At 51.4% G+C, this 70,080-nt stretch overlaps 2 protein-coding genes across 2 annotated transcripts in view; both read left to right on the top strand.

Annotated features, from left to right (window-relative positions):
• Nucleotides 1-17,133, top strand: part of TAGLN2 (transgelin 2) — a 29,617-nt gene extending 12,484 nt beyond the window's left edge. Inside the window, exons 2-5 of the mRNA XM_077323376.1 lie at nucleotides 7,510-7,724; nucleotides 10,334-10,508; nucleotides 14,190-14,292; nucleotides 15,855-17,133. Of these exons, the coding sequence (XP_077179491.1) occupies nucleotides 7,545-7,724; nucleotides 10,334-10,508; nucleotides 14,190-14,292; nucleotides 15,855-15,996 (600 nt within the window). The 5' untranslated portion in view covers nucleotides 7,510-7,544 and the 3' untranslated portion in view covers nucleotides 15,997-17,133. The remainder of the gene's footprint in view (nucleotides 1-7,509; nucleotides 7,725-10,333; nucleotides 10,509-14,189; nucleotides 14,293-15,854) is intronic.
• Nucleotides 17,134-31,848: 14,715 nt separating this feature from the next.
• On the top strand, nucleotides 31,849-49,821 carry CFAP45 (cilia and flagella associated protein 45). Its single transcript, XM_077323361.1, has 12 exons — nucleotides 31,849-32,002; nucleotides 34,713-34,838; nucleotides 35,185-35,318; nucleotides 39,630-39,774; nucleotides 41,433-41,603; nucleotides 42,358-42,536; nucleotides 43,119-43,248; nucleotides 43,688-43,834; nucleotides 45,125-45,238; nucleotides 45,772-45,965; nucleotides 47,399-47,623; nucleotides 49,638-49,821. The coding sequence occupies exons 1-12, from the start codon at nucleotides 31,952-31,954 to the stop codon at nucleotides 49,711-49,713; spliced, it is 1,692 nt and encodes a 563-aa protein (XP_077179476.1). The 5' UTR covers nucleotides 31,849-31,951; the 3' UTR covers nucleotides 49,714-49,821.
• Nucleotides 49,822-70,080: the final 20,259 nt, after the last annotated feature.

Raw genomic sequence — 70,080 nt, 5'->3', positions numbered from 1 at the left:
TATCGGGGGGGGGGGGGTGCTACCTAGAGGCAGGCTATGGTGGTGTCGCGGTTAGGAGCGGTTTGATTCCTCATTCCTCTCCATGCAGCCAGCTGGGTGACCTTGGGCCAGTCCTGATCGAGCTGTTCTCACCGAACGGTCCTGTCAGAGCTCTCTCAGCCCCACCTCCCTCTCAGGGTGGGTGTTGTGGGGGAAGGAAGGGGATTGTAAGCCACTTGGAGAATCCTTTGGGCAGTGAAAAGCAGGGTATAAAACCCAACTCTTCTTCTTTGTCTGTCATTCGTCTTGAAAACCCCAACAGCAAAGGTCCTTGTAAGCCAGCTGTGACACTGTGACCAAAATAGACTTTTGCGGGTATGGGGAATGTGCTTTAGACCCCCATAGAACCTGTCCCTGTGCCCTAGGCCACCCCGGCCAGCCTGATCTTTGTTGCCGCTGCTCCTCTTAGCCTCTCTGCACGAGATTCAAAAAAACGCTGCTGGAACTGGCTGCGGCAGGCCCCGGCCTGGCTCCGCTTTGCAGTCGGAGCCTTAAATTAAAAGGGGTCCGTTCCTTCCCTCTCCCGTCCCCTCCTTGTAAACCTATTAACGAGCTCGGCAGGCAGGCGAAGATCAGAGGCCGGGCGGAGATTTTAATGGGCAGCCTTGATTGCCACCCATAAAAATCACAGCAGCTGCACGTTGGTGCTTTGCCCAGATGTTCCCCGAAGGGCCTCTGGATGCATCTCTCTCCGCCCTGGACGGGAAGGGGGAGAAGAAAGCATCCAAACGGACGGCTACATCTTGGCTCCTTCACATCGGCTACTTGGGCCCCCCCTGGACTGCGGAAAACATGGACAAGCAGGAGACGGTGCCGGCAGCAGACCGAAGCGTCATGGAGGGCAGCTGATTTTGTCCCCTAGAACAGGGGTGGCCAAACTTTCCAGAGGCCCCAGGACTGCAATTCCCATGAGCCCCTGCCAGCCCCTTAAAAATGCATCCACCCACAACTTGCGATTCCATAATTGTGGCCAAACTTCTCAGCCAATCCGCAGCTAGGTTTGTTTGTTCAACCTCAATACTCCGAATGTGGGAACTCTTTCCGTTAATGGAAGCTTATTTTTATTATTTATTAATTGGATTTCTATCCCGCCACTCCCGTAAGGCTCATGGCGGGTCACAATCGGTAAAACCACTTTAAAACCCCTAATACAATAAAACCCATCTAAAACTCAACACCCCCCAACCAACCCAACCAAGTGGCGACAGCACTACAACCCAAAAAAATGTCCCAAGGAGGAAACAAATCAGTGTCAAATGACCCTGGAGGGTCTTCTTTGCTTGCGCATCTGGAAGAGACAGACTAAAATAAGCATGGCCGTATTTTAGGAGCAGACTTTGAGAGAACCCTCTGGCTGGAGAACGTGTGACTTTGCTTCAGAAGTCTCCATGTCAAACCATCCCTACGGCCTTTCCCCCATTGGCAAAGAGCTCAAAGCTTGCAGGGTGCCTCAGAACATCTAGCGCACTCATCCTGCCTGCTGCCTATCAGAGCATCTAATGCGGGCATCCTGTTGTGAATGCAGGCCTTTTCCTCTGCAACTCCCACTGCTGTGTGGATTTCCTGCCTCAAAAGTTCATCTTGGATGGCCCCCTTCCAAAGGCCTTGTGGGCAGAGGGTCTTAAATCCGTGCGCATTGAAAAACTCCTCCAACTTGGCTGGGGATGACTTTTGAGATGTGCGTTGTGTAAGGGAGAGGATCTGCCTCCTTCCGCCAAGGGAGTCTCTTGTGGTTGTCTCTTCCTCCAAAGCCGGTTCTAGGAATTGTCCCCGTGCTCAGCCGCTTCTGCTTCCGGGTTCTTGGCCTGGCCTGGTACCTTCTTGCAATGATTTTCTCTCTGCAGAGCTCCTGGTTCTGAAAATTGATCGCACCAGGGTGTTCTGGCCAGAGTTTCATCTTCTTTGTGGTTTTTCCCACCAAGGCGTGTTAACTTCGGCCTTTCACTGGTGCGCGAAACGGCAGGCAACCTGAGCGCTTCTGGTTTGGATGTCAGCGCGTAAATATTTGCGTTCCCTAATCGCCTGTGGCATGCACGGATTAGCTCCAGGCGACCAGGCAGGGAATTTTTTTCCCCTCGCTATCCAGTTGGCCGTCTTTTAGCATGAATTCAGGGGTAGTCAAACTGTGGCCCTCCAGATGTCCATAGGCTACAATTCCCAGGAGCCCCCTGCCAGCAAATGCTGTCAGGGGCTCATGGGGAATGTAGTCCATGGACATCTGGAGGGCCGCAGTTTGACTACCCCTGCGTTGTTTGCAACCTGCAAGGCTGGAATAATATCAGCAGTACGTTGTGGAAATATCAGCCTGTCCTTGTCCAAGCGTCCTTTGGGGTGGGACTGCTCTTAACTGAGAGCACCCCTAGCTGTGGACAGCACCGATTGGCCAGTTCCAGTTCCTCAAACTGGAGGGAGCTTCCTGGTTCAAATTAACAGTGGACAGAGGGTGGCAGGGAGGGCGGGCAAGCCAAGAATAAGTAGACAGCATGCCCCAAATTTGCAGGGGAAGTCAGGCTGCTTTTGCTTCTCAGGTAGGGTTGCCAACCTCCAGGTGTGGCCTAGAATTCCAGCTTATCTCTAGACAACAATGGTCAGCTCCCCTGGAGAAAATAGCTCCTTTGGATGCTGGGGTCTATTGCATTATAACCCCATTGAGATTCAAATCCTGCCCTTCCTCAGGATCTATGACATTTAGGAATAGTGGAGGGGAGAGACTTCAGCAGTACATTGCTGTAGTGTTCCCCCCCCCCCCAAAAAAGCAGCCATTTCCCCTCAGGAACTAGTCTTGGTTGGCTGGATAAAGATTATAATAACGGGACATTACCAGGTTGCCACCTGAAGGTTGGAAATGCCACTTTTAAGGTCTATTTCTCTTTGCCTGAGCATAGACCAATTTGGCTTCGAATGTCTTTATTTATTTATTTATTTATTTATTTATTTATTTATTTATTTATTTATTTATTTATTTATTTATTTATTATATTTATATACTGCCCTCCCCGGGGGCTCAGGGCGGTTTACATAAGAACAATACATGGAACAGTCTTATAAAACATTTGAATAACCGTGCAATAATAACTGATAATTGTAAACATATAACATTATAAAACATATAATATTAACATTATAACAGTCTTGAGGACTAGCAACTTGGAGCCGCGTTTAGCGGCACTGCTTGCCGGTTTAACCCCGGGACTCTTCACTTGCTGGCCTTTTCTAAATCTGAGCCACCATCGGAAGGTGGGAAAGGTGCTCTGCACATGCTCAGGTTCCCGATGTCTGCGGGACTGAAAAGTTGGCCGCTCCAAACTGTGCATCAGTGTAATTCGTTCTTGGCATGGGAAGAAAGTTCCGCAGCCGGCCCATGGTCCCTGGGGAGGGGACCTTCCTCATTCCAGCCTTTTATATAGCGGCTTATTGTTTTTCCTTCTCCCCCCTCCCCACCGTGGCGGGGAGGGGGGAAGCTGGAGGAAGACAAAGCTGTAGTGTTGTCTGGAGAGGTTCCCACCGAGGCCTCCTGGGGGTCGTTCTGTCGCCTCTTTGAGAACCGTTGGAAGGCCAGAAAAGGGGGCGAGGCGGCGGATCTGCTGAGCGGCACGTCATGAAACTTGCTGAAAGGAGCTCACGGTTGTCTGAGGCTGAAGCCACAGAAGGGGGCCTGGACGGCCCTCTTTTTCGGGGGGCGGGGGCGGTCGTATTCCCAGTCTTCTTTTGTCAACTTCTGGCGCTGCTTTAAGATGTGCCGGTAAGGGCTGGGTGGTTTCTAAACAGCTTAAGCGCACCTCTGGAACGGAATTGGGGGACAGCCTTCCAGATGTCTCCAAAGCCTTGGTTATTTTTAGACTTTTGGCGGAAGGAAGGGCCCGGCCTTGTTCCCTGCCTGTTTCTGCATTAGTTGCTGTTCTGGGTGCACTTAAGGGTTCTGCCTGGAGGCAGCGACTCGCTCAGGGGTGCAGCAGGCACCCTCCGGGCAGGAGATTCTCTTGCATCTCTGGAATGGGATGACTAAGGGGCAGTGGAAGGACAGGTGTAGAGGTAACCAGGGATTCTGATCCGGCGCAGTGACTCGCTCAGGGGTGTGGCAGGCAGACTCCTCTGGGCTGAAGATTCTGTTGCATCTCCCTTGATTCTACACTGAGCAAGGGGGTTGGACTAGATGAGCCTACACAGCACCATCCAACTCTATGGTTCTGTGATTCTAACAGGGCTAAGGCATGGTGGAAGTTGGTGTTTTTTGTTTTGTTTGACTAAGCATGGGAAGTAAAGGTACTGAAGGGGGTATTTTGGTGAGAGCCAGCTTGGTGTAGTGGTGCAGCAATCCAGAGCGCATGTGGCATGACACAGCTCTGTCTCCAGGTGGTGCTTGTGGGAGCAAAGACCATGATGAAGAGGGAGACCTTGGCTGCCAAGGCAAAACTACATTTTTGGGGGAGGAAAAGAGGAAATCAAAAACTTAGGAAGAATTCCCCAGTTCCCGTGTGGAAGTTGATCATGATCAGTTTTTCCCAAGCTGGGCAGGCTCCCCAGGGAGAAAAATAGTCCTTGGTGCGTCTTAAATGATCCAGGGCAGGGGTCTTCAACAGCTCCTTTCCTGCCACCCCCCTCACCAAGCGTTTTTAGGAAGCAAGACTTTTGATTTGCTTCAGTAGTGAGAATCCTCACCACATGACTGAAGCGAAACCATTGTTGCTACCTGGCTCCGCCTCCTTTGGCCGCCATATTTGTGAATGTGCTTAGCACACCGTGACAGAATTCCAGCGGTGCCAGCAGAGGCAAAAAGTTTGAGAACGCCCAGTCTAGGCAGCTGTGGTCTCAGTGCTGGCTTACTCGCCTGCAGCTGAAGTGACGTGCATGGATTTGGGGTGGGGTTTCCCTACCAGCTTACCACAGTGCTCCCTTGGCTAGCACATCTACCTAGTTATAGCAGGCTAAAGGTGGAGCCCCCCCCCCCAAGGTCACGCTGCACATGCTTTGGAATACTGTGTCCCCTTTCAAATCGCAGATCACAAACTTGAGGACCAGCCTCGTTTTGTGTGCGTAGAGCAGTGTAGAAGAAGATAACACACTTTTCTTGGATGCTTTAGGATGCTTTGGGCTGATCCTGCATTGAGCAGGGGGTTGGACTAGATGGCCTGTATGGCCCCTTCCAACTCTATGATTCTAAGAGGGGTGGGGGATCATCAAGGGCTGGGGAAGATTAAAAGCAAGCATCCTCTCTACTCGCCTGTGGGCAATTTCTGTTCGCCACTGGCGAACATCTATTTAGAAGCCTGGCAGTGCCAGCTGGGGCTGTGCCCACATCGCTTCTTGACACTAATGCCCTGCAGGCCACAGAGAATGCAGAGATGTGCCAGGACGACACATGGTGATTTTCCCCACCCTCTTTTCAAAGGGGTCCCTCAAGGAATGCTTAAGCCCCAGGCGAAAAGGGGGCTTTTAAGAGCTCCCTCCGAAGCCTCCATTTTTCAAAAACGTTGCGTTAGTAAAAAGTGCCACTGGCTTGGCAGGCTGCAGCCATGAAAGGGTATTTGTGCACATGTGCGTGTATCACACAGTTGTGAAGCGGCTTCTGACCTGCCTTGGCTTGCTGAGAATTGGTCTGTTATGTCAACCTGCTATTTTGCCGTTGCTCTTTCCCCGCCATGGGCTATTTTGGGCAGAAGGGGAGCCGACTTGAGACTCGGGGCTCAGAAACGAAACTTTTCATGTTTGCTCAGCAGGTAAGGAGTTTGCAACGGTTGGTAGGAAACTCCGCCGGGGCTGGATAAGACGGCTCCCACAGGAAGAGGCGGGCACAGCCTCTCTGCTGTGGTTTGGGGTCCGGCCCAGAGCTTCCTGGCCTGGGTTAAACCAGCAAATTGGTGCGAAAGATCAGCCTTGTATCTCAGTAGGGCTTCTTGCCCATCTCTGGGAAGGGGCTAGTTCAGCATTCTGCAAAGCTGGGATGAGAAATTGAGTTGAAACTCTACCAGAGGCTCATTTTCATAGAATCACAGAATCATAGAGTTGGAAGGGGCCACACAGGCCATCTAGTCCAACCCCCTGCTCAACGCAGGATCAGCCCTAAGCATCCAAGAAAAGTGTGTATCCAACCTTTGCTTGAAGACTGCCAGTGAGGGGGAGCTCACCACCTCCTTAGGCAGCCTATTCCACTGCTGAACTACTCTGACTGTGAAAAATCTTTTCCTGATATCAAGCCTATATCGTTGTACTTGAAGTTTAAACCCATTACTGCGTGTCCTCTCCTCTGCAGCCAACAGAAACAGCATCCTGCCCTCCTCCAAGTGACAACCTTTCAAATACTTAAAGAGGGCTATCATGTCCCCTCTCAACCTCCTTTTCTCCAGGCTGAACATTCCCAAGTCCCTCAACCTATCTTCATAGGGCTTGGTCCCTTGGCCCCAGATCATCCTCGTCGCTCTAGGCTTCCGATAAATGCAACATCTCTTGAATACCCAGCAAGAGCTCTGGGCAAGATGTTCTCTTGATGCGCAGCTCCTTGGCCCTCCTAGGTTGCTGCTCTCCATGACAGATAAACATAGCTGGCTTGTACGGAGTCAAAGGCATTGATTTTTCTAGCTCTGCGTCGCCCGCTCTGACCGGCAGCCGCTCTCCGGCTCTGCGTCGCCCGCTCTGACCGGCAGCCGCTCTCCGGCTCTGCGTCGCCCGCTCTGACCGGCAGCCGCTCTTCGGCTCTGCATCGCCCGCTCTGACCGGCAGCTGCTCTCCAGGGCTGTCGGCAGAGAATCTTCAGTGCTTGTTACTGGAGAGGTTCTTTACTAGAGATGCCAGCGACTCAGTCATGCAACTCTGCCCCTGGGCCACACTCTCTCCTGACAAGAGTGCTCCTCGTTCCCTTCACAATCTGTACTTTTAATCTCCGTTTCCCCTGCAGGATGTGGGGAGGTGGCATGGCTCAGTGGAAGAGTCTCTGCTTGGCATGCGGCAGGTTCCTGGTTCGGCTCCCGGCATCTGCACTTAAAGGGACCAGGCGGTGGGTGACGGGAAAGACCTCTGCCCGAGACCCTGGCAAGCCACTGAGCAGAAAATACAGACCTTAGTCTGCTTCAGTATAAAGCAGCTTTCTGTGTGTCCATACGTGTGCGTGTGTACATATGTGTGTATTTTTAGGGGAATTTTATCCGGGGTTTTATCTGTTGTAACCCGCCACGAGCCTTGTGGGAGTGGCGGGCTGAAAATCGAATAAACTAAACTAAAACTAAACTCGGGGCTGTGGCTCGGTGTCGGAGCACCAGCCTGGCATGCAGAAGTTCCCAGGTTCAATCCCCGAGCTCTCCAGGTAAAAGGATCAGGTTGCAAGTGGTTTTGAAAAGGCCTCTGGCCAAACCCTGGAGAGCTGCTGCCCCTCAGAGTAGCCGGCTGACCTTGATGGACCGAGGATCTCCTCTGTGTCTTTTTGTTTGTGTCCGGGAATCTTGAGCTATCTAACAGCAGCTCCCTGTGTCTCCCCAGCATCGCCCCTACAGACGCCTACAAGCTCCCACGCCATGGCAAACCGAGGGCCGGCCTACGGACTCAGCCGAGAGGTCCAGCAGAAGATCGACAAACAGTACGACCCAGAGCTGGAGCAGATCCTGATCCAGTGGATCATGGCTCAGTGTGGCCCGGAGGTTGGGCAGCCGGAACCTGGCAAGGATGAGTTCCAGAAGTGGCTGAAAGACGGCACGGTACGGGTTTCCCCTTGCTGGTTGTTTGGGGTTAGCGATGCATTACGGTCGAAACGTGGGGGAGGTTGGGGCGGGGGCATCTTCACACGCAACCTGCTGGGTGACCTTGGGCCCGTCCCAGTTCTCTCAGAGCTCTCTCGGCCTCACGGGGTGTCTGTTGAGGGGAGAGAGAGAGAAAGGTGTTTGTAAGCCGTTTTGGGGCTCCATCTTTGGAGATTTTGAAACAGAGGCTGGATGGCCATCTGACGGAGAGGCTGATTCTGTGAAGGTTCAAGGGGTGGAAGGTTACAGTGGATGAGCGAGAGGGATGTGAGTGTCCTGCAGAGTGCAGGGGGTTGGACTAGATGACCCAGGAGGTCCCTTCCAGCTCTGTGATTCTATGACTCCTTAGAGTAGTGGAAAGCAGGGTACAGAAAAACAGCTGCTCTTCTTCCTATTCAAGTGCCAGCCGGGTCCTCTTGTGTGTATAAGCTAGGACTCACAGAGGGTTTGAAAGGCAGCTTTCTGTGTGTGTGTGTGGGTGTGTGTGTGTGTTTGTGCATCTTGCTCTTTCCACCCCCACTCCCCCAAGGTGTTCAGAGAAAATGCGGTCAGCTTGCAGCTGACTTGGGGTGACCTGTAGGGGTTTCAATGCAAGACATTTTCGGAGCTGGTTTGCCATTGGCTGCCTCTGTGCAGCAACCCTGGATGGTCTTGGTGGTCTCCCATAAAGGCACCTTGGCGTCATGGTTAAGAGTGGCAGCCTCTGCTTTGGGGACCTGGGTTCGATTCCCCACTCCTCCTTCGCATACAGCCAGCTGGGTGACCTTGGGCCAGTCCCAGTTCTCTCAGAGGAAGAAGAGTTGGTTTTTATACCCCGCTTTCCACTGCCCGAAGGAGTCTCCAAAGCGGCTTCCAATCGCCTTCCCTTCCTCTCCCCCCAGCAGACCCCCTCTGAGGCAGTTGGGGCTGAGAGAGCTCTAGAAGAACTGCCCTGTAAAAACACCACTATCAGGACTGTGACTGGCCCAAGGCCACCCAGCTGACTGCATGTGGAGGAGCGGGGAATCAAACCCAGCTCACCAGATTAGAAGCCACTGCTCTTAACCGCAACACCATGCTCTCCCAGCCCCACTGGACTTCCGTTACGGGGAAAGAAAGAGAAAAGTGTTTGTAAGTCCCTTTGGGTCTATTTTGGATCATGAAAAGCAGGGTTAAAAAAAACACAGCTTTTCTTCTTCCCATCCCAGTGCCAACCAGGTCTGGCCCTGTTTACCATCTGAGATCTGATGAGACCAGACTAGCCTGGGCCAACCGGGTCAAGGCAGGGATTTGGTCGTGTTTCCGAAACCTGCTGACCGGGATAGCCCCAGGCTGGTCTGATTGTGTCACAACTCAGAAGCTGAGCAGAGTCGGCCAGGCCAGTATTTCGAAAGGAGGTTTGTTGCTGAGTAATACCAGGGTTGTGACATGCAGACCGGCAAACCACCTCTGCACGTCTCTTACCCTGTAAACTCCACAGGGTCACCGTCAGTCAGCGGCAACTTGGCAACACACCCACAAATTGGACTAAAGACAGTTGTGTACCAAGGGAAACTCCTCAAATCTCAAACCTTTGTTAGCTCTGCAAGTGCCTGCCGCCGATTAAAGAAATACCGCCTTTTCTGGAAATAGGAGGGTGTGCCATGAGTCCATGGATGGTCTGTTACAGCCCCCCCATCCCAAAATCCATGCTTGACGTCTGCTGCTGTGCAAAACAGGCATCCCCCTCCCCAGAAAACGTGCGTTCACACTCTGCGTAGGAGAGAAAGAACTAGGGAAGTTCACACCTTTGCAGGAACGGAGCTTTGTGGTCTGCAAAAAAGATCTAGGAAATTTGCATCGGATTTTTACTGCCACTTTGGAGTAGTTCTTAGCGGAGAAGTGAGGCAGCAAAGCCCTAACTGGAAACCCAGTGCCCTTTCATTCAGCCCGTCGCCAGACGCTTGCATGCTTCCGTGGGTGCCCTTTCGTGAGTCATAAATTCTTTTCGGAAATGACGCAAGGAGATTTGAGCGCCACGATGCTCTTGCTGGCTGTAGCAAGGGCCTAGTCCAGTGCACTCCTTTGCTTCAGCAAACTTGAGTTGTCATGACATTCATTCATAGAATCATAGAATAATAGAGTTGGAAGGGACCTCATGGGTCATCTAGTCTAACCCCCTGCGCTATTACATCACTGGAAACTAATACTCAGCCAAAAATACGTTAAATGCTAGGAAAGACTCAAGCTAGCAAGAAAAGAGGAAGCCCCAACAGGAGAGGGGTTGACTCTGTCGAATAAGTCACATGGGCCTCAGTTTGCAAGACTGCTAAGGATAGGAGGTTTTGGGGGTCACTAATTCATAGGGTCATAGCTGGAAGGGGGATCTCCAGGGTCATCTAGTCCAACTCCCTGCAGAATGAAGGAAACTCACAACTCGGGAGAAACTTGACAGCTTCACACACACACACACACACACACACGCCCTACTTGACCTGTGTGAACAGGCCGAAATGGGTGGGTCCCTGACCCAACGGGCTTGCCTTCTCCTAACGGGTGTGGCAGAGGTAACCAGATGGAGTGACCATCTCTCTCGCTCCCCTTCCCAGATCCTGTGCAAGTTGATCAACAGCCTGTACCCGAAGGGCCAAGGCCCTGTGGCCAAGATCCAGGGGTCCACCATGGCCTTCAAACAGATGGAGCAGATCTCGCAGTTCTTGAAGGCCGCCGAACGCTACGGCATCCTCGCCACGGACATCTTCCAGACGGTGGACCTATGGGAAGGTAAGGCCAGCTTTAGGGGCAGCCGGGCCAGAGGGACGGCCCTGTTAGCTTGTTCCACCGTGAGTCTTCACGAGGCAGAGATCACATCTTCGGGTGCAGTGGAAAGGAAATCGTTTTGCAAGGGTTTTTTTTTTTTTAATTACCCAGGCCTTTCAGAAATCTGCAAAATAATTTCCTTCCCGATGGCGTCTGAGGGAGTGGGCCCTGACTCCCGAAATGAAGGCCACCCGGAGAGGCTGCCCTGATTGTCCCATAAATCACAAAACCTGGTTAGGGGGACAGGAGAGGAAGGGCCTTTTGCGGGGTAGACCCATGCTTTTGGTACTGCCTTCCCAGGGAGATGCGCCAGGCTTCCCCACTTTCGATCTTACGGTGACATTTGGACAGTTTTATTTAAGGCTGCTTTTAGTTACATTTACTAGCAGTCCCGAGTTGGGGTTTTAAATCTGGGGTTTTATGTTTTTATTGTATTATATCTTGTATTTTATGGGGGGGGTTGATCTATGTAAGCTGCCTTGAGTTCCATATGGATGAAAGGCAGCTGATGTTTAAAATCAGGGGTAGTCACCCTGTGGTCCTCCAGATGTTCACGGACTACAATTCCCATGAGCCCCTGCCAGCAAACGCTGGCAAGGGCTCCTGGGAATTGTAGTCCATGGACATCTGGAGGGCCGCAGTTTGACTACCCCTGCCCTAGAGAGCCAGCTCGGCATCGTGGTTAAGAGCAGCAGCCTCTGATTCCCTGTGCCTCCACATGCAGCCCGCTGAGCAACCTTGAGCCAGTCACAGTCCTGTTAGAAGCTGTTCTCACCGAGCAGGCCTGTCAGAGCTCTCTCACCCCCACCTCCCTCACAGGGTGTCTGCTGCGGGGAGAAGCAGGGAAGGAGATTGTAAGTCGCTTTGAGACTTCTTTGAGCAGTAAAATTTGGGGTATATAAACCAACTCTTCTTCTAGAGATCTAGACCTTCAGGCTGTAGACTCTTTGGCATTATACCCCATTGAAGTTCCTCCCCTCCCCAAACCCTGCCCTCTGCAGGCTCCACCCCCAAATCTGTTTTTTCCCCCAACCCTATGGTTGGGTGATATTGGCTAATATCTGACAGAGGTTAACCAACAGGATGCCTGGTCAATTCTAGAGCTTGCTGGGGGCATAAATGTGTTCTTTAAAACAGCTGGAAGGAAGTGAGACTTTTCTTAAATGGGGAGAGGCTAACTCTGCAGGAGTTTTTGAATGATCAGTGTTTGAACATACCCAAACGACTGCACCCAGAGTGATTATTATGGAAGGGCTTCTGCCACAGGGCGTCCTAAATTAGCATCTGGGTCAGAAAAATGAAAAGCATGCTTACTGGATGGGGGATACGCTTCTAGGTAACACTGTGTGTGAACGAGACCTTGGGGTACTTGTGGACTGTAAACTAAACATGAGCAGGCAGTGTGATGCAGCGGTAAAAAAGGCAAATGCCATATTGGGCTGTATCAACAGGGGCATCACATCAAAATCACAAGATGTCATAGTCCCGTTGTATACGGCACTGGTCAGACCACACCTGGAGTACTGTGTGCAGTTCTGGAGGCCTCACTTCAAGAAGGACGTCGATAAAATTGAAAGGGTACAGAGGAGAGCGACGAAGATGATCTGGGGCCAAGGGACCAAGCCCTATGAAGATAGGTTGAGGGACTTGGGAATGTTCAGCCTGTAGAAAAGGAGGTTGAGAGGGGACATGATAGCCCGCTGTTTCTGCTGGCTGCAGAGGAGAGGACACGCAGTAATGGGTTTAAACTTCAAGTACAACGATATAGGCTAGATATCAGGAAAAAGTTTTTCAGTCAGAGTAGTGGAGAGGAGGTGGTGAGCTCCCCCTCACTGGCAGTCTTCAAGCAAAGGTTGGATACACACTTTTCTTGGATGCTTTAGGATGCTTTGGGCTTATCCTGCGTTGAGCAGGGGGTTGGACTAGATGGCCTGTATGGCCCCTTCCAACTCTATGATTCTATGATTCTATGATCCTGTGTTGAGCAGGGGGTTGGACTAGATGGCCTGTATGGCCCCTTCCAACTCTATGATTCTATGATTCTATGATCCTGTGTTGAGCAGGGGGTTGGACTAGATGGCCTGTATGGCCCCTTCCAACTCTATGATTCTATGATTCTATGATCCTGTGTTGAGCAGGGGGTTGGACTAGATGGCCTGTATGGCCCCTTCCAACTCTATGATTCTATGATTCTAGCCCCTGCTAGGTTGACCCTATTGGACCAGATCAGCTCACTCCACTGAATGCCCAGCCCCTAACCCATTTTCCTTGTGGAGATATAAAGGGAAAGGCAGTTTGAGGGGTGCCTCTTGGGTCTCCATCAGAAAGGATCAAGGGGTTGGTTAGAAGTGAAAGTCCGGGGAGTCAGGTGAGATAGTCGGCGATGGAAATTGTTATGGTGATGCAACAATCGCAGCAGACCAAGAGGAAACCCAGAGGTGGTGGTTGGGGCAGACACCCTGAAGTCGCTCAGAACAAAGTGGATGGCAAACCAACGCCCGCCCGTTCAAAGGCAGTCTTGGGAGTGACAAGTGAGAACGTCAGGGGGGAGATCAGAATTTCAGCAGCCTGCATAATTTGCTTGGCTCCTTTCCCACGGCTGTTGAAAACAGAGCTGATTCTGAATGCGGTCTGCGTAACTTTTGCCCCAGGCTAAAAACCCTGCTGTCTTTAGAACGGGAACGGAGACCTGCCAACAGCATAAAATTCTTCTCCGATCCAGCTAAGGGCGATAGCCACTAAGCATCACTAGCCTGCCGTGTTCCAAGCCCAGATGGGACTCATCCACCATGATAGCGGCCAGTGGAACATCCGTGGTCAGAGGCAGCAAGCTCTGGAGGGCCCATATCCAGCCTGTGCCGAGGCAGCTGCACTGGTTGCGGCCCGGATCAGGTTCAAGGTTTTGGTTTTGACCTTTAAGGCTTTACAAGGTCTGGGACCCACATATCTGCGAGACCGCCTATCACTCTATGCCCCCCGTAGGGCCTTGCGCCCTGTGAGTTTCAACTTACTGGTCAGTCCTGGCCCCAAACAGGCTCACCTGGCCTCAGCCAGGGCCTTTTTGGTCCTGGCCCCTACCTGGTAGAATATTCTCCCGGAGGAGCTGCGGGCCCTGCAGGAGCTTTCTGCCTTTCGCAGGGCCTGTAAAACGGAGCTCTTCCACCAGGGTTACGGTTGAGGCCTGGGCAAAGAAAAGATCTGTGGGCCCCCCTGAAGGAGGACGAGGAGGAGTAAAGAAGGAAGTTTGCCTCCATATTTAACAAATGTCCAGCTGTCCCCCTTGTTTCCCAACGGGGGTGGGGGTCGGTTTGACACTGTGTTTTTGTAGATATTGCTATGAACTGTTGTATTTTAGTGGGGATTTTAGGGGATAAATTTTACTTTTATCTTGAAACTCGCCACAAACCGGCTTTGTTGAGAGTGGCGGGTAATAAATCCAAATATAATAATAATAATAATAGCGTTCAGCTGGAGGTGTCTTGGCCTCCACATCTAACTTCAAGTGGCATCTATGCAGCCAGTGAGAGAACTAGGATGTTGGACTTTGGTACGAGCTGGCTGACCTTTCCTAGATGATATTGGGCTTTTGTGCTGCAGCAGCACGTGGGTGGGCTCTCACCTGTCCGACCTTCCTCCTTCCTCCAGGTAAGAACATGGCCTGCGTGCAGAGGACCCTGATGAACCTGGGAGGCTTGGCAGTGGCGAAAGGAGACGAGTTCTTTGCCGGAGACCCCAACTGGTTCCCAAAGTAAGGGGATTGTATGCCATTCTGCATCATCCAAATAACATGCTGGTCACGTGCAATATTGACCAGAGTCTTGCTTAACTAGATACCGAGAAGGGAACGGTCCTGTTATCCCATCAGGCAGTTCTGGAGCCACAAACCCCAGAAAGGCTGTTTCTATATATACAAGGCCTGAGAAGGCTGTGCTTGAAACAGCCCTGCGAGGTAGGCCAGGGCTGCTTCCTGCATTGCTGGTAAAAGGCCAGACCTGCAAGTAACTTGCCTTGGCCTCCTAGCAGACATGCAGCTGTTAATGTTTGAAACCAGGGTGTTCTTTCCTTGGTCTCTCCAGCCCCTTTCTACAAAACCAGGGGTCTGCAGTGCTGTATGGTTATTTGGGGGTCATGTTCTTTTTTATGCTAAGGAAGCTGGTCGGGTTAATACTTGTAGATGTTTTTGGCAAAGCAAAGCTGTCCGATGCTTCCGAAGTTCCAACTATCCCTGGGAGCTGCACCAGTCGTGCTCTAAGGCCCCGTGAATCCTTAAACCGGGTCCGGTGCAAGTGTCTGATGACATTTGGAGTTCAGCAAGAATAGCAGGTGGGATTCCCTAAGATGGACTTGCGGAACCACCACAGGTGCGTCTAGGCCAGGAGTGGGCAAACTGTGGCCCTCCAGATGTCCATGGGCTACAATTCTCATGAGCCGCTGGCAGGGGCTCTTGGGAATTGTAGTCCATGGACATCTGGAGGGCCACAGTTTGCCCATCCCTGGTCTAGGCTGTCCAACCTCCAGGTCGGGCCTGAAGATCTCCAAAAATTACCCCTGATCTTCAGGTTACAAAGGTCAGGGAGGAAACGGCTACTTTGGAGGGTGAATTTTTTAAAGGATGTAGACAAAAGGGGAAAGGTGCAGAGGAGAGCAATGAGGATGATCCAGGGCCTGGGGACCAAGCACTGTGAGGAAGGGATGAGGGGATCGTTCAGCCTGGAGAAGAGGAGGTTGAGAGGGGACAGGATGGTTCTCGAAGGATCTGAAAGGTGGTCCCTTGAAGGAGGGCAGGGAGCGGTTCCTGTTGGCAGCAGAGGAGAGGACCTGCAGTCATGGGTTTAAACTACGTGGAAGTATGAGCTAGATACCAGGGAAAAAATTCAGTCTTGAGTAGTTCAGTAGTGGAATGGGCTGCCTAAAGAGGTAGTGAGCTCCTCCACACTGACAGTCTTCAAGCAGCGGCTGGACAGATATTTATCCAGGATGCTTTAGGCTGATCCTGCATTGAGCCGGGGGTGGGACTAGATGGCCTGTCTGGCCCCTTCTAACTCTATGATTCTATATAGGCTCCTAACGCACCTGTCCAAGGCTCCACCCCCAAATCTCCCCAAGTTTCCCCACTCAAGTGTTTTGCAGGCCTTAAAAGCAGGACTCAAAACTTAGATCAGGGATTGGGTACGTGTTGGCAGGCCCTATAAAGCCATGTTTGGCCTTGGAACTCTCAGCATCATTTTGCAGGATTTGCCTCCCCCCTGCAGAAGGCTTAACCCTCCTTGTTCTCTCTTCCTCACCCCCCCCCCCCCATTGTTCCCGCAGGAAGTCTCAGGAGAACCGTCGGGCTTTCTCCGAGGACAAGCTGAAAGAAGGGCAGAGCGTCATCGGCCTTCAGATGGGCACGAACCGGGGCGCCTCTCAGGCGGGCATGACGGGCTACGGGATGCCGCGCCAGATCCTTTGAGCCCCGTCACCCCTCGATGTGCCCGCGGCCTCCTAACTTTTAAATCTCCCCAGAAGCCTTAAACAGGGGTGGGGGTGGGGTGGGGTGGGGGGGGTTGAGGCTTCCGGTGCCCTCGTGTCCCTGCGTTCGCCATGACCAGTGTGGGGGGCCTTTCTTAATTTCCTGTTACCAGATTCCATTTGGGGCGTTTTCGACTGGAGTAAACCTCTGTTTCCCCCCAGTGATCTCCCCCCTCCCTCCTTGGAGTATTTTAAGCCACAAGTTTTTCTTTCATGCCCCTGACCAAACATGCCGGGACCAAGGAAACCCTTCTCCCCCCCCCTCCCTCCCCACCCCGGCCCATAGGTAATGCCACAGTGGTGGGTCTAAGGACCAAATCCCTCCTGCTTTGGGGCATTTCTGGCCTACTGCTCACATTCCAGCGTCTGTAGCACCGCCGTTTTTAGCAGAAGCTTTGGGACCAAAATAGCTGCTTTCTCGGGGCTTTTTCTCTTCTCCCCCCCCCCACCCCCGCCAGCAAATCGGCATCTTAATTTCTAGGACCTCATCCCGAAATACCAAACACCGTAGCTAACCGTCTCCTAAAAGGCAAAGCTGGGAAGGGAGACGAAGACGGTTAATGAACTTCACCTTGGCATGGGAGGGTCAGCCGGCTGGGCAAGATTTCAGAGGAGTGAAAAGGTTTTGGACCCTATCGGTGCTAGGTTCAAATCTCCCTCCCCCCCCCTTGTTTTGTTTTTTTTTTTTAGAAAGCTGCTGCTTTTGGGGGCGTTGGCCGAAAGGGACTTAGCCGATCGGCTGTCTTTGCTTTGGCGTTGTTGTCAGGTTCCTGGCTGGCTCTGTCCTTCTTCGTCTCTTCCCCGCCCCCCTCCGTACACACACATACACCTCTTGGCAAATTATTTCATTGGTCAGTCCTGTGGAATCCGGGTCTTTGAATGCTGAGCGCTGCCAGGTCCTTGGAGGCAAGCGGGGAGGGGCGTGGGTGTCCCAGTCTCCTCCCCGCCCCTGTGTTTGGGGCAAAGGCCCAGCTGTTAACCTGAGCTCTTAAAATCCTGTGGCATTCTTGACTGTGGAATGTGCGCTTGGCTCAAGGCCTCTGATAAGGAATAAAGATTGCTCAATCCTTGTTTATAACTCTGGGCCATATTCTTTCTGGGGGCAGAGGGCGTCGCCAGGGGGGATGAAATGACTGTTCTGACCAGTTCTCAGGATCTAGACCTCCCCCAAATATTCAATTCCTTTGTCAGGGTCTCTGTTTTTACCAGAATTGCCTCATGCGTCTCAGAGGGCCTTCCAATCGGCTCTCCCCTCAGCAAGGCCCCTTGTGAAGCAGGTTGGGCTCAGAGAGCTCTGAGAGAACTGGGACTGGCCCAAGGTCACCTAGCAGGCCTCATGTGTCTCAGAGTGCCTCACAATCGCCTTCCCTTCCTCTCCCCATCGCAGGCTCCTTGTGAGATGGATGGGGCTGGGAGAGTCCTCGGAGAACTGGGACTAGCCCAAGGTCTCCCCAGCAGGCCTCCTGTCTCTCAAAGCGCCTTACAATCGCCTTCTCTTCCTCTCCCCCACCACAGGGGGGAGCGTCATCGGCCTTCAGGTGAGTCAGGTGGGACTGAGAGCTCTATGAGAACTGACTGACTCAGGCCTCATGTGTCTCAGCCTTAACAATCACCTTCCCTTCCTCTCCCCACAGCAGGCACTTTATGAGTGGTGGGGCTCAGAGAGCTCTGAGAGAACTGGGACTGGCCCAAGGTCACCCAGCAGGCTGAACGTGGAGGAGCAGGGAATCAAACCTGGCTCCCGATTAGAGTCTGCTGCTGTGAATCACAGCACCACGCTGGCTCTCCGTAATAGGAGTCAGACACCCCGGGTGGTGGCAGTGCTCGGGTTGAAAAGATTCCCAGCCTTGTGTATTTTCCCGATTGTGTTTTGTCCTCCTCCAGGCTGCTGTTTATTCCCCCGAGCAAACACCTGGGCACCCGTGCAGCCGGACTCCTCTCATTTCTGCTCCGCGGGGTCCTCGGCCATTTCAGAAGCAACATCCTCCTCCTCCAGGAATCGGAGGTTAATTCTGTGTTAGCATAACGCCGGCCTCTGCTTCCCTGGGAACAAGGGCTTTTGTCTGACGGAGCGGCCCGGCTTCCTGCCAAGGCCTCTCCCTGGGCCTGAGCAAGCAGCTGCAGCCGCGAGCAAGCAGGGGTTTTTTGCCATGCATGTTTTCCCCACATGGCTTGCTGGGTACACTTCGGTACACTCCGAGGGATGCTGGGAGGTGTTCTAAGGGGGCCCTGGTTGGGCCAATGGAGCACTGAGCCGGTGCATTCCCTCCTTGTTCCTGCAGCGCAGCAGTTCCCAGCCTTTTGCTGTGGTGACCCTCCAGTCCAAATTCACTTGGCCCAGAGTTTTCTGGCACCCAAGGTGAAAGTTGATCTTGGCACCCGTCTAGTTCACCATTTCGTTTTCTGCCGTAGCTAACCAGATGGCTTTGAGAAGGCCACAAACGTCATGTAGAGCAGGGGTGGCCGAACTGTGACTTTTCCAGGGGTCCATGGACTACAATTCCCATGAGCCCCTGCCATTGCTGGCAGGGGCTCATGGGAATTGTAGTTCATGGACCCCTGGAAAGTCACAGTTGGGCCACCCCTGTAATAGAGGGTGAGCTGTCCCCACTACAAGCCCCCCAAGCAAGTGTCATTCCAACTTGGGATGCCGGCCAACGGGGAAGGGGATACACGGTGCAGTGGGGAATCCACAACCAGCAAAACTTGAGACGGAAGGACTCCCTGGAGAAGAGCCTAATGCTGGGAGCGATCGAGGGCAAAAGAAGAAGGGGACGACAGAGAATGAGGTGGCTGGATGGAGTCACTGAAGCAGTAGGTGCAAATTTAAATGGACTCTGGGGAATGGTAGAGGACAGGAAGGCCTGGAGGATCATTGTCCGTGGGGTCGGACACGACTTCGCACTCTAACAACAACAAATGTCTATATTCCTTTAGAAGTGTAAATAAAGTCATGTCCCCCAAAACTGTTATGCGATCTGCACTGATGTTCCTACGATGTCCCAGTAAACCCTCTGTTTGGCCACATCTGGCTTCCTTAGTGGACCCATGTCCACTAAGAAATTCTAAAAGAGTGCCCAAAGAGGTCCTCAGTAGAAGGCTCTTAACCACAGCACCACGCTGTGAAAAATCTTAGAAAAATGCTTCACAACTGCAAAAAGTCTCTGCAGCTCCGAGAAACATCTTTATCCCTGAAAAAAAACAGGCATGACCTTTCAGAAATAAAGATGTACGCTTGAGCTGCAGAGACGTGCCCCCACTGGGGACAAGCTGTGCATAAAAAACAACACTCAGATCATGGCCAGAGCATGAACACACATGCAGGCCTTAATACTGAATCCGCATTGTCTACTTAGGCAGCCGCTCTCCAGGGTCTTGGGCAGAGGATTTTCATGCTACCTACCTTCCTTATCCCTTTAACTGGAGATGCCAGGGATTGAACCAGGAACCTTCTACATGCAAAACAGAGGCTTTTCCACTGAGCCATTGGCCCCTCCCCTGTCTCATATGAACACATATGAAGCTATATTATATGGAATCAGACTGTCCATATTAGCATTGCTCATTCAGGTGGCCAGCCACTGTCCAGAATCTCAGGCCAAGGTCTTTCCTGTTAGTTGCCATCTGGAGATGCCAGGGGTGGAACCTGAGATCTTCTGCTTGCAAAGTAGAGGCTCCACCCCGAAGGACCGGGACCAGCTAGACATCAGGGGGAAATTTTTAGAGTAGTGCAGCACTGGAATGGGTTGCTTGAGGAGGTGGCGAGCTCCCCCTCACTGGTGGTCTTCAAGCAGCAACTGGACAGATCCTTATCCTGGACACTTTAGGCCAGGGGTAGTCAAACTGCGGCCCTCCAGATGTCCATGGACTACAATTCCCAGAAGCCCCTGCCAGCATTCGCTGGCAGGGGCTTCTGGGAGTTGTAGTCCATGGACATCTGGAGGGCCGCAGTTTGACTACCCCTGCTTTAGGCTGATCCTGCATTGAGCAGGGGTTGGACTAGATGGCCTGTAGGACCCCTTCCAACTCTATGATTCTCTGAATTTGGGCAAAATCCATCGGCCCGAGACCTCGTAGCATACGGGAGCCTGCAGTGGTTGTGTTTATGTTTGGCTAACAACTCTGCTACTTCCACCTTGGGGCGTGTGTCCCTCCTGGCGGAAGGTGTGTCCGTGTTTGTCTTCTGTGGGTTTGTGTGGCATGGGCTGCGACCCTGTGTTTGTTCCTGGGAGGCGGTTAATTCTGTTTAGGTGTGGGGCGTACCCAGTTGTGGCGGTTTCGTGGGCAGGCCGCAAAGGGGTGTGTCCTGGTTAGGGCTGCCAGACTCCAGGCAGTGGCTGGGGACCTCCCAGAAGCATAACTGAACTCTAGGCTTCAGAGAGCAGCACCCCTGGAGAAATGTAAAAGGACAAGGGTCCAGCAGCACCCTAAGGATGAACAAAATTGGTGGCAGGACAGGGGTTTGTGTGAGACATTTGTCCATCTTGATCTGTCTCCCGGAAGACATGGAAGCGGACTGAACTCTCCGGCGACTGAGCTGTAAAATTGAAGGATCCTGGGTCCCGTGAGGATGATCAGAGGAGCAAGCTCTGTGAGGAAAGGCTGAGGGACTCAGGATCGTTCAGCCTGGAGAAGAGGAGGTTGAGAGGGGACGTGATCGCTCTCTTGAAGGATCTGAAAGGTGGTCCCTTGGAGGAGGGCAGGGAAAGGTTCCTGCTGGCAGCGGAGGGGAGGACCCGCAGTCATGGCTTTAAACTGCATGTAGAACTGTATAGGCTAGATATCCGGAAAAGACTTCCACAGTCAGAGTAGTTCAGCAATAGAATCGGCTGCATAAGGAGGTAGTGAGCTCCCCCTCACTGGCAGTCTTCAAGCAGAGGCTAGGCAGAGAATCATAGAGTTGGAGGGGACCTCCAGGGTCATCTAGTCCAACCCCCTGAAGAATGCAGGAAACTCACAGCTCCCTGCCCACCCACAGGGCCCCCAGTTCCATGGCCAGATGATGCCCCCTCCCCCAAAACCAGAATCATTAGCCAGTCTGGTCTGGGGGAAATTTTCCTCCTGACCCCAAAGTGGCAATTGGCGTTCCCCTGAGCATGCAAGGAAGGGCCACAAGGGCCAAACGCTGACACAATCCCTTCTGCCCACCCCCTCACAAACTGCCTAAGTTCACAGAATCAGCATTCCTGTCTGATGATTATCTAGCCTCTGCTTAAGAACTTCCAAGGAAGGAGACCCCACCACCTCCTGAGGAAGCCTGTTCCACTGAGGAACTGCTCTCTCTGTCAGGAACAGCTTCCTTATATTTATCCTGGACGTTTTAGGCCGATCCTTCATTGAGCCGGGGGCTGGACTGTATGCCCTCTAGGTGGCCCCTTCCAACTCTAGGATTCTAAGACAGGCATGCCGAGCTTGAAACCCCGGATAGGTGAAGCTGCGTCACCTCTGAGCCTATGCGTGTGCCTTTTCCTCGCCTCCACCCACACGTCTGCCAGCGAGAGACAAATTTTCCATGTTCGAAGCTGTGGCTTCCGCCACTCTCTCCTTTCGGACAAATGAACCGCTTACAAGGAAGCCCTTTTGGAGCTGGCACAGCGCCAGCCGAGCTCCTGGCCAGGCGCCAAGATGGCTGCTCTCCTCCGGCGGTGGAGATTGGCAGGGGAGGGGACCCAGCCTTCCTCGTGAGTCACTTCCCTCCATTTGCAGAGTGGAAAATTACAGCAGAGGGCTTGGCTTGGCCACAGGCAGGGAGAATGGCGGCTGCTGTCTCACCGTGATGAAGAGTGAGAGACAGGAGGCAGGCCCACGCAATTCCAGTCGGGAGTGACACCCTTAAGAGCCAAGGCTGTTTGGAAACAGGCCTTCTGGGAGCTCAAAGATGGGCTCCGATTCCTAGAATCATAGAGCTGGAAGGGGACCTCCAGGGTCATCCAGTCCAACCCCCTCCTCAATACAAGAAATGGCCACAAGAGCCAAGCACCTACACAATCTCTTCCTTTGACCACCTACTTACAATCTGCCTAAGTTCACAGAATTAGCATTTCTGTCAGATGGCTGTCCTGGTCATTTTTGTTTGACTCCAGATTGGCTTTTTCGAAAGAAACCGCCATGTCGCTGGTTGGGTAAAGGAGAAACGGGGTGTGTGGGTATAGGTGGGGGTGTTAACATTTTGCCCTTCCTTCAGAGCTAGGTAATACATGGGTTATTCATGAGTACTGTGTTCAGTTTTGGGCACCACAACTGGAGAAAGAGGTAGAGAAATTGGAGTGTATCCAGAGGAGGGCTGCAAAGATGGTGAGGGGTTTGGAGATCAAGATGTATGAAGAAAGGTTGGGGGAGCTTGGTCTGTTTAGCTTGGAGAGAAGGTAACTAAGAGGTGATATAACCATCTTCAATTACTTGAATGGCTGTCATAGAGAAGATGGAGCAGAGCTGTTTTCTGTTGCCCCAGAGCAGGGGTAGTCAAACTGCGGCCCTCCAGATGTCCATGGACTACAATTCCCAGAAGGGGCTTCTGGGAATTGTAGTCCATGGACATCTGGAGGGCCGCAGTTTGACTACCCCTGCCCCAGAGGGTCGGACCAGAACCAATGGGATTAAATTAATTCAAAAGAATTTTCAGCTAAACATCTGGAAGAAGGTCCTGACAGTGCAATAGGTTTTCTTGGGAAGTGGAGAGTTCTCCTTCTTTGAAAGTTTTTAAGCAGAGGCTAGAGTCATATGATAGAAATGTTGATTCTATGAAATGAGGCAGATGGTGAGTAGGTGGGCAGGAAGGGATGTGCCAGTGATGGTCTCTTGGGGCCCTTTCTTGCATGCCCAGGGAACTGCTGATAGCTACTGTGGGATGAATTTCCTCCTGGCCAGGCTGGGTTCTGGAGATTTGTGGTGGGGGGATTGCTTGGGCATGAAATTGGGGTCAGTGGGGTTGGGCAGGTAGTTGTGAGTTTCTGCATAGTGCAGGGGGTTGGACTAGATGACCCTGGAGATCCCTTTCAAGTCTATCATTTTGAGATTTTATGGGGCAACTTCAGTGGGGTCATTGTTCTCGCCGCAAGCTTTACAATCTCTTCATAACACCTGTCAGGGCTCTCACAGCCAGTGAGGTGTAGTGGCTGGAATGCCACTACATGGATCTAGGAGATGATTATTATACTAGCAAGAAAGTTCATTGCAACCAGGAATGCAATGGGCGCTAGGACCCAGGGGATCCTGGCAGGCACAGATCTCAATCTCTCTCTGTTTCTCTCTTTCTCCCTGGCAGCAGGAGCCATAGCAGGTAATCAGGGCTGATTTGCAGTTTGGCCGGGTTCTCTGTGTCTCTCTGTTAGGCATCTGAGAGCAAAATGGCTAACGTCCAGGGAGAGAAGGCAGGAGCTGTAAGTGCAGGGCCAATCAGCTGGCCGCACCCTATTCCAACTCGGACAGCCAGGACACTCTCCACCCCCAGGGCTGTTTCACAAATATTAAGAGGAACGATGGATGGATAAGGATTTATTTTATTTGTATATTTTATTTGTATACCGCCCTCCTGTGCGGTCTCAGGGCAATGCCCAACCATAAAAGCAACCACACAGCTAATAACAAACATTAAAACCATTAAAATCACATCTTCCATTGAACTGTTCAGCTGTGTCATCGGTGCAGTCCTATTATTTCTGGCGTAAAGACATAATTATATAGGATTACAGCTCAGCTCCAGAATGCAACGATCAGTTCCCCTGGTGAAAATGACTGTTTTGGGGGACGGACTCCATGGCATTAGACTCCACTGAGGTCTCTCTCCATCCTAAAGTCCCATCCAATTCCAACTCCAAAGACTCCCGGTATTTCCCAACCTAGAGACAGCAACGGGACTATGATTTATGGTTGCCAGCCCTCCAGGTGGGGCCTGGAGATCTCCTGGAATTAGACCTCCGGGTGACAGAAATGAGTTCCCCTGGGGAAAATGGCTGCTTTGAAGGGTGGCCTGTATAACATTATACCCCACTGGGACCCCCACGCCATCCCTCCCCACAATGGGAGCTAGGGGAGGTTGGTTGCTAGCCCTCCAGCGTTTATCCCTGGTTGCCAGTCTCCAGGTGGGGGTTGGAGTTACGATGGACAGACAGGAGCGGCTTAAGTTCTGCAGTGCCCGTAGCACCGCAGCCAGTTTAAGGATTTGTTGAGGCCAAGCAGAGTAAAATTGCAGGGGGAGCAGCCAGAGTGGGGGCAGAGGGACCCCCCCCCCACCGTGAAAACGGTTGTCACTCCAAGTGTGCTTAAAGAGGGAAAAGGGGGGGGGGAGAGGGGCTACAGCCCTGATCCATGGACGTAAGGCACTGCATAAGGGTCCCGGAAGCACGGAGCCCAAAGCACATGCTACATGTGTGACGTGGGTAATCCAGCCCTGGGTGCCAGTCTCCAGGTGGGGACTGGAGTCCTCCTGGAGTTACAGCGTACTCCCAGGCTCTACAGATCAGCCCCCGTGAAGAAAACAGCACTTTCAGAAGGCAAATTCTATGACACTCTTCGAGTCTCGCCGAATTCCCCCTCTACAGGCAGCCCCCACACCAAATCTTCAGGTGTTTCCTCGGCTGGAGATGGCAACCCTACATTTCTCCCCGAAGCAGTAAGGGAGAGAAATACTTCTGCCAGTCTCCATTCTGCAATGGATTAGACCTCCCTTTCCAAGAATAAACAAATAGCATGGGGCAGGGGTAGTCAAACTGCGGCCCTCCAGATGTCCATGGACTACAATTCCCAGGAGCCCCTGCCAGCGAATGCTGGCAGGGGGCTCCTGGGAATTGTAGTCCATGGACATCTGGAGGGCCGCAGTTTGACTACCCCTGGCGTGGGGTTTCCGTGGGAAACATCTGGATATTTGGGGGGGGGTGGAGGCTGAGGAGAGCCCAGGGACCTCAGCAGGGTATAATTCTGTACTGTCCCCTCTTCCAAAGCAGCGGTTTTCCTCAGGGGAACTGAGCCCTGTTGCCTGGGCACCCTTTGTAATTCCTGGAGATCTCCAGGTACCACCTGGAGCTTGGCAAGCAAAGGGAAGAAGGGGCACGAGCCGTTGAGAGGTGTGTGCTAAAAACAACAGAGATCATTTCAGAGGCTAGCCATGTTGGTCCGCCGTAGAACAGTTGCCGATGGGCTTCAATTATTAAAAATGAGCGACTTGTCTATACGATTGCTTTAGGATGCTTAGGGCTGATCCTGCGTTGAGCAGGGGGTTGGACTAGATGGCCTGTATGGGCCCTTCCAACTCTGTGATTCTATGATTCCTCTATTCTTCAAGCGATTCGGACAAAGAGGTTTTAAGGGAAGTGGGGGGAAAGACAGGCTTCTTTCTCAAGACGGGCTCTTCCAGATGGCCCGCAGTCCTGAGCAAGAAATCAAAGCGGTTTTTCTGGTTCGGCTTCAGCTGCGGATTAGGTGCCGCTTCGAGCGTCCGTCGGGAGGTCTGTTCGGCTAAAGCGCCCCAGCTGGGCTCCTCGATGGGCTTGGAGCCGTGGAGTCCAAATCGGGAGGCTTGTGTTTATTTTGACTATATTTTTTATTGTGTAAGTCGGTCTTCACCGCTTAACCTTTCTCCTCCGCCCCAAAACAGAAAGTACAAAATGGCGGCCGTATTATTGGCGGGATTTCTTGCGTCGGGAGGAGAGCGTCGTGGGTGGCAGCACGGTTAAGAGCGTCGGCCTGAGAAATGAGACCCCAGATCGAATCCCCAGCCTGTGACTGGAGCTTGCTTGCTGATTTTGGGCCAATCTACGCTCCCTCGACTTAACCTAACAGATTGCCTGTTTCCAGGGGGTGGCTGGATCCCTGTGCGGAAAGGCTGAGGGACTCAGAAATGTTCAGCCTGGAGAAGAGGGGGCTGAGAGGGGACAGGATGGCTCTCTTGAAGTATTTGAAAGGTTGTTCCTCGGAGGAGGGTAGGGAACGGTTCCTGTGGGCAGCGAAGGAGAGGCCCCACAGTCATGGGTGCAAATGACATGGTAAACAAAATCGGCTAGCGATCAGAACTTTGTTTTTTCACAGTGTAGTTCAGCAGTGGAATGAACTGCCTAAGGTGGTGGTAAGGGAAGTTTTCAGGCAGTGGCTGGAGAGATGTTTATCATGAATGGTTTAGGCCAGGGGTAGTCAAACTGCAGCCCTCCAGATGTCCATGGACTACAATTCCCAGGAGCCCCTGCCAGCAATTGTAGTCCATGGACATCTGGAGGGCCGCAGTTTGACTACCCCTGGTTTAGGCTGATCCTGCATTGAGCAGGGGCTGGGGATAGATGGCCCGTAGAGCCTCTTCCCTCTCTAGGATTCGATGATCTCCCAGGGCGTTTCTGCACCCGTTAAATGTAGTGTCATGTTTGCCAAAAGAAGTCACTATATTCTGGTCCCTCTGTATGTTGTCCAGTGTCTGGGCAGCAACCGGCCTGCTACATCCTCCATTTTAAAGCGTGAGTTTGGGAATTGCATAAAGAGGATTCACCAACCTATTGGGCGCCAGCTACCAGAGAGTAACCCGCAGAAGGAAGGTATGGATGCTCCAACATGCTAAAGTCACCTGCCTCATCCTGCCCTCACACCCGCCTCCCTCTCCTTTCTACCCAGGGATGGGAATTTTTTTTTCAAAATGGCTAACTTCCCAGAGCAATAAACAGGCAGACAAGCGTACAGGTGGTGCCAGAAATAAAAGACTTTTTTTCAAAGTTGTAACACAAAGCAGGCCTCTCTAAGGTTTTCTTCCCCCCCCCCCAAAAAAAATTAGGAATGAGATTAATTTTTTAAAGTATCAAAGGACTCGTGATCCCATAAGGGATGGTGTAAAAAAACCCACTATGCATCTATGATTCTATGCATTACAACCCTGTGCAAGCACCGGGTCATGTCTGACCCTTGGGGGGACGCCCTCCAGCGTTTTCATGGCAGACTCAATACGGGGTGGTTTGCCAGTGCCTTCCCCAGTCATTACCCTTTACCCCCCAGCAAGCAACCTCGGAAGGATGGAAGGCTGAGTCAACCTTGAGACGGCTGCTGGGATCGAACTCCCAGCCTCATGGGCAAAGCTTTCAGACGGCTGCCTTACCACTCTGCGCCACAAGAGGCTCTTTGCATTACAACAGAGAAGTACAATCAAAAAATATATTAGCGGGCATCGCGGGACCGTTAAAATATGGAGAAAGGGTACTGGTTGCCTGGATTGATTGACAGGCTGAAGCACGATGCGTATAAGGCACATTGCTCTCTTCCGCCATTTCCAGAAGCAGATGTGAGACGCACGAAAAGGCAGCAGACAAAGTCGAGACAGCAGAAAAGGTGAGGAGGGGATGGGAAGTGCGATAAAATTTAATACTTTGCCATTGAGCTGGCATAGCACTATTTCAACTGATGTGCAGAAATTGCCCCTAATTCATTGGGAGGGATTAGCTTTGAAGGAGGGAGAGAGTAACTGGGATTCTCCACTGGGGATTATTTCTTCAAGAGTGCTCTCAGAATAAACCAGGCTAGGTTCACTGGAAAGGTTTTTTTTTAATTAAAATACAGTCAAGAGGGAAAAACGCACATGCAAACACACTGAAATCACCCACAAGACTAGTTAAATGGAAATCGGGGAGAAAGGTGATAGCAATTTCAGGGAAGGTTATAGTTACCAGTCTCAACGATATAGGTCAGTGGAGGCAGTAGTGAAATGGACAGCATTTCTCGGAGAGAAGAGAAGGCACCCATGCAAGTGGGGTTGTGCGGAGGATCCAAGAACCCCCCCCCCACATGCACGGATGTGCGCGCGCGCAAGCACACACACACACAGAGAGCTATGGAGCAGGATGGTAAAGCGGTTACGAGAGGTGGCATCTAATCTGGAGAACTGGATTGGATTCCTCACTCCTTCCCGTGCAGCCAGCTGGGTGACCCTGGGCTAGTCACAGTTCTCTCAGAGCTCTCTCAGCCACATCTAACTCACAGGGTGTGTGTTGTGGGGAGAGAAAGGGAAGGCGATTGTAGGCCACTTTGAGACTCCTTCAGGGTATAAAAAACAACTCTTCCTCTTTAGAACAAAATACTCTCTAAGTCAGGCTGACATATTGGCACTCACAACAGTAACTTGATGCATTTCTAGAGATGGACAAGCTACCAGGTTAGGAGATTGACAAGATTAATTCCAGGTGAGGCAATTGGTTCTCGGGATGCCCATTGTCCTAATTTATGCTTCTCCCTGGGGTGGGGAGGAGGTCATTAGCGGGTCAGGCGCTCTTTCCCACACTCCTAAATTACATTTCCAGACTTAACTCTGGCTGACATCCTTTTCAGCGTTGTTTTAGGCCAGGCAGTGGGTTGCTTGCGATAGCCGAAATATTAGAGCAGCCTTTCTCAAATGGTTGACCGTTGAGAACCCCCTGAAACATTCTTCAAGGTTCAAGAAACCCCAGAAGTGGCGCAATCATGCAGAATGTGGTTGGGAAGCAATGGACACACCTACCTGGGGCCCCTCCCCTTCCCACCCCTTCCAGGCTCATCATTGGCCATTTTGGGAGGGGAGTCGACATGACCATATATGGTTATATCACCGATGCAGAAGGTTCCGAGTCCAATCCCTGGCAACTTGAGGGACCAATCGGCAACTTGAGGGACCAACCTTGAGGGACCAATCGTCTGATTCAATATAAGGCGGTTTTCTGTGTGTGCATGCATGCGTATTCAGGGCTGCAGCTCAGTGGCAGAGCCTTTGGTTGGCATCCAGAAGGCCTCAGGTTCAATCCCCGGCATCTCCAGTTAAGAGGATCTGGCAGTAGGTGATGGGGAAGACCCTGGAGAACGTCTGCTAGTCTGAGTGGACAATACCAACCGTGATGGACTAAAGCAGGGGTAGTCAACCTGTGGTCCTCCAGATGTCCATGGACTACAATTCACATGAGCCCCTGCCAGTGTTTGCTGGTAGGGGCTCATGGGAATTGTAGTCCATGGACATCTGGAGGACCACAGGCTGACTACCCCTGGACTAAAGTCCAGATTCCACATAAGACAGCTTCATGTGTTCATGTAAGCCTCCCTGAGGCCTTTGGAGGAAGGACTAAATAAAAAACCCTGCAGGGAAAGGCTGAGGGACTTGGGAATGTTCAGCCTGGAGAAGAGGATGTTGAGACAGGACAGGATGGCTGCCTTTAAGTATGTGAAAGGTGGTCCCTTGGAGGAGGAAAGATTCCTGTTGGCAGCAGAGGATAGGACCTGCAGTTATGGCTTTAAAATATGTGTAGAATGGTACTGGATAGATACCAGATGAAGAAAAAATCAGTCAGAGTAGTTCAGGAGTGGAAAGGCTGCCTAAGGAGGTGGCGAGCTCCCCCTCACTGGTGGTCTCCAAGCAGCAGCTGGACAGATCCCAGATGCTTTAGGCTGATCCTGTATAGAGCAGGGGGTTGGACTAGATGGCCTGTATGGCCCTTCCAAAACAGAGAGGTGCTAGTTTTCTATGGGCAGGGATTGTTGCAGGAGAAGCTTGGCACAAAAGGATCTCAGACACCCAACTTCTCTTGTGGCCATAGCCCAACCGGGAGGGGCCATGGCTCAGCAGCAGAGCCTCTGCTCGGCATGCAGAAGGTCCCAGGTTCAATCCCCACCAGCTCCTGCTGGAAGGATCAGGCAGGTGGTGATGGGGAAGACCTCCACCTGAGCCTCTGGAGAGCCGCTGCTGGTCTGAGAAGGCAATGCCGGCTTGGCTGGGCTCAGAGTCAGATGCAGCTTAAGGCAGCTTCTTGTGTACATTCTCGTTCCTATGAAAACAAACCTCTGAAGCGCAGGGTGAGAACCGCAGCGCCTAGCAGCTGTTGCAAAGGGAAGCAAAACTGGCAGGGCTTCTGGCATGCAGATGCCCAGCTGTTCTAGGCATTCCAAACAGCCTGGCATCTGACGCCCTTGGGGGGGGGAAGGTACCAGGGGATGGCCCTGGTATGCGTCAACAGCCCCGTTGAACATTGGTGCGTGGGAGTGTTTTTCCTCCTTGTCAAAATAAACAAAAAAACCAAAAACATCAAACACTTGAAATATTCCGTCCCCACCCCCTCCCCCCAAAAAAGATAAACCGGAATGCAAATGAATTCGAGGACCAGCATGGGGCAGGGGCGCCACCTTGTGGCCATGGGAAGAATTGGATGCCTTCCGGTCAGGAAAGCTTGTGCTGGAATTCAGGTTGCCAACCCAGGGAGATTTTGTGGGCAGAGCCCAGACTGAGCAGGATTTGGAGTAAGAAGAAGAGCTGTTTTTCTCAGGAGGAGAGGAACATGGCGTGGGCCACTTTGGGTCCTTATTAGGAAGAAAGACAGGGTATAAAAGGAAGCAAATAAATAAGGGTTGATGAAGGATGGCTTAACTAGGGAGTAGCGGTGACAGGGACCTATCTGTTTCCGCAGCCCATCTGTTTCTCCTAGCCTGATCAGCGTTTTTCTACTTGTTTCCCGCAGCTTTAGAGACAAGGACTAGAAGCAAGTTGGGAGAAAAGAGCTTCCACTTATATATTAGAAGGCGTTTTCTGATGGGGAGGGCTCTTTGTAGATCGAAAATGTCGCCTCGGAGGGTGGTAGACTCTCCTTTGTTGGAAGGTTTTAGGCGATTGGATGAGTACCTGTTAAATCCGTGGGTTCAGAGGTGACCATGGATACTGGTAGTGATTTGAACTCTTTATTAAGATCCCAGCATGGTACAAAGAAAAACTGAACTGAACCACACATACCGCCCAAATCCCCAACATGTATCCATAAGCAAACAACGGATCTTTCCACCGGTGCAGACTATTGGTTGGTTTCAGTTTGGATACAGCAGAAGGGATCTAGCCACATATCGGTCAATTGCATTGGACCTCACGCTCTTCAAGGGACACCCACAAGGCACTGCCCCAAATCTCCTGGGATTTCCCAAGCTGGAGTTGGCAGCCCTATTTCACTGAGCCGTATTTCCACTTCCCTTAAATTCTGCTCTCCCAGGAATCACTCGCAAATCTTCAGGAAATTCCCAAGCTGGAGTTGGCTATATTGCAGCACATCTCCAGAATACAGAGCAGTTCTTATATCTAATCCCCTTTTCAAGCTGTTTCTTCCTGTGGCCATCACTACACCCTCTGGCAGCAATTTCCACATTTTAGTCACTCTCTGCGTAAAGTGGCATTTCCTTTTCTTCATCATCAACCTACTGCCCATCAGCTTTATCGGATGCCCTCAAGTTCCGATTACTTAGGGAGAGGGGGGATTTTTCTCTCTTGCTAAACTCTCTCCATCCCATGAGCCATTTTCTAAACCTCTATCATGTCCCAAGACTCTTCCGCCTGGCCTCCTAGGAAAGGTGCTTTCAATCTCCTTTTTAATTAAAATATTTCACTCTGCCTTTTCTGGTGATTCCAGTCATCTTAAAAAGGGTGAAAGACATTTCCAATTGAAATGACAAACTGAATTACAAACCACAAATCTCTTTCTCTTCCCCCCCCCCCGCCCAAAAAAGCCATGCCTGCCATTTAAACCCCATGAAATGAAAAAAATAAATAAGGGCCACTGGACTTCTGACCGATTCTGCAATAAATCGACCCTTCCTGGGCTAGAGAAATCAAATCTAAAGCCTGTTAACCCCCCCTCCCCCGCCAAGCGTCGCTCTAGGACTGAACATGTCTATTATTATTCTAATCTAACGAGTGAGGAAACCGGTCCGAATGAGGACCGGAAGTGCCTCGAAAAACGGCCTACAGCGCGCCGCTCTAGCCTTTTCCTACCTCCACGGCACAGGAAGTGACGATCTCCTTCTCCCGAAGCGAGATCCGTTGGAGTCTTCGCTGTGGCAGGGACTCTTCCGAGGCGAGAGCCAATGCGTCATTTCCGTTCCTCCGAGGAACGCCCTCCCGTTGCCCCGGTGAGGCGTTGAGCGCGCTGGTTGCTATGGTGACGGGTCAACACTCGCCGACGAGCAACGGAGGCGCTGCCAAGATGGTAAGAGGCGGGTCGCGATCCTTCCCGGGCCGCCCAAAAGACCCTCTGCCCGTGCTCAGAGGCATCAGCCTCCTCAGAGCGGGATCCATATAGTCGCCGCCGCCGCCTTGCTTTATTGATTGGCTGGTATTGGCCTTGGCTGTAGTCCCAACGGAACAAGAGCTAGACCAGAGGCGGGGGGGGGGGGGCACTCTGCACATGCTCAGGGGGCATCCTCTTAACCCCCTCCCGATCTGACCAATCTGCAGGGTGATGGTCAAAGTGTTACTAGTTAAGCAGCAAACAAATTTAAATGTTCAGCTGATATTGATGCGGTTACTAAATTCACGTGGGATATGTCTTAATTGAATGGATTTCATGTGCCCTGTAAACCAGGGGTAGTCAACCTGTGGTCCTCCAGATGTTCATGGACTACAATTCCCATGAGCCCCTGCCAGTGTTTGCTAGCAGGAGCTCATGGTAAATGTAGTCCATGAACATCTGGAGGGCCACGGGTTGACTACCCCTGCTGTAAACCACCCTGAGCCGCAAGGGAGAGCGGTATAAAAATGTAAGACATTAGGTAGGTAGGTAGGTAGGTAGGGTTGCTTGGAGCTGCCAGAGAGGGGTGGGGGTGCACATTGCAGCAGCAGGAAGAAGTGCGAAAATCAGCACGGGATGCTATTGTCGCTTGGAAGTGACGCTCTGGCTTTTGGCTGAACACTATAGTAGCACAACAAAACGAAATCAGAGTCCAGTGGCACCTTTAAGACCAACAAAGATTTCTTCAAGGCGTGAGCTTTCGAGTGCAAGCATATAATCTGAGGAAGAGTGCTTGCACTCGAAAGCTCACGCCCTGAATAAATCTTTGTTGGTCTTAAAGGTGCCACTGGATTCTGATTTTGTTTTGTTGTGCTGCTTCGGACCAACACGGCTACCCACTTGACTCTATAGTAGAATTAGCTTCTTACCATAGAGCTTTGCCCAAAAGCCAGAGTGTTGACCCCAGCACATGCTAGCAGAGGCTCATGGTCACTGTAGTCCATGGACATGATTCTGTGACATCTGGAGAGGCACAGTTTGACCAAGAGCGCTAATGTGGATTCTCCAGGCTTGACAGCTAACCAGGCTCAGCCTGGTCAGAACTTGTATGGAAGATCTGAGAGGAAATCCAGGATTACTGAGCAGAGACAGACACTGGCAAGCCACCCCTGAACGTCTCTCGACTTGAAGACTCTTTGGGGTCACCGTATTGTGGCTGAGACCTGTCAGCGCTCTGCACACACATAGTAGGCGTCAGCAAAGAATGGCTGCCAGGCAGTGGGTAGAAGTGCAGCCCACTGCAAAAAGTTGGGAGGTTCCAGGCCAAACATTGTCCTATAACGACAGCTGTTCCCTCTGAATGAGTGCTTCCTGAAGACCTCAAGCTGATACTTCCTGGACTTTTCTAAAGCGCTTCCTGGCCAAGTGAGGCAGACGTGAACCAAGAAGAAATTAATGGTGTGGGTGGGGAAAGGAAAAGAGTGGGCACCAGGATACACATCATATGTACCTAAAGCCAGCTTGGTGTAGTGGTTAGGAGTGCGGCCTTCTAATCTGGTGAGCCAGGTTTGATTCCCCTCTCCCCTTCCACATGCAGCCAGCTGGGTGGGCTTGGGCTCGCCACCACACTGAAAATGCTATTCTGACCGAGCAGTAATCTCAGGGCTCTCTCAGCCTCACCTCCCTCACAGGGTGTCTGTTGTGGGGAGAGGAAAGGGAAGGCGACTGTAAGCCGCTTTGAGCCTCCTTCAGATACAGAAAAGCGGCATAGACGAACCAACTCTTTTTCTTCTACTTACTTACTAGAGAGCCAGTTTGGTGTAGTGGTTAGGAGTGTGGACTTCTAATCTGGCATGCCAGGTTCGATTCTGCGCTCCCCCACATGCAACCAGCTGGGTGGCCTTGGGCTCGCTACGGCCCTGATAAAGCTGTTCTGACCAAGCAGTGATATCAGGGCTCTCTCAGCCTCACTCACCTCACAGAGTGTCTGTTGTGGGGAGAGGAAAGGGAAGGCGACTGTAAGCCGCTTTTAGCCTCCTTCGGGTAGGGAAAAGCGGCATATAAGAACCAACTCTTCTTCTTCTTGGTTGCCTTTCTGAGAATATTCTCATTCCCTTTTCTACTCCTATGGAGCGTTCTCGATGGGCAGGTAGGGTCACTCTTAAAGACGTGGCAGAAACCAAGGTCCTCTGAAGCCCTTGCACCCTTCTGCTATTTCTTAACACTTCAGAGGTAATGCTTTATGTGCCCCCAGCATCTGAGGCATGACAGGTGTCTACTCAAGAAAGGACCTCCTTGGTTGTGGCCCCCAAATGCCGTCATTTCCTCTCCAGGGCGATTAATTCTTGTCTTCCACCACCAGGTGGTGTCTTTAATTTCTGGCTTGATACATAAATGCTGTAAATAAAGTTGATCTTCAGTGTCTTTTTTTAATTGTTTGGCCGTCTTCAAGCAGCGGCTGGACAGATCCTTCTCCAGGATGCTTGAGGCTGATCCTGCACTGAGCAGGGGGTTGGACCAGATGGCCTGGATGGCCCCTCCCAACTCTCTGGTTCTATATTGTGTTTGCTGTCTGAGGGTCCTGCTTGGGCAGAAAGATGGGATACAGGTTTTATATATATATATATACAATAAAACCTGGATCTGCCATTACTTACCAAACTTCTGCCTTGGTCTCTCTTCCCTGCAGCCGGGCAGTGCGTCTGGGTCACTGAGCGCTTCATCCCATACCTCCAGCAAGTCCAGATCCCATGTACGCTACAGAATGAAGGCCTCCAGTTCAGAGGTCGATGAAAGCCTCTTTGGGATGGCCAAGGTGAGGAGAAGAGAAGAGTGTCAGGCTTGGTGTCGTGGTTAAGGGTGACAGCTCCTAATCTGGAGAACCAGGTTTGATTCCCTGCTCTTCCACATGCAGCCCACTGGGTGACCTTGGGCCCGTCTGTTCTCTTAGAGCTGTTCTCACAGAGCAGTCCTCTCAGAGCTCTCTCAGCCCTACCAAGCTCCCAGGGTGTCTGTTGTAGGGAGCGGAAGGGAAGGTGAACGTCAGCCACTTTGAGACTCCTTCGGGCTCAGCAGAGGGGTCAGCAGATGTTCACAGCAGAAGAAAACCCAAGGGAAATGGCGTGTTCAGCTCCCCTGGGTGTTTTTGACATTCCTTGCAGAAGCTCCACCTGCCCCGCATCGGCAGCCCCATCGTGGTCCTCCAAGATATCGGCACAGCAGGGAAGTCCCTCGGCTGGGGGAAGAAGCCTGAGACGATCCGCATCATCACCAGGGACCTGATCCGGGAACTCGTGTAAGGCGTTCTTCCTTCCGCCGCCCCTGACTTCTCCCGCCCGGCCACTCTGTCGGCCCATTGTTTCCCCATCTCCTTTCTGTGGCTTCCCTCTCGGAGATCCGTGGCTCCTTTGCTTTTAGTCCCCGTGTTCCAGTCAGAAGGGGGGGAGGGGGTTGCAAAGAAGCCATTTCTGCTGTGCTCTAGTGCAGGGGTAGTCAACCTGTGGTCCTCCAGATGTTCAGCCTTTGCTGGCAGGGGCTCATGGGAATTGTAGTCCATGAACATCTGGAGGAGCACAGGTTGACTACCCCTGCTGGAAAGTGCCATCAGTTCGCAGCAGACGTCTGGCGACCCCTGGGTGACCAAATCATGGCTTTCCAGATGTTCATGGACTATAATTCCCAGGAGCTCCTTCCAGTTGGCCATGCTGGAAGGGGCTTATGGGAAATGTAGTCCATGAATGCCTGGAGAGCCACAGTTTGGCCACCGCTGCGAGCCAAGAGGCAAATGGAGGTGGCTGACCATTGACTGGCTCTGCAATGTGACCCTGCAATTCCTTGGTGGTCTGCCATCCAAATACTCACAAGGGCCAACTCTGCTTAGCTTCTGAAATCTGACTGATTTTTCCCATCCTGGTCAGAGTACTGCTGTGCTGTATCTGATTACAATGCGAATTCTTTGCACCACCCATCCCGCCTTCTTGCTGGGGTATAAGACCTCAGAAATCTTCCTTTTGATATCCATCGAAGGGAGCTGCGGTTTTTGAAAGGCCAGACCCCAAAAATCTTGAGGGTCTCTAAGGTGCGTCCGAATTAGAATCTAGCTGCCGCAGAATAAAAGTTAATCTTCGATAGAACCGATTATGTTTTTACCACCACAAGGGGGCGCCATTTGACTTTTTAATCTCGGCCCAGGGAAATCTGTTTTACTAGGCTGAGGTGCTCTTGCTTCCGACTGGCCCCTTTTCACCTTTCCTTTCTACGGCATCCAACATTCTTCTAGAAAAAGGCACGGTATTGTCTCAATATTATACAAGCACATTGTACAGAAGGCTTAAGCAGACATAGCACACAGACCTTATTAAAACAGTGTCTCACTTTGTAGAATGCAGTCGAAGGCATACCCTGTTACACCCTAGAGCAGGGGTAGTCAATCTGTGGTCCTCCAGATGTTCATGGACTACCATTCCCATGAGCCCCTGCCATCAAACGCTGGCAAGGGCTCATGGGAATGGTAGTCCATGAACATCTGGAGGACCACAGGTTGACTACCCCTGCCCCAGAGCACATCAGTAATACAATATAATTGTACATAATAAGCGTATTGATGTACTGTAGGGTGTAATAGGGTATGCCTTTCAGCGCTTTCTATAAAGCAGGCTATCTCAACCAGGGTGGGAGTTAATTCGTTTTTAATATATTTTTAAAATTTGTTAAACATTTATCAGGTGATATGACCATATATCGCCCCATGCCGCCCCTGCAGAGCTTTACACTCTGCGGGTGCAAATCTACTGGTCATACCCGGCCCCACGGAAGCATGTTTGACCTCGACCAGGGCCAGGGCCTTTTCGGTTCTGGCCCCTGCCTGGTAGAATGAGCTCCCGGAGGAGCTACGGACTCTGAGGGAGCTTTCGGCGTTCAACTGGGCCTGCAAGGCCTATGGTTGAGGCTGGTACGTTTAGGAAGATCTAGACCTCCCCTCTTAGATTATTCTTGGGTTATTCTGCTGGCGGCGTAATCCCCTGTGTCCACCTCTGGAGGTGATAGTAGGTGGGGTTTTCGTGTTTTTTTCCACTATGGTATTTCTTGGATCTATGTGGACTATGTTGTATTTTGTATTTTTTAGGGGTAATCTTATTGGGGATTTTATGTATATTGTAACCCACCACGAGCCTTTGCAGGAGTGGTGGGCTAGAAATTCAAATAATAATAATAATAATAATAATAATAATAATAATAATAATAATAATAATATGGTCACGTTGACCCCCCTCCAAAGAAAATGTCCAATCTTGGGCCTGGAGGGGGTGAGAAGGCATGTCCCCAGCTCTGCTTCCCAACCTCTCATTTATATGTAATGTTTCCTGTATAATGTAAACTGCCCTGAGCCTTCGGGGAGGGTGGTATATAAATGTGAATGAATGAATGAATGAATGAATGAAGGAAGGAAGGAAGGAAGGAAGGAAGGAAGGAAGGAAGGAAGGAAGGAAGGAAGGAAGGAAGGAAGGAAGGAAGGAAGGAAGGAAGGAAGGAAGGAAGGAAAAGAGAGAGAGGGAGGGAGAGAGACACAGAGGAAGGAAGGAAGGAAGGAAGGAAGGAAGGAAGGAAGGAAGGAAGGAAGGAAGGAAGGAAGGAAGGAAGGAAGGAAGGAAGGAAGGAAGGAATATTCTGCACGATTGCCCCACTCCTGGAGTTTCTTGAAGCCTGAAAAATGTTTCAGCGGTCATTCAACAGTAAAAAAGTTGGGAAAGGCTGCTATTAAGTCAGAGTGCTATTATTAAACCTTCCTCACAGTGTTTTTATATAGTTTTTACTGTCCCCTACACCGTGACCCTATTCTTTAAAAGGAATCCTGTTTCTCCACAGAGAAAGAGGAATCTTGGGCCGAATCAAGCAATTCTTTGAATTGTCAAAGTCTTTCCCAGGCGGAGTTTGCTGGCTCTTGTGGGTTTTCTAAGCTTTGTGGCTGCGGTCTGGCAAATTTAGACTTTGAGTAAACTGTTCATATACCTCACACTCTGGCTTGGAGGGATTCCCATCTTGTCATGTCCTGCTTCTCAAGATGCCGGCCACACATACTGGCCAAGTGTCAAGGATTAAAATTACCAAGCCCTGGCCACACAAGCAGCCACACAAGCAGCTCTTTCTCTTTTGTAATTTCTATTGTTTTTCTTTATTTGTTTGTATTATACCTCACCTTTCTCAGTGCTACTCAAGGTGGAACTCTCAGCAGGTCAATGCAATTCAGAAGGCAGGACTCTAGATAAATGATGTCAGGGGTGTCTCAGTAAATTGCATCATTTGACCTGTTTTCAGCTTGGTGTAGTGGTTAGGAATGCGGACTTCTATTCTGGTGAGCTGGGTTTGATTCTGCACTCCCCCACATGCAGCCAGCTGGGTGACCCTTGGGCTCACTATAGTCCTGATAAAGCTGTTCTGCCCAAGCAGAAATATCAGGGCTCTCTCAACCTCCCCTCCCTCACAGGGTGTCTATTGTGGGCAGAGGAAAGGGAAGGCAACTGTAAGCTGCTTTGAAACTCCTTTAGGTAGAGAAAAGTGGCATATAAGAACCAATTCTTCTTCTTCAGTAATCTCAGAGCTCTCTCGGCCTCACCCACCTCACAGGGTGTCTGTTGTGGGAAGAGGAAAGGGAAGGCGACTGTAAGCCGCTTTGAGACTCCTTTGGGCAGAGAAAAGCAGCGTATAAGAACCAACTCTTCTTCCTACCCCCAGAGAAGGGTGGGGTGTGATACAAGGTGCTGAGGCATGGCCCCCTCAGGAGCGATGTGGAGCTCTGAAGCACCCCCTTTAATGGGTGGTATTGAGTACCAAAAGCTCTCTCAGCCACAGGGCCTTCTCAGCCTCCCCTCCCTCAGAGGGTGTCTGTTGTGGGGAGAGGAAAGGGAAGGTGATTGGAAGCCGCTTTGAGACTCCTTCAGGTAGAGAAAAGCGGCATCTAAGAACCAACTCTTCTTCAAAGCCCATCCTCTTCTGCCATGGAAAACATTAGGCACATCCACTCAGGCTTCTGTTACTTCTTTAGGCCTTGCCTGCAAATGTATCTTTGCAACTCTAAGAGCTAAATCAGCCTTTTCTAACTTTTTTACCCTTGAGAAAGCACTGAAACATTCTTCAGGCTCTGAGAAACCTCAGAAGTGGCAGGATCGTGCAGAATGGGGCTGGGAAACATGTGTGGACACGCCCACCTGGGGCCCCTCCCCTTCCCATCCCCTTCAGGCCCATCATTGGCCATTTGGGGGGGAGGGGTAGATCAATGTGATCCTTTATGGTCATAACACCTGATAAATAATACATTTTAAAAAACATTAAAAATTAATTAATTCCCACCCATTTGGGAAACCCTTCCAGGGCCATCAAGAAACCCCAGGGCTGTCATAAAACCCTGGTTGAGAAAGTCTTGGCTAGAGACTTAAAATGCTATGAAAACTGAGACCCCTGGCTAGCTACCCCCCTGCTGCACCTCTGCAGACCCCCCAGCTTGAACCCAATCTCGTGTTTAGTCTGGCCAGAGATTGCCCCGGTGGGCGGTGGGTGGAGGGAAGTAGACACCTTCCTAATAATCTTTCCCTCTTGCTCTCTTGCCCAGCGTGCCCAAAACCGACCCTTCAGGGGAGTCGCTAATCATGAGCCCCGAGGACTTTGCACGCATCAAAGATGCATCCCACGTCTGGACCAAAGAGGAGCGAGAAGAGAGGGACGCGGCCCTCAAGGCCAAGCGAGAAGCCATTATAGTACGTGAGGAATCTGCTTATTTGTTTTTCTGGCTCCGACTTTGGGCCTCATTTCAGCGCACCTGCCTCCTTGTCTACTTGGGCCAATCTTGGCCGGAGACCACGTGCTGGGCCGTGTCTTCTCACCGGATGTGGGAGCACCACTTAGCAGGCCCTCGAGAGGGGGAGGGAGTGTTTTTATCTAGTGTGGGTTCATTTTCTCACTGCATCAAAGTGAGGGACAGTGGAGGGCCTAAAAGTGAAAAGGATCCAAAGGTCTCCATTTGGTCACCTGGAGGCTATTCATAACTCGCCCCAGGCGATCAAGCAAACAGCTGTTCAGATTCCTGCATGTTGAGATTGGACGAAGCCTTCTGGGAGTGTGTCGTGTCCTCCCCCTGGCACCTTCAGACGTACGCACTCAATCCTAGCTCTTGAACCAGCTGGAAATTACAGTGCAACGCAATATCAATATAACCGCAGTATGAATCAAAAAGACCCTGTAATGTGGGCATATAAACATCAGCGTAATGAAATGTAATACCCGAAGGTCAGAGACTTTATCCTTCAACTTATCCAACGCTAATCTCTCTCCGCAGCGCTGTGATTTGCCTTCCACCTAAATTGCTGCAAATTGCCGGCCGTTCCTGGGTTCATATCAGCCCCGAAGATAAGGGCTTAATTATGGCTCACCAACTCAAAAGAACCGTCAGGCGGCTGAAAGGGCTAATCCATCAGCGCGGAAGATCTATGCAAATGGATCGAAAATGAGCCCCGAGCCATTGGCAGTTTGCAGCCCTTCATGTCGAAAGAAAAGACGTTTGGGTGGGATCCGCCCTGAATCCACAGAGAGAGGGCGGGCAACAAATGGAAAGAATAATTATAATAATAATAACAACAACATTTGGGAGAGAGATTATCAGAGTTGGAGGTGAGGGCGAGCAGGCTGCAACCTCTAGCCCAGTGGTCCCCAACCTTTTTATCACTGGGGACCAGTCAATGCTTGACAGTTTTACTGAGGCCCAGGGGAAGGGTAGTCTTTTGCTTAAGGACGTTGCTACCGCCTGAGCCCCTGCTCCACTTGCTTTCCTGCCGGTGCCCCTGACTTCCCGCTGCCCACTGGGTGGCGCTGCCAGCAGCAGCTGCTCAGTGCCACGCTGGGGCAGCCCCAGCCATGGCGGCCACCGGAGAGCACCAAAGGTGAGCCAGCGGCAGAGTGGCAGGGCAGCCCCCGAGGCAGCAGCCGGGGAGGAGGACGAGGAGGAGCCGCGGCCCGGTACTGACTAATCTACGGACTGGTACCGGTCTCCGGACCGGGGGTTTGGGGACCACTGCTCTAACCGACTGCACAAGGAGGTGGTGAGCTCCCCTTCACTGGCCATCTTTAAGCAGCGGCTGGACAGTTACTTACCCAGGATACTTTGGTGGATCCTGCATTGAGCAGGGGGCTGGACTAGGTGGCCTTTCTGGCCCAATTCTAGTAGTCGATGATTTTATTATTCTCTGTCCCTCCCACTGATGGCCAGGGTTGATTCAGGTGACCTGGCTAGGCAGGTGTCCCTGCCTCCATCACCACTCCATGCGCACCCCTCCCGAAGCTGTGCGCTGGGTGGAAGAGGACGACCGTACCAGGTGTTCGCTCAGCAGCTGCACCTCCCCTGATCTCCCTCCCCCCCCAGATGGAAGTGAACGAGCGGAAGAAGACCATGAAGCAGAAGGAGATCTTGCGGAAGAAGAACGAGAAGCTGAACGACTTGGAGGAGGAGGCCAAAGAACGGGCCCAGTACCTGTTGGAGCGTGCCGCCAACCTGCGCATGGAGCAGGAAGACGAGATCAAGAGGCTCAACGAGGTGGGGGCAGACGTTTCCCCCTCCAGCGATTCAGGGCTGCGTCCCCACTGAGGTGCATCTGGTGTGGTGCAGCGTCATGGCAAAGTGTGGCGGCCTCTGATCCTGGAGTGCCTGGTTCGGTTCCCCACTCCTCCTCCCCGTGCAGCCAGCTGGGTGACTTCAGGCCAGTCACAGTGCTGTTGGAGCTAGTCACAGTCCTGTTCTCAGAGCAGTTGTCTTAGAGCTCTGTCAAGGTGACTGTCGTGGGGAGAGGAAGGGGAGGCGATCTGTAAGCCACGCTGAGACTCCTTCGGGCGGTGAAAAGTGGGGTATAAAAACCAAGTCTCATCTTCTTCGCTGCAATGGGCACTCAGAAGAGGGTAGATCAGATCTCTCTCTTTCCCTGGGCAGAACCCATAGGCTCACAAGAGTAGGATTGGGCTTCTTCTAGCGGCGGCCGCTTCTCAGCTCCCGGCTCCCAAGCTTGGTGTAGTGGTTAGGAGTGCAGACTTCTAATCTGGCGAGCCGGGTTCGATTCTGCACTCCCCCACATGCAACCAGCTGGGTGACCTTGGGCTTGCCACGGCACTGATAAAGCTGTTCTGATCGGGCAGTGATATCAGGGCTCTCTCAGCCTCACCCCACCTCACAGGGTGTCTGTTGTGGGGAGAGGAATGGGAAGGCGACTGTAAGCCGCTTTGAGACTCCTTTGGGTAGAGAAAAGCAGCATATAAGAACCAACTCTTCTTCTCCTTCTCGCTTCCCATCTCTGCAGGTCATCCTGGAGGCCAAATGCCACGCCATCCGTGACGCTCAGATCCTGGAGAAGAAGCAGATCGAGAAGGAGCTAAACGAGGAGGAGATGCGCCTGGCCCGGATGATGGAGGCGGAGAGGCAGAAGGCCAACAAGATGCAAGAAGAGCTGGAACGGAAAAGGAAGGAGGAGCTGTTCAGGTCGGCCAAGGCCTGCATGGGCCGACGTTTTGTCTTTATTGCCCCGCATGGCTCCTTAGAGACAAGCAATCGCTCCCCCTCCCCAAGAGTAAGGAAGCTTGAGAGAAGGGAAGCCTGTTCTCAGAATCCTCATTGCGATGGGTCAGATTCTGCATTCACAGGGATCTACTGGCATTGCAGGGACAACATTCTGCATAGGTTCCAGCCACACTCCTCGGAGGAAACCAGTGGCGCCAAACTTGGCTGGGGGGGGGGGGGGAGAGTTGGGCCGGGGGGGGCGTGGCTCCCCTTGGCAGATGAGGAAGATGAGATCTAGAGTTTGGAGAGTCCCCACTAGCCGACGATCCCTGTGGTTGCTGAGCCAGCCCTCGGGTCTCTCCGATATCGGATGATAGCTGGCGCTATGGGATTTTGAACTGACACCACCCTAGGGATTTATTTTAATGGGTGTTTTAATGGGATTATATTGTCTGTTTTTACTGGGGCTTTGTTTGCAATCTGCCGCGAGCCAGCCTGCTGGGAGCGGGCGGGATATATATTGAAAGATAAATAAATAGACCGCTCCTGCTGCCCAATCTCCAGGGGGAGGCGCCATATCATCGAGCAGATTGAGAAGAACGAGGAGCTCTGTGCCATGAAAGCGGAGCAGAGGGACCAGGAGGCCCAAGAGATGCTCGACTATCTGGAGCGGCTGCAGTTCGAAGACGAGAGGGTAAGGGGCGTGACGGGGTGGGCAGGAGGGTGGCCATTAGCAACTCCGGATGATGACGACAGCAGTGTTAGGGGATCCCGGGGTAGTCCATTCTTACCAGGTCGCAGAAGCTAAGCAGGGCCAGCCTTGATTAGTAGTTGGATGGGAGACCCCCTCTGCTCATCTCTTGCCTTGAAAACCCTCCAGCCTCGCTGTAAGTCCGTGCGGTTTCCATTCCCACCAGTTGCAGAGGTTTCCGGTTTACAATCGGCAAGAATGAGGGCAATCCAGAGGGGCAGAAACATCCGTCCGGAAAACCCCCCTGCTTCCGATCCAAACCAAGGTTGCTTTATGGCCTCCCGGCCAGCCTTGCTCAGGCTGGTCCTCCCGGCTGCATTCACACGGAGCCGTTCCCGTTAGCGATCCCGTGCGCTCTCTCCTTCCTCTCCCCCACCCCCAGGAGATGGACCGCAGGAGGCTGGAGCAGCTGAGGATCCAGGCGGAGATCAGGCACATCAACGACGAGAACCAGAAGCGCAAGCAGGAGCGGCTGGAGCAGGAGAGGCTGGCTGACCAGCGCGTGCTGGACTACCAGCGGCAGAAAATGGTTGGTGACCGACCTTTCCCCGGGAGCCCTGGGGCCGCTGCTGAGGCTGATGGAAGGGCAGAGCTTGATAGCTTGGTGTAGTGGTTAGGAGCACGGACTTAGGCTGCCTAAGGAGGTGGTGAACTCCCCCTCACTGGCAGTCTTCAAGCAAAGGTTGGATACACACTTTTCTTGGATGCTTTAGGATGCTCAGGGCTGATCCTGCGTTGAGCAGGGGGTTGGACTAGATGGCCTCTATAGCCCCTTCCAACTCTATGATTCTGTGATTCTAATCTGGTGAGCTGGGTTTGATTCCCCGCTCCCGCACATGCAGCCAGCTGGGTGACTTTGGGCTCGCCACAGCACTGCTCTGTTCTCACCACAGCACTGCTCTGTTCTGCTCTGTTCTCACAGAGCAGTAATCTCAGGGCTCTCTCAGCCTCACCCACCTCACAGGGTGTCTGTAGTGGGGAAAGGAAAGGGAAGGCGACCGCTTTGGACCTCCTTCGGGTAGAGAAAAGCGGCATATAAGAACCAACTCTTCTTCTTCTCAACTTTTTTACCTTTGAGAACCCTCTGAAACCTTCTTCAGGCTTCAAGAAACTCCAGAAGTGGTGTGATCATGCAGAACACGGTTGGGAAGCAGAACTGTGGACACGCCCACTTGGGGCCCCTCCCCTTCCCACCCCCTCCAGGCCCCTCATTGGCCATTTTTGGGATAAGAGGTCAACATGTCCATCTGTGGTCATATCACCTGATGAAATTAACCGAGTTTTAAAATATATGCAAAATTTAACTTCCACCCGTTCAAGAAAGCTTTCCAGGGCCATCAAGAAACCTTAGGGTTTCACAAAACCCTGGTTGAGAATGCCTGGAATTAGGAACTTCCTAACTGGCTCAGTTGGAGACTTCCTGCTCCTTGGGGCATTTCCTGATTGTCTCCAGAACATTCAAATAAGCACAGAACAGATCAGTGAGTTATTTCTCTCTCCTCTCCTTTTCTACGTAAAAACTACGTAAAAATAGTTTTATTATGAAGAGAAACGACATAGAAAAGGAGAGGAGAGAGAGGGAGAGTTTTCTACTTTTAAGCAGCTTGATGCTTTACTCTCTTGCATGTTTGAGCTCTGCCAGCAGAACCTAGGCTAGCTGCATGATTGACAGCAGCAGGGTCTGGTGGGGTGGTCATCTGTTGCCCCTTCCCCTGCATGTCTCTTGGCGGCATCAGGCAGAGATGCCATCTGGCCGTTACGGGCAACTCTCCCCTGGCCAGGAGAAGCTCATTGGCCACTAATTGTTTGTCCCACTTAGGCACGGGAAACTGAATTTGAGGCCGAGCAGGAGAGGATCCGCCGGGAGAAGGAGATGGAGACAGCTCGCCTGCGGGCTTTGCAGGAGAAGGCCCAGGATCATCAAGCGGAGCAGGTATGGCCCAGATGAGAAGCCTTGTGGCCAAGTTCTTAAAATCTGGCAGCTTTCCAGAAGAAGTTCCCGACAGTCAGGCTTCCTCGGGAGGTGGTGGGTTCTCCATCTTTGGAAATTCTTAAGCAGAGGCTGGATAGCCACCTGACGGAGAGGCTGATTCTGTGAAGGTTCAAGGGGGTGGCAGGTGACAGTGGATGAGCGAGAAGGTTGTGAGTGTCCTGCACAGTGCAGGGGGTTGGACTAGATGACCCAGGAGGTCCCTTCCAACTCTATGATTCTATGATTCCCCTGTGGAAGGGAGGCAGGGGTCAGTCAAGACCCGGATGCAAGAACCAACCCGACCTCTTCCTAAAAGCCCAGGTTGGCAATAAGGGAGGGGCGGGGTCGTGGTGTCCTTTTCAGAGAGAGAGAGACGCCAAAGGGACAGTCAGGAAACCCGTTCCCCTTCCTCGAAAGCCAGCTGAGATTCCTCCCTTGCCTGGCCAGGAAATGGCCGCCCGGCCTGCGCTTCCTTAGTCTCGCCCCCTCCACAGGATGCGCTGAGGGCCAAGCGCAACCAGGAGGCGGCCGAGCGGGAGTGGCGCCGGAAGGAGAAGGATGCCGCTCAGAAGAAGGTCCAGACGGAGGCCATGCTGAAGCAGAGCCGCCTGGAGCAGGTGGCCAAGAAAGAGCACGACCTGGCCGTCCAAGTGCAGCGAGACCGGGCCGAGTTCGAGAGGATTGTCCGGTGAGAGCCAGCAGCCCCTCCCTCCCCTCCGTGACTTTTCCCCACCCTGCCCTTAGGCGAGGTCGGCTCGAAGGCCAGAGGGCCTGGTTCTGAAGGCGGTCGGCCCCCACAAGCCTCAACATTTCCCAAGAGCACCTTTGTCTTGGAGAATCAAGATGGCTCCAATAACCAGGCTGTCGGTTCATGAAATCAACCAAACATCCCCAAATCTTTGTGCAGCTGCTCTCCACCCTGGGGGACACAGTCCTGCGAGTTTCTCCATCTGTGCCGCAGCCTCAGCTTGCCCAGGGGGGAAAGCCCAGGCCAGATCAGGCCTCCTGACAGGGCCATACAGACCCCTTCAATGAGCTCCGGGTGTTGCATGATCTGTATTTGGCTGGCAGCCTGCAGTGCCTCCCTCTGGCCACTTCCAGAGGGTGGCGCTGCAGGCAAGCCAACATCACGTCAATAGCAGGCCAGAGAGTTGGACCTTCCTTCCCCACTTAAGGAAACCAAGGTCTCCCAGGTCCTTACACTATGATGGGAACTGCAGATTGCATAAGAACAGCGTCTTGGCCAATTCGTTAACAGTGTGGTGTTTGGCAGGTAGAGGGTTGGAGAGGGTCTGGGAAGCCCCAGTTCAAGCCCTCACTATGCCACAAAGCTTTGGACCGGTCTCTTTCGACTGAACCCACCTCACAGTCCTGTTGTGAGGATAAAGTTTCTTTTATTTATTCTTTGATTTATATCCCGCCCCTCCAAGGCTCAGGGCACTCTCCAGCTTAGCATGAATCAATACAATAAATTACGTATATACAATAAATGAAGCGAAGAGGAGCCATATATATCGCCCCAAGCTTTGCAGAGGAAGGGCCGGGTAAAAATGTGATCGGCTTCACAGAATGGTGGAGAGCCACAAAGCGTGCAAAGGGCCACCACCCCTCTTTCCCCCAAGGGCATTGTCACCGCTACACATGCACATGGGGTACGTCGTTCCCCTGGGCTCCACTTTATCTTCACAATAACCCTGTGAGGTAGGCTAGACCGACAGAGCATGTGCCTTTCCCAAGGTCCTTGGCAGAGGGGGGATTTGAACTTGGCTCTCCCTGATCCTAGCCCAGCATTTTGACTAGTGCACCAAGGGAAGAGGAAGGGGAGGGAGTTCTTCAGGGAGGTGAGCCCTGGGCTATCAAAACCTTTCAAGGTCTCAACCGGCACCTTGAACAGGAATCCATAACCATGGAATTTCTGGCAGCCAGGGTATCCGAGAGGCAGGATCTGCCCCTGCCAGCAACCGTGATGTCACCAATGTCCCTCCGAGCTGCACCTAGAGCCAGTGGAGGGATACCCATCTACCCCCCCCCATGGCTGCCAGCAGGAAGCGAGCTGGGAAGGAGGGGGCCCTCACCTGGAGCTGGCCCCGGGCCGACTCGCGCGGTCTCCCTTCCCTGCAGGATCCAGCGGGAGCAGATCGAGAAGGAGCGCAAGGAGCACGAGCGGCGCGTGGCTCTCCAGCTGACCCACGCCGACGAGATCCGGCGCCAGGTGCGGGAGCACCAGCAGAAGCAGGTGCAGGAGCGCATCGCCATCTTCGAAGAGGGCAAGCGGCTCAAGGACGAGGCACGGCGGCGGAGCGAGCGCCTCAACGAGATCAAGCGGAAGAAGCTGGACGAGCTCCGGTAAGTTCAGTGGTCCTCTCCTGTCCACCGGGCACTTTTGCTGTTCCTCCCCTGTTTCCGTTCTGCTGCTCTTAACTGCCTGGGCAAACACCTAGAGCAGGGGTCGTCAACCTGTGGTCCTCCAGATGTCCATGGACTGCAATTCCCAGGAGCCCCTGCCAGCGTTCGCTGGCAGGGGCTCCTGGGAATTGTAGTCCATGAACATCTGGAGGACCACAGGTTGACGACCCCTGACCTAGAGGATTAATAAAATCAGAGTCCAAGCGTTCGCTGGCAGGGGCTCCTGGGAATTGTAGTCCATGAACATCTGGAGGACCACAGGTTGACGACCCCTGACCTAGAGGATTAATAAAATCAGAGTCCAAGCGTTCGCTGGCAGGGGCTCCTGGGAATTGTAGTCCATGAACATCTGGAGGACCACAGGTTGACGACCCCTGACCTAGAGGATTAATAAAATCAGAGTCCAAGCGTTCGCTGGCAGGGGCTCCTGGGAATTGTAGTCCATGAACATCTGGAGGACCACAGGTTGACGACCCCTGACCTAGAGGATTAATAAAATCAGAGTCCAAGCGTTCGCTGGCAGGGGCTCCTGGGAATTGTAGTCCATGAACATCTGGAGGACCACAGGTTGACGACCCCTGACCTAGAGGATTAATAAAATCAGAGTCCAAGCGTTCGCTGGCAGGGGCTCCTGGGAATTGTAGTCCATGAACATCTGGAGGACCACAGGTTGACGACCCCTGACCTAGAGGATTAATAAAATCAGAGTCCAAGCGTTCGCTGGCAGGGGCTCCTGGGAATTGTAGTCCATGAACATCTGGAGGACCACAGGTTGACGACCCCTGACCTAGAGGATTAATAAAATCAGAGTCCAAGAAAGACCAACAAAAATTTATTCAAGGCGTGAGCTTTCGAGTGCAAGCGCTCTTCGTCAGGCTAAGAACTGACCATCGTAACAGTAGAAATATATAAGCAAAAGTTAATCCTGTTACATTAGTAAACTGTGTCACAGCATCCACCTGGAGGGATGTTTTTCCTTGGGAGCGGAGCCTCCAAATGCTGCACCCTCTTTTCTCACCGCAACCTGTGACTTTCTCCCCAAATCTGAATTCAGTTCATCACCTTTGCGTCGTGGCCTGTCTAGTGCATGCTAACCACATCCCTGTTTTTGCAGTTGCAGATAGGGAGTCCAAAAGGATGGGTTGTCTTGTCCCTTGCAGGCCACCGTCCTGTTTGCTGGTCCACACTGAGCTTGGTAGGATGGGCCTGAGATATTGGCAGTGGTTTAATCACGGGCCGGTGTTGTGCTTCTTGGCAAGTCTTCCCAAACAAGGCAAACTCAAAGTTCAAGCTAAAAACTTAGTAGTAGTTTATTTGAGAGAGTACAAACGGCATCACAAGACTCCTGTGCTGCTGAAGATAAACACAGAGGAAAACAGAGCAATTATAGAAGCAGAATTCCACCCCCCTCTACCAACAGTTCAGTTTCACACAGAATGGTACCTGTCATTGAAGGATAGGACAGTTTACAGTTGTCCAGCGTGGTGTAATGGTTAAGTGTAGTGGTTAATCTGGCGAGCCAAGTTTAATTCCCAGCTCCTCAACATGCAGTCAGCTGGGTGATCTTCTGCTACTGACGGTCCTGTTGGAGCAGTTATCTTAGAGCTTTCTCAGCCTCACCTCAAGGATGAGACAAGGGTGCCTCCTGTGGGACGAGGAAGGGCTCTGAGCTCATGGGAACTGTAGTCCACGGACATTGGAGAACCACAGTTTGGCAATCCCTGAACTAGTTCATGCTTCTTCCTGATATGCTAGATTTCTACATGCAGGGAGTGTTGGTTCAATCAAGAGGCATTTAGTTACAAGACACACAAGTGCTCCCGCGCAAGGGGAAACTGCTCAGGCTGGGCAACTGCTGCTGTAAGAGCAAAGTCACAGCTTCTGCACCCACACTGTGACTGAGGCTCACTTGCCCTTTAGTGACCAGCCTCTCCTTCTTCTTTCTTCTCCACAGGGCTGTCGGCCTCCCCGAGAAGTACTGTGCCCAGGTGGAGCGGAAAACCTACAGGCTGTCAACCCCGGTGCACTGAGCAAGAAAGGGCCCCCCCCCATCCGGCCCCATAGATTCTCAGTCCGTACTTTAGATTTCTATTTTCGTACTCTCTCCAAATATTTAATGAATAGAGCTATTTCTGGAAGTTTCTGCGTAGGCCTTTCATTTTGCCCACCTCCCCCGATCCGTTAACCCTGTGTTACTCGGAGCCCTGCTGCGTTTGCAGTCAGGACCAGGACTGTGTGCATTCCACCATGCCACACAACTGGTGTTCTATCAGCTCTGCCAACTGGACATCCGGAGTACATCAGCTTTGGGGTAATTATTGGAAAAAGCAAGCTTCCAGCCACGGAGAGTAGCTTGAAAACTGCACGAACGGCGCTTGATAGAATCTCGGACGATAGAGGAGATGCTCTGAACAGTGTCCAGTGTGATGTAGTGGTTGAGCAGCAGACTCTGGATCCTCCACTTCTCTGCATGAGACCTACTGGGTGACCCTGGGCCAGTCCTGGATCTCTCAAGACTCTCTAGGCCCCACCTGCCTCGCACCTGGCGGGGAGAGGAGTCGTGGAGACGCAGCTTGGTGTACCGGTTAAGAGTGAGAGCCTCTAATCTGGAGAACCAGGTTTAATTCCCCACTCCTCCACATGCAGCCAGCTGTGACCTTGGGCCAGTCGCAGTTCTCGCTGAACCCTCAGCCCCATCTCCTTCACAAGATGTCTGTTGTGAGGCTTTGCACAGAGTCAGGCTGTCAGTCCATCTCGCTCGATAGAGGCTGCTCAGATTGCCAATGACTCGCCTGAATCTCAGACAGAGAAAGCTTTTATAAGGGATCCCTCGAACTGGAGAGGCTGAGGGGGGAACACGGGGCCTTCTGGGTGCAAAGCAGTCACAAAGCTATAGCCCCTCCAGAGGCTGTAGTAGAACTGGACAGGTTTTAACCTTTCCTTTCTCCAAGAAACCCAAGGGGGCAGATGTAGTCCCAATTTTGTCAGCACTTTTAAGCTGAGAATGATGGGTCACCCACTTTTCTTCGTGACAAAGCAGGAATTCCAGATGGGATGAACAAAACAAAACAGGAATCTGACAGCACCTAAGAAGAGCCCTGCTGGGTCAGTCTAGTCCAGCCAGTGGTCAGTCTAGTCGAGCCTCCTGCCTCTCTCAGTGGCCAGCCAGTCCCTCTGCAGGGCCAGCAACAGGGCAGGGAGGCCGAGGTCTTCCCCTCATAAGGACACAGCCCTGCTGGGTCAGACCAGGGAGGGTCCCTCCAGTCCAGCCTCATGCCTCACCCAGGGGCCAGCCAGTCCCTCTGCAGGGCCAGCAACAGGGCAGGGAGGCCGAGGCCTTCCCCTTATAAGGACACAGGAGAGCCCTGCTGGGTCAGACCAGGGAGGGTCCCTCCAGTCCAGCCTCCTGCCTCACACGGGCCAGCCAGTCCCTCTGCAGGGCCAACAACAGGGCAGGGAGGCCGAGGCCTTCCCCTCATAAGGACACAGGAGAGCCCTGCTGGGTCAGACCAGGGAGGGTCCCTCCAGTCCAGCCTCATGCCTCACCCAGGGGCCAGCCAGTCCCTCTGCAGGGCCAGCAACAGGGCAGGGAGGCCGAGGCCTTCCCCTCATAAGGACACAGGAGAGCCCTACTGGGTCAGACCTGGGAGGGTCCCTCCAGTCCAGCCTCCTGCCTCACCCAGGGGCCAGCCAGTCCCTCTGCAGGGCCAGCAACAGGGCAGGGAGGCCGAGGCCTTCCCCTCATAAGGACACAGGAGAGCCCTGCTGGGTCAGACCTGGGAGGGTCCCTCCAGTCCAGCCTACTGCCTCACCCAGGGGCCACCCAGTTCCTCTGCAGGGCCAACAACAGGGCAGGGAGGCCGAGGCTTTCCCCTCATAAGGACACAGGAGAGCCCTGCTGGGTCAGACCAGGGAGGGTCCCTCCAGTCCAGCCTCCTGCCTCACACAGGGGCCAGCCAGTCCCTCTGCAGGGCCAGCAACAGGGCAGTGAGGCCAAGGCCTTCCCTTCATAAGGACACAGGAGAGCCCTGCTGGGTCAGACCTGGGAGGGTCCCTCCAGTCCAGCCTCCTGCCTCACACAGGGGCCAGCCAGTCCCTCTGCAGGGCCAGCAACAGGGCAGGGAGGCCGAGGCCTTCCCCTCATAAGGACACAGGAGAGCCCTGCTGGGTCAGACCAGGGAGGGTCCCTCCAGTCCAGCCTCCTGCCTCACCCAGGGGCCAGCCAGTTCCTCTGCAGGGCCAGCAACAGGGCAGGGAGGCCGAGGCCTTCCCCTCATAAGGACACAGGAGAGCCCTGCTGGGTCAGACCAGGGAGGGTCCCTTCAGTCCAGCCTCCTGCCTCACACAGGGGCCAGCCAGTCCCTCTGCAGGGCCAGCAACAGGGCAGGGGGGCCGAGGCCTTCCCCTCATAAGGACACAGGAGAGCCCTGCTGGGTCAGACCAGGGAGGGTCCCTCCAGTCCAGCCTCCTGCCTCACCCAGGGGCCAGCCAGTCCCTCTGCAGGGCCAGCAACAGGGCAGGGAGGCCGAGGCCTTCCCCTCATAAGGACACAGGAGAGCCCTGCTGGGTCAGACCAGGGAGGGTCCCTCCAGTCCAGCCTCCTGCCTCACCCAGGGGCCACCCAGTTCCTCTGCAGGGCCAACAACAGGGCAGGGAGGCCGAGGCCTTCCCCTCATAAGGACACAGGAGAGCCCTGCTGGGTCAGACCAGGGAGGGTCCCTCCAGTCCAGCCTCCTGCCTCACCCAGGGGCCAGCCAGTCCCTCTGCAGGGCCAGCAACAGGGCAGGGAGGCCGAGGCCTTCCCCTCATAAGGACACAGGAGAGCCCTGCTGGGTCAGACCAGGGAGGGTCCCTCCAGTCCACCCTCCTGCCTCACCCAGGGGCCACCCAGTTCCTCTGCAGGGCCAACAACAGGGCAGGGAGGCCGAGGCCTTCCCCTCATAAGGACACAGGAGAGCCCTGCTGGGTCAGACCAGGGAGGGTCCCTCCAGTCCAGCCTCCTGCCTCACCCAGGGGCCAGCCAGTCCCTCTGCAGGGCCAGCAACAGGGCAGGGAGGCCGAGGCCTTCCCCTCATAAGGACACAGGAGAGCCCTGCTGGGTCAGACCAGGGAGGGTCCCTCCAGTCCAGCCTCCTGCCTCACCCAGGGGCCAGCCAGTCCCTCTGCAGGGCCAGCAACAGGGCAGGGAGGCCGAGGCCTTCCCCTCATAAGGACACAGGAGAGCCCTGCTGGGTCAGACCAGGGAGGGTCCCTCCAGTCCACCATCCTCCCTCACACAGAGGCTGCCTCCTGGTTCTGTGATTCAGGGGATTAGTGCCTCTGAACGTGGAGGTTCCCCTCAGCCACCAGGGCCACTACCCATAGTGAGGCTTATTCTCCCCGAATCTATCTAATCCCTTTTAAAAGGTGTTTATTCCTGTGGCTGCCACTGCCTCCTCTGGCAGTGAATTCCATGTTTTAGTCACTCTCTGTGTCCAGAAGGATTTCCTTTTGTCCATCCTGAACCCAAAATGACCAACAGAATTAATTCCAGCATACGTTTTTTGTGAGTCAGAGCTCCTGGCATCCGCACAAACCTGAATTTTCATTGGCCGATGAGAAATAAATACCTGCATTTATATTAGACTGATATATAAATGAAATGGATGTGTAAGTGAAATGCCGCTGATGCAGCAAGCTCTGACTCACCAAGGCTTCTGCTGGAATCAATGCTGCGATTTATTAATACGCCAGCCCAGTATGAATGCAGCGGCCGGGTGGAAGTACACTCAAGCGCGCCTGACCAAGTCAGCCTTGGCTTCAAAAAGCTGATGCGGGAATAATTTTGCTTGGAGAGCCAGCTTGGTTGTAGTGGTTAAAAGCAGGGGGGCCTAATCTGGATAACCAGGCTTGATTCCCCGCTCTCATGCAGCCAATCCCGGTGACCTTGGGCCAGTTCTCTCAGAGCTCTCTCCGCCATACTTACCTCACAAGGTAAGATTCCAGGTGATTTCTGTTTTATGTAGCTGAGTGAGGATGTGGAAGTCAAGAAGAAGAAGAGTGAGGTGGGTGAGGCTGAGAGAGCTCTGATATCACTGCCCGGTCAGAACAGTTTTATCAATACTGGGGTGAGCCCAAGGTCACCCAGCTGGCTGCATGTGGGGGAGCGCAGAATCGAACCTGGCATGCCAGATTAGAAGTCCACATTCCTAACCACTACACCAAACTGGCTCTCACCAAAGAACCGGAGGCTGTATACCCCACTACCTGTCACTGGTGGGTAGAAACCCGATTCACCCTCAAAGGTGTCAGGGTCCAGATTAAGCCAAAAAAAATATTTTTTTTTTGTCCAGCCGATAGGCAGTTCTCTCCCATGACAAACAACCTGGCTCTTAAGGGGAGCCACTGCAAGGCAGGGGGACGACACGCTGACTCTCACCCTGATGGATTGGCCTCATCTCTGAGAGAGAAGAGTGTGAAATGTGTGTCTGTGGCCAACGTATGAGCACATGGTCCTCCCACTTCCCGTGGCACTCCCTCCCTCCATGGCCCCCCATCTGGCCACGTCCTTCCCTCTCCTTGTGACCCTCCCCTCCCCTTGCCCTCCCTCTCCCTATGGTCTTCCCTATGGCCCTTCCTCTCCCCAGAGAAAGATGCTGACAAGATGGACCTCTCCTTCCTCATGGCCAGTTTTCCCTAGGCCTGAAGAAACGCTGTACAAAAGCAAATGCTGGACCTTCTCCGTTTCCATAGTCTGTGCTAGAAAAAAGTGGAGATGATGGAAGCGGGTTGAGGCCAAGCCAGGATTGTGCTCTCATGAACGCACGAAGCTGCCTTATACTGACTCAGGTTCCTGGTCCATCGAAGTTGGCTGGCAGTTGCTGTCCTGGCTCTCTTTCCCATCCCCTCCTGCCTGGTCCTTTTAGGTGGAGATGCTGGGGATTGAACCGGGGACCTTCTGCATGCCAAGCGAGGGCTCTGCCACTGAGCAACAGGCCCTCCCATCTCAGGACAACAAAAGAGAAAAAGAGAAGAATAGCCACTGGAGCCAGCAAGTTTCAGTGGCGGATCAGCAAGCATTCGGATTTGTATGGGAAGGAGCGTTATCATGTTATGCTTACTGTGGAGAAACGGGAGAGGGGATTTCCCCCCCTGTCTCCTGGAACAAGTTGGGGGCACCCAACAAAACTGAGGGGCAGGATGTACCTGATACAGACACAGCAATCTTCCTTGCCATTACCTGAATGGAACCTCCAGGCTCAAGAGAAGTCTACCTCCAAGTATCAGTTACTGGCTATTAACAGCCGTGATGTCACCGTGAGCCTGTCAGAGGCATCTTGCTGGGGCGACTGGGTGGATCTTGGGTCCGATCTCCGTCTCGCATGTATTGTTATCCCGGCTGGGTCAGAATCCGTTTGAGGTGGTTGAGTTTGAGAGGACAAACAGCCAGAGGGGGGGAAAGGGCACTGGAACCCACAGCTGGCTGTTCATTACACATAAAAACCGGTTGCGTAATTTCCCCTTTTGGCCCATTGCAAGCCGCTATCTTTCAGCCTCATCTTTCCCATCTGCAGTATGGGAGCAATCGCCCTGGATAACGATAACACCGCATCTGCTCACAGCGTTGTGCAGAGATGACATCAGAAGGCCCTCGGGCGTTTAGGAAAGGCCATTCAGAGGCGTGGAACGCGATTATTAGAAACGGCCGGTTTGCGTGAGCCGCGGAAGGGAGCCGCCCGGTGACGGAGCGAGCCGTTCGGAAAGCAGGAAGGAGAAGCAAACGTTCACCTTGGGAGCGATTTCAAAAAGAGCCGCTCGCTGGAGCGGGAGGGCCGCGCCCCGAGGGAGCGTGAGGCATCCGCTGCGATTAGGGTGCAGGGCGTGGGGAGCACAGGAATGTCCTGGAATGGAGCGAGAAGTGAGGCAGAAGTTGGTGAGGCACGATCACGAAAAACCCGCTTGGTGCGGGACTCTGAGCCAGGCCCAATCCCGGCTTTTCGGAAGGGATTTTTGCCACGCCGAGTGCCAGAAGCACACGTCCAGCGAGGGAAACACCTTTGGAGATTTATGGCAGAGGAAAAACAAGGAGAGTCTGACGTTTTATAAACAGTGCTCTGATAGCTTGCGCACTTCTGTACAAACACACGGAGCGGCCTCGCTTTGGTCTTGCTGCCTCTGGAGAGCAGCGTCCGGGGCCTCTGGCCGAGAAAGGCCTTTCTCCACACCCACTGCCTGGGGTCCCCGTACTGGGAATGCCAGGGATCCGATGGGCAACCCCCTCTGCACACCCCCTCTACAACTGTTTCGCGTCAGTGTGGTTAGTTAGTGCGTCCGACTCATGAGATCTGGTTCAGATTCCCTCCTTGGCCGAAAGGCCGACTGAGTCACCTTGATCCAGTAACCTCTTGGCCTGGCCTTCTCTGAGGGTTGTTGGGAGGGTGAAATGGAAGCAGGGACAGACTGGCTGGCTGCTTTGGCCTCCTGGATCAAATGAGTGGTGGGGGAAAGGGGGCCATTGATTGCCCTCTCCCATTGCACTGGGGCATAGCAGTGTTTGGCAGGAGGCCGAGCCGTGTCACAGGGAAGACGGCTCTTCATGCCGCGTGTAATTAAGAGAAGGAATTCTCTCCCTGGAGGTGCCACGGTGGTTATCCTCGAGGCAATTCCTGGGTAAAGGGAAGAGGGAGGGGCCTTGCGCCAGAGAAATCCTCCATGCTTAGCTGAGCGCCGGCCTGATAGAATCTTGGCCCGTGTTCCACATGAGGCACACATGGATTCACACACACAAAAATCAGGCGAGTGGTTTTACAGCTTTGGGGACGCTAGTCATTAAATTATTCCTGTTAGTTGTCATCTGCCTTTCCCGCTGAGGCCGGAGACGGGTTCGGCAGATTAGATGCGCAGTCGCTCGAGACTGGTTCAGTGTGGCCATTAACTGTTGCGCAGGGCCATGTGGGTACAGTAGTGAAAGACCACCCAGGAAAAATGTTGACGCTCTTGCACATCGTGCTGGGCTAATGCGTGGGATGCAGCCGCAATTGGTGCGTGATCCGCTGAACAGAACTGACACTAGACACTCTAGTTCAGGGGTAGTCAAACTGCGGCCCTCCAGATGTCCATGGACTACAATTCCCAGGAGAATTGTAGTCCTGGGAATTGTAGTCCATGGACATCTGGAGGGCCGCAGTTTGACTACCCCTGTTCTAGTTACACTAGTAAACCAGAATGCAACTGTGCAGAAGAGACGTGCATACAGAGAGAGATTCTGGGGCAAAAATGGATCCGAAGTGGAATCAATCAGTTTTTAGCTATGACCCAAGATAACTAAATAAGGTAAAGGTATCCCCTGTGCAAGCACCGGGTCATGTCTGACCCTTGGGGTGACGCCCTCCAGCGTTTTCATGGCAGACTCAATACGGGGTGGTTTGCCAGTGCCTTCCCCAGTCATTACCGTTTACCCCCCAGCAAGCTGGGTACTCATTTTACCGACCTCGGAAGGATGGAAGGCTGAGTCAACCTTGAGCCGGCTGCTGGGATCGAACTCCCAGCCTCATGGACAGACAGCTTTAGACAGCATTTCTGCTGCCTTACCACTCTGCACCACAAGAGGCTATAAATAACTAAATAAGCTATTGTTAATAATAACAAGTTTGAGTTTTAATAGCCCGCCCTTCCCAGCTGGCTCAGAGCAGGTATTATTATTATTATTATTATTATTATTATTATTATTATTATTATTATTTATTTATTTATTTAATTTTTAACAATAAGGGATATACAGTAGTGGTTGACCTGGATAGACAGCTCTTATTGCCTTTAAATTGAAATATCTTAATTAAATTATATGACTTAAACTGAAGCCTTAAAAACCTTACCAAAAGGGGGGTCCATTTCTGTTGGTCAGTTGGTGTTTGTGGATTAGCTAAATGGAACCTCCAGTTTCAGAGGCAGTCCATCTCTGAATATGAGATGATGGGGCTAAGCCGGAAGAGATGACATTGTCTTCCTGGACACCTCTACTGGACTGAATCATCAGCATTCCAACCTGGAAGGAGATGTCCCTTTATTCGACAGGGTTTACTCACTGGAGAGTGTCTTTAGGACTGCAGCCAAGAGGTCTTGGGCCACTGACAGAGACGTGACACAAAGGATTTCTGCATTCATGTTTTCTTGCCATGAAGCTCAGATGGAGGAAACACCTGTTACTGATATTTGCAGCTTGCTTGAGGGCACTGGAGCCTGGTCTGGAAAGAAGGTTGCATTGCAATAGCTGCTATTAATTTTTTTAAAAATATATATTTTTTATTTAGAACAGCCTTTTCAATTTTTCTACCATTGAGAAACCCCTGAAACGTTCTTCAGGCTTCAAAAAACCCCAGAATTGGGGTGATCCTGCAGAATATGGTTGGGAAGCAGGGCTGTGGACACGCCCATCCACAAGGCCCCACCCTTCCCACCCCCTCCAGGCCCATCATTGGCCACTTGAGGGGGGGCAGGTCAATATGCCCACATATGGTCCTATCACCGAATAAATAACAATTTTTTAAAAGATATTTAAAAAATAACCCCCACCCATTTGGGAAACCCTTCCAGGGTTATCCAGAAACCCAGAGGTTTCACAAAACCCTGGTTGAGAAAGCCTGATATAGACAATATTAGGAAAGATTTAAGATTGAGAGACTATTTGAATTTTAAATGGTATTTTCATTATTATTTTGATTTTATATGTTACTTTATAGGCCATCCCGAGCCTGCTCCACAGGGAGGGATGGTATGTAAAGCTAATAATAAGCAAACAAATAAACACAAAACCAGGCTTAGGGAAAACAAAAACATTCCACATTTCCTAATACATAATCTATCCAAATAATAAGGGCCATTCCGCACTCGTTCAAAATAGCACAATGGTTACAAATTGAAATTGTTACAGTTTTGCCATTAAGCACAACGTCGTTGACAATCTGCAACACTCCTGAAACCGATCCGCAAAAAGTGCTTCGTTGTAGCGCTTTCAGGGAAATCCCCAGAAGTGGATTCACCCTCCGGAAAGCGCTACACTCTTGCAACCAATCAGCAACACTAGCGAAAAAGTTCTGTGTGTTACCATTGTTGCGGTTTCTGCAAAGTCCCACCCCTAGCTCTCTCCTCTGATCTTCCAGCTAAGTGATCACCATTTTTTTTCTCCGAGCGAGCAGAGATCAATGCACCGGCGAGCCTTCATTTACCCAGCGAGGCTTCCCTGGCTGCAGGGCTGTTTTAAGTCACCAAGCACGAAACAACACACAGCCCCATTTGCTGGTTTATTTTCCCTTTATTTTTGGCTGAAAATCGCACCTGTGCCGGGGGGGTATTTTTTTTTTCACTCGGGGGGAGCGTGGCAACGATGAAACGGCAGCTCAAACACCACCTGCTAGCTAGATGGGTCTCTCCGTTACAACGAATCAACGCAGATTTGTTGCAATGTTTTTTTTTTAACTTCCTTAAAGGGAAAGGGGCTTTTTGGGATCATGATAACGGCCGCCCATTGGCTGCTTGAAGGTCGGCAATATCACTTCCTGGCTAGCGATTTTTGCCGAGACCGGAAACCTGTGGGAAACGATAGTCAGAGGATGAGACAGGCAGTGCGCATCAAAGGCTTCCCTTTGAGTTTACGGGAACTGTTTCTGCAGCCACTGACTTTCAGTTTAACTGCATGGAGATTTCAGAGGAAGCCAGACAAAGGGAAATGCCTCCGGAGAGAATCTGAGCCGTCCTAGCTCAGCGCTGTACTTCTGCCATCACAGCTGATTTATGGCCACTCAAGGCAAGAGGCGCTCAGAGGCGGTTTGCCATGACCCTGGCATTCCTCAGAGGCCTCCCATCCAAATATGCGCCGACAAAGCTTCAGAGATCTTATGACGGCAGGCTAGGCGGGACTGTCCAAGACAGGTCAATATTCCACTGCTGAACTACTTTGACTGTGAAAATTTTTTCCTGATATATCGTTGTACTTGTAGTTTAAACCCATTACTGCGTGTCCTCTCCTCTGCAGCCAACAGAAACAGCATCCTGTCCTCCTCCAAGTGACAACCTTTCAAATACTTAAAGAGGGCTATCATGTCCCCTCTCAACCTCCTTTTCTCCAGGCTGAACATTCCCAAGTCCCTCAACCTATCTTCATAGGGCTTGGTCCCTTGGCCCCAGATCATCCTCGTCGCTCTCCTCTGTACCCTTTCAATTTTATCTACGTCCTTCTTGAAGTGAGGCCTCCAGAACTGCACACAGTACTCCAGGTGTGGTCTGACCAGTGCCGTATACAATGGGACTATGACATCTTGTGATTTTGACGTGATGCTCCTGTTGAAACAGCCCAAAATGGCATTTGCCTTTTTTACCGCTGCATCACACTGCCTGCTTATGTTTAGTTTACAATCCACAAGTACCCCAAGGTCTCATTCACACACATTGCTACCTAGAAGCGTATCCCCCACCCAGTCCTACCTCCCTCGCAGAGTGTCTGTTGTGAGGAGACGAAGGGAAGGCAATTGTCAGTCGCTTTGAGGCTCCTTTGCATAGTGAAAAGCAGGGTATAAAAACCAACTCTTCTTCTAATTAGAGTCTCCATTTTGAGAAGGATTCTATCTCTGAATATCGGGTAATGGGGAGAAGCATAATAGGATATTTGCTTCCTGGATTCATCTTGCAGATTACTGCATCTGGCAACAGAATTCCAAACTGGTCCTCAGTCAGCTGACAATGATTAATGGCTGTGATCAGTAAATGAAACCTCCATGTACAATGGCAGTGTACTTCCTCAGTGCAAACATTTTGTTCCCTGTTTGTGAGCTTGGCAGGACTAAATGAGCCCAGGAAAACTCAGAAGTAAATAACCCTGAGCCCACAAAGTTGTTATTATCTCTGGTGACTTCCGTTTGTCAAGTGGTGTTGCCAGATCTTCCCACCCATTTCTTGGGAGCAGCTCCCGAAACAGTTGTTTTTTGTTTTTTTTAAGTGTTAGCTACTTGTTGGTTTGTCTAGGTCGGTTTTCCCTCCTCACCTAAAATGCCTTAATGAGGAGGGAAGACGGAATGGTCTACCCAAGCTCATAAGATCTCCGAATCAAAGCACAGTTGGTCCTTGAATGGGAGACCCCCAAGGAAGGCTCTGCAGAGGAAGGTAACGGCCAGCCACCTCTGCATCTCCCTAGCCCGGAAAGTCATTATATTTAGGAAGCTTAGCATAGTCGGTACTTGTAAGGGAGACCACCAAGGAAAGCTCTGCAGAGGAAGGTAACGGCCAACCACCTCTGCATCTCCCTTGCCTGGAAAGTCATTATATTTAGGAAGCTTAGCATAGTCAGTACTTGTAAGGGAGACCACCAAGGAAAGCTCTGCAGAGGAAGGCCATGGCCAGCCATCACTGCTTCTTCCTGGCCTGCAGAGTTCCTTGCTGGGGTCGCTGTAAGTTGGCAGCAACTTGATGCCACTTTACATACAGACACACAAGATGCTTTCACAAACAATTCCGTACTAATTTTCACACAGAATCACAGAATCTTAGAGTTGGAAGGGGCCATAGAGGCCATCTAGTCCAACCCCCTGCTCAACGCAGGATCAGCCCTAAGCATCCTAAAACATCCAAGAAAAGTGTGTATCCAACCTTTGCTTGAAGACTGCCAGTGAGGGGGAGCTCACCACCTCCTTAGGCAGCCTATTCCACTGCTGAACTACTCTGACTGTGACATTTTTTTCCCTGATATCTAGCCTACATCGTCGTACTTGTAGTTTAAACCCATTACTGCGTGTCCTTTCCTCTGCAGCCTCCCTCTTTTCCCAAAACTGGGATAGGATGGTCTTTATCTTGCAGAAGAGGCTAGAGAAAAAAAAAATTTTTTTAGCAGAGCTCTCCTTCAGCTGCTGAGGTGTCCTGCCTTTGCTCAGGAACTGAGCGGCATTTCCAAAACTGGCAGCTCTCTGACCAGCTTGACTCCAAATTCTAATTAGAGGCAGACTTTAATTAAAACTAACTCAATGAGGTAACGATTGGCATGTGCTGTTAGTCCTAAGGAACACCGCGTTGTACTTCTGGAAAGACCGGAATGTCGACTTCCAGGGGAGACGGCTGCCAGCCACGGCCGTGTTTTGACGGGTTGCGCCGTGTTTATCCGCAGCCTTTATCGCCTTGTGCTAGACGGCCCCGGAATGTGGCAATTGGTGAAGAATTCTTACATGACGAGTGGGAAAAGTGTTTGCTGGGGGCAGAGGGGAAGTGCATCCAAATGCTCATTGTCAGTAAAGCCCTCTGCTTCCTGTTAGGGACTAGAGAATCTCCTGTGGCCCAGAGTACTACTACTGCTGCTGCTGCTGCTACTACGACTACTATTACTACTACTACTACTACTAGTAGTAGTAGTAGTAGTAGTAGAAGAGCTGTTTTTAATATCCCACTTTTCACTACCCAAAGGAGTCCGCAGGTGGCTTATAAACACATTTCCCTTCCTCTCCCCACAACAGACACCCGATGAGGTAGGTGGGTGGAGAGAGCTCTGAGAGAACTCTGACTGGCCCAAGGTCACTCTGCATGTGGAGGAGTGGGGAATCAAACTTGGCTCTCCAGCTTAGAGACCGCCACTCTTAACCACTGCAGCAAGTTGGCTCTCAATAGGAGGATCCTATTTTCCTGATCATAGGAAATTGGGCTCTTGCAGTGAATTCATGCACTTCCGTCTTTCTTCCCTTCCTAGGGAATTCTCCATCACGGTTTTCGGAGATAGCCGCAGTTGGCATTGGGTGATCAAACGAGGATTCACAAACTCACATAGACCCGTGCAGCTAACAAGGGACTACTGATAGCTGCAGTTTCCCAGAGTCATAAAATCATAGATAGGTCTCTACAGGCCATCTAGTCTGACCCCCTAGCTAGCCATTCGGCTTGGTGCCAGATTCTAATCCTTTATTGGAAACAGTGGTGTGCTGCTTCTTCTACGAAGAACGTCCCAGGCTGCCAAAAGGAAGACTGCAAGCAAGAAATCAGGAGGCATTTGGGACTGGGAACGGCAGGCATAGACGAGCCAGAGACGCTCTCTAAGGGTGACCAGGATCAAGTGAATTCATGTCATCGTAGTCTGGGCAGGTGTGAAAGCAGAGCAATGAAGAAAGTTGGCAGGAATCAAGGTGATTCCTTTGAAATGTGGGGTTGAAGGAGAATGTTATGGTCCTGCGGATTAACCAAAAGACCAATAACTGTAAGTCCCACATCAAATCAAGCCTGAATTTCCCCAGGATGCTAAAGTGACAAAACTTTGGTCACGTATTATTATTATTATTATTATTATTATTATTATTATTATTATTATTATCAACATTAACATTTCCCGCCTCTCTCAGCGGAGCCAGCTTATGGTGGGTTACAAGATAAAAATAAGATACAAAGTCCCCTAAAACAGGGATCCTCAACCTGCGGTCCTCCAGATGTTCATGGACTACAATTCCCATGAGCCCCTGCCAGCAAATGCTGGCAGGGGCTCATGGGAATTGTAGTCCATGAACATCTGGAGGACCACAGGTTGAGGATCCCTGCCCTAAAACAATTAACAGAGATACAAAGTCCAACAACAAGCGCGGAGGCAAACCAACCCCCCCACCTACCCCTGCTGGGGACTAGGGGAGAACTGCTGGCCACCACTGTTAGAATGTGGCGGAATACCTTCCTTACGAGAGGACAAGAGTTATTGGAAAAGACGATAAAGCTAGGAAAACCGTGAAACAAATCTGGACCATTGCAGAGAATAAATTGCACATCTTAGAAACAGAATGCTTCTCAAAGAGACCACAGGCCTTAAAAGTGAAGCATTACGATCAAAGCCAAAAGCGAGAACTTATAGCAATAATCAATAGGAGGAAAGATTCCAGTGGGTAGCCATGTCGGTCTGAAACAGGAGAACACGAACCAAGGTTAATTCTGAGGGTAACAAAATTTGAGTCCAAAGGCACCTTCAAGACCAATAAAGATTTATTCAAGGCATGAGCTTTCATGTGCAGCCACATTTCCTCAGACAATGGAAGAGGAGAAAGTAAAGTAGTAGCAAATTAGCAAACAGCATCATAAGTCCAAATATGCAGTATGATATGGAGTATGACAGGGGTAGTCAAACTGCGGCCCTCCAGATGTCCATGGACTACAATTCCCATGAGCCCCTGCCAGCGAATGCTGGCAGGGGCTGATGGGAATTGTAGTCCATGGACATCTGGAGGGCCGCAGTTTGACTACCCCTGCAGTATGATATGCAGTCCAAAGCAGTTAGGAACTGTTCAATTGTTGTTCACAAAACATTGGGGCAATAAACATGTAAAGTTAGTGATTAATGGCAGACACTTTCCCAGTTGGGAAAAGACGTAATTAAAAGTGACTTCTTGTTACCCCCGTCCATCTCCACCCAAGCATGGAGGCAAACCCACGAGTGACAAGCCCTGCTGATTATTCAGTCCTGAGGACAGAGAATTAGATTCTAAATAGCATTACATATCTACTTATATAACAGTCTCATTGTTGCAAATAAAATAAAAAGAATAGAGGTTTGGAAGAAATGTGGATATAAGAGTTCAAGACTGTGTGTGGAATGGATGATAAAATCATAGAATCATAGAGTTGGAAGGGACCTCCTGGGTCATCTAGTCCAACCCCCTGTACTATGCAGGACACTCACAACCCTATCGTTCATCCACTGTAACCTGCCACCCCCTTGAGCCTTCACAGAATCAGCCTCTCCATCAGATGGCCATCCAGCCTCTGTTTAAAAATTTCCAAAGATGGAGAACCCACCACCTCCCGAGGAAGCCTGTTCCACTGAGAAACCGTTCTGTCAGGAACTTTTTCCTGATGTTTAGACAAAATTTCTTTTGAATTAATTTCATCCCATTGGTTCTGGTCCGTCCCTCCGACTGTGTGTGATTATTAATTTATTATTATTTTATTATTATTATTATTTTATTATTATTATTTTATTAATTTATTATTATTAATTTATTTTTATAAATTTATTAGCTACCTTCCTTCTTTACAGAGCTCAGGGCTGCTTACAAACAGAGATTAAATACATAGAATAAAATACATTAAACACATAAACCATTTTAAACACAGGGAGGGTATACAAGTAGCAAGAAGTGCTTGCAACTGGTTTCTATATAAATTATATGAAAGATTTAAGAGCGAGTGACACTTTTATCAGTAGGTAGCTTTAAAAAAATAAGGCTGATATATGTATATATGAACAAGAGGAGAAATTAACTGCATAGATTTATGACATGTTATTTAAAAAGACTGAGAAGGAAATGATTAAGAAACCAGTGATTAGTTAGGTAGAGAATATGGGCCATACGGTTAAACTTCAGCAGTGCAAAACAGTATGGAAAAGAGATATGAAGTTCACATTCGTGACAGATATAAGGGGAAATTAATATGAAATGCTTTATAGATGTTATTTGACTCCGGTATTATTGTCCAAAATTTATTGAAATGGTTCAGTAAGATGCTGAAAATGGAAACTGGTTGACGATACTTCTTACCACCTTTGGTGGACTTGTTCAGAGGCAAAAAAAAATATTGGGTAAGGGTTCATCAATATATAAGGAAAACAACTAAGCTAAATTTGAGACGTAAACCAGAATTATGCTTATTGAATTTTTTGGATCCTGAAATAGCAGAAGAAAGGAAAATATAATTACTTTACATCGGGGGTCGTCAACCCCCGATCTGCGGCCCGGTACCGGGCCACAAAGGCCACAGTACCGGGCCGCCAGTGGCCACGCCTGCCTCCCCCCCCCCCCCCCGCAGCAAGAAGCTGGTGAGCTTCTCTCTGCGAGAGGAGGGGGAAGAAGCAGGCGCGGCCACAAGCGCAGCCGGTGGCACACCGGCGATGCAAATGCACATGTGCAGACCTGCCGTGTATGCACACTTGCACCCCTGCTGGCGAAAACATGCATGCGTGGCAACTGCGCATGCGTGGCAACTGCGCATGCGCGCCACCAGGGCCACTAAGAAATACTAATGTAAATGAATGGCTAGACAAGGTTAAGGAGTACGCAGAATTTGATAAGATAACAATGAGCTGTCAAATGCTAGATCAGGCTTTCCCAACCAGGGTTTTGTGACAGCCCTGGGGTTTCTTGATGGCCCTGGAAGGGCTTCCCAAATGGGTGGATGTTAATTAATTTTTAATATATTTTTAAAATTTGTTTTTTTTCTTTTTTTTACTATTAATAATATTTTTATTTTTGTTATATATAAACGCTTACAAAAAGAAAGAGAAAAAGAAACAACCAGCTGAGCAAGTAATTATTGATACATATAAGGATATAGTCTGTTATTATGTTAAAGAAGAGAGAGAGAAAAAAAGAAAAAAAATAGCCAAGTAATTAATACTTATAAGCAGGGGTAGTCAAACTGCAGCCCTCCAGATGTCCATGGACTACAATTCCCATGAGCCCCTGCCAGCATTCACATTCGCTGGCAGGGGCTCATGGGAATTGTAGTCCATGGACATCTGGAGGGCCGCAGTTTGACTACCCCTGCTTATAAGGGTACAATCTATTATTTTCCCAAATAATATATAGTCAGTTCCCATCATATATCGGCCTTAACCTAAAGGTTACTGCTGCCTTTCCTAAGAGAGACCAAGTAATTGCTCCACAGTTCATCACATTATTCAGGTGGTCACAAAAGATGGAATTGTGTTCTTTTCCATGATGTATCTGCTGGCAGGTCTTGAAGTATTTGTGTTTCTTTCCTGTTGTCAGGTTGCACAGGGATATCCCTTGATTGCTTCCTGCCTGCAGTCGCCTTTGAGTAGACTCTGCTTATTTTGTCGATCCGAATCACTTCCTGCTCTAAATGGACTTCCAGGCTTTTGGTGCTTTCCTTCCTTAAATCTGTTTTCCCAAATTTTTACGTTCCTAGCTCTCCTAACCCTAGCTCTCTCATTTATTGTGATATGACCATATATGGTCATATTGACCCGCCCCCTCCAATGCCCAATGATTGGCCTGGATGGGTGGGAAGGGACAGGGCCATGGGTTGGCATATCCACTCTGCTTCCCAACCATGTTCTGCACTTCTGGGGTTTCTCAAAGCCTGAAGCATGTTTACGGGGTTTATCAATGGTAGCAAAAGTTGAGAAAGGCTGTGCTAGATACATTTATAATAAACTGGAAGCCTTTTGTGAATTATTTTTAAAGTAACAAGGTAAATGGAGGCAGTACTATTGGTGATGCTGAATAAATTAGTTAAGACAAGGATGGAGTATATCTTTATTAGAGGGAAGAGAGTAAGTAAAGAGATAATAGATTTAATTATGTATTTTACTTCTTGGTCCTTGCTAGAGCCTTTGACAGGATGCGTGATACTTGGGAACGATCGTCTTCCCCTTTCCTGCCCATCTTCCACTAATCGGAAAAAGCGTTTAATAGAGCTGAATGTCCCGGTGATGTGTTACTAAGTCCGTATCTTTAATCCGCTCCTGTGGAGCAGATTAAATAAAGGAGTAAGGGCAAGTTGGGAGGAGTTAGGGTGGGCTCTGTCCGGGATAAAAACTCGGAAGAGCGAATCAGGAGCCTCAAAGCGACTCCTGATTCGCTCCTCCGAGTGGCACTCCAGGGCCAAGTGCCCATCTCCCGAGCCTCCAACTGTGCAGTCCTCCCAAGCCACCATCCTCGCCAGATGGCCGCCAGGGAGGAGCCTCGCCCCACGCCGGTGGCCTCAGGGGAAACTGCTTCCCCTCCGGCGGCCGCCTGCCCTTACAGACCGAGGCCGCTCCTACCTGCGCCCTCTCCCACCAAGCCACCCATCCCCGCCCTTCCCACCCCCACCCCAAACGCCCCTTGCAGCCCGCCAGCGCCAGCGCCCGCGACCTTCCGACCCTCCTACTCACCGGTTTGCCGCTTTGCCGCCTCTCCGACCGGCTTGCCATTGCCGCCGCGTCCACCCCACTTCGCCGCCTGCCCATCACCGCCGCCTGCACCTCCCGACCTCCTGGCCCGCCTCCCTTTCACCAACTGCCCATCTAGCGCTCATTTTATTTACTATTAAAATGGGCTTTAGATCTAGTCTTGTAATAAAATGCATTTCTCATCAAATGTCTTTTGAGGGCAAAAGCAGGGTATAAATACCTGAGCCAGTCCACTGGAAGGGCGGTATAAAAATCAAATAAATATTTTTTTAAAATATAAAATAATAATAAAACAATAAAATTGAGGCAGGAGGGAGCTACTTGGTGGCAGGGCAGGACAAAAATGTGATCAATAGACAGGAAATGGTCTCATTAATTCCCTTCCCAACTATCATCCTACAAATTCTCCCACTTGGGGGGGTTTCCTGGTGGTTGGCATGCTATGGGCAAACCAAAGCTTGTCAACCTGTTTGTTTATTTATTTATTTGGAATGTTCTTTCAATGCCCCATGTTTCATTTGGCATCGTCAGGGGCCCAAGGCGGCTGTCAACTGTAGCTACAATACAAAAATCACTGCCTATTAAATTAAGACATGTAATTAAAAGCAGGCAATTAAAGCAGGCAATTAAAACAGTTGAGCCAGAGCCTATTCATGCTGCCCCCATGGGCTTTTTGAAGTAATTCTGTTTGGCGGCCACTCCGGATGGCCCCTAGTATAGGTGTCTGTCTCGCCCCTTCCGGGATGCTGTCCCACAGCAGCGGAACAGCTGCAGAAAAACCTCATGGACCGTATCCCTGAGAGTCTGAGGACAGTTAGCAGGTTTTGTTGGGAGGAGTGCAGTTGCCTAGCTCTGGCTTTGTGTTTTGGCCCACTTTAGCCTGATCTCACAAGAAATTGGAAGCTAAGCCGTGGTTTTTATTTGTATGGGAGACTACCAAGGGAACGAGGTTGTGGCACAGAGGCGGGCAAAGCCAAACCACCTATGAACATCTTTTCCCTAGAAAACCCCAAGAGGGGTTCCCATAAGTCAGTTCCGACTTGACAGCACTGTCCACCAACCTTGGTTTGTCCTCTTTGGCTTGCAGCTAACCTTGGTTTGCATCCAGAGGTTCTGAGTTCTGAAAAAGGCATGGGTTATTCTCTTGAGCAGGGGTAGTCAACCTGTGGTCCTCCAGATGTCCATGGACTACAGTTCCCATGAGCCCCTGCCAGCAAACGCTGGCAGGGACTCATGGGAACTGTAGTCCATGGACATCTGGAGGACCACAGGTTGACTACCCCTGCTCTTGAGGAAAAGAGATCGAATAATAGAATCGTAGAGTTGGAAGGGGCCATACAGGCCATCTAGTCCAACCCCCTGCTCAATGCAGGATCAGCCCTAAGCATCCAAAGCATCCAAGAAAAGTGTGTATCCAACCTTTGCTTGAAGACTGCCAGTGAGGGGGAGCTCACCACCTCCTTAGGCAGCCTATTCCACTGCTGAACTACTCTGACTGTGAAAAACTTTATCCTGATATCTAGCCTATATCGTTGTACTTGAAGTTTAAACCCATTACTGTGTGTCCTCTCCTCTGCAGCCAACAGGAACAGCATCCTGCCCTCCTCCAAGTGACAACCTTTCAAATACTCAAAGAGGGCTATCATGTCCCCTCTCAACCTCCTTTTCTCCAGGCTGAACATCCCCAAGTCCCTCAGCCAATCTTCATAGGGCTTGGTCCCTTGGCAGATCTATCAAGATCATCCTGCATAGTGCGGGGGGTTGGACTAGATGACCCAGGAAGTCCCTTCCAACTCTATGATTCTGTGATTCTAAGAAGGAGGAAAGAGCAGATCACAGTGTGCTCTCGTTCTAACCAGGGATAGGTGATGGGGGGAATTAGTCTGCTCCAAGTGGAAAGGCCATGAGGTCAGCTCCATGGGAAGATCCGGAACATGGTTCGGGATAGGAAGAGTGGGAACCAGAGCTTAACCTGCACCTTATGCTGCTCCTGCTGGTTCCACACTGTGGGGAAACTGCTTTCTAAAGAGCACATGTAGGCAGCCACCACAATCCTGAATAAAATCCCAACACAACAGCCACTTAATAGTATTTATCAGCACAATGTCCCTAAACAGTGTGCAAGTTCTTGAGTCCTCCTGAACTTTTCACCTGGCTGGATGCTGTTCAAAGGGGGAGAAAGCAGAGCTCTCGACCTGATCTTAAGAACTAAAGATTTGCTGCCGCCTTGTCACAGGCAAGGAAGGTCCTCTGGATTTCCCTTGGCCACCAGCATTTTCTTGAGTAGCCCTTCCAGGAATCTGGAGGCGGCAGGGGACAAATGAGATTGCAGTTATCCTAGCCTAGGGGCAGAAAGCAAACCTGGACCATTGGGGAAAGCTCAGGCCATAATCCGACCTGATTTTAAAAGGCTGAGGTCTGCAGTACTCCCGCTGTGGCTTCCAGAACGCCATTTTTGCCATAATCACAAACCAGGCTTTCTCAATCTGGGTCTTTA

This window comes from Paroedura picta, chromosome 1 (assembly GCF_049243985.1).
Source record: "Paroedura picta isolate Pp20150507F chromosome 1, Ppicta_v3.0, whole genome shotgun sequence".
NCBI lineage: Eukaryota > Metazoa > Chordata > Lepidosauria > Squamata > Gekkonidae > Paroedura > Paroedura picta.
The sequence above is the reverse complement of the archived record's forward strand: the minus strand, read 5'-3'. Positions and strand labels throughout refer to the sequence as shown.

What these genes read in the sequence shown, in the direction of transcription:
- CFAP45 (XM_077323361.1), top strand. Translation starts at nt 31,952, where the DNA reads ATGGTGACGGGTCAACACTCGCCGACGAGCAACGGAGGCGCTGCCAAG. An exon ending in GACCTGATCCGGGAACTCGT is followed by an intron (nt 35,319 to 39,629) that starts GTAAGGCGTTCT and finishes TCTCTTGCCCAG; the next exon opens with CGTGCCCAAAACCGACCCTT. An exon ending in AGATCAAGAGGCTCAACGAG is followed by an intron (nt 41,604 to 42,357) that starts GTGGGGGCAGAC and finishes CCATCTCTGCAG; the next exon opens with GTCATCCTGGAGGCCAAATG.